Consider the following 60,948-nt stretch of genomic DNA (forward strand, 5'->3'; position numbering starts at 1 on the left):
GACCTCGACACAGGGCTCCAGGCTGCTGGAGCCGACGCCGGAGCGACGCGCGCCGACCCGCGGGACCCCATGCCGCACTGTATGGTAACAGATTGGTTCAGCGCAGGGATCAATCAGGGGCAGCTCTCAGCTGCCGGGACAAAGTGAGTATATTTTTTTTTTTACTTTTTACACATTTCTGGATGAATTTCAGGGAATAGCTTATATTTTTAAGCCCTTCCCGAAAATTCATCCCGCGCTCGCCGGCAGCCCATTGCTTTCAATGGAGCCGGCTGTATTGCCGGCTCCATTGAATTCAATGGTCAGTGCTCGTTTAATTGAGAGGAGTATCGCGTGGTGCTCGTCTCGAGTAACGAGCATCTCGAGCACCCTAATACTCGAACGAGCATCAAGCTCGGACGAGTATGCTCGCTCATCTCTATTAAAAGCACCCAACGACATGGACGAGGGCCATTCACTACCTGCGGGTCACACCACTGCCTCTTCCCCTGTGTCACATGCTGGCACTGAGATGCAATCCCCCTCCCAGGATGCAGGCACGAGTGTCTCCCGCCCTGCACCCACACCTTCACCTGCGCGGTCCTCCACTGCCTCCATCACCAGTGGAAAGCAGCGTAACAAAAAGAGTCTTTAAGCTGGAACAGTAGAACAATGCACCTTCTATCACCCCAAAAAAGCAGAGATGTAGCTTGGTCTATCCTTCTCTGATCTTCCTCCTCCTTCTCCTTAGGGCTCAGTCACATGGGCGCCAATTCGTCGGTGTTTCTGCATGTTAAGACGGCGCGTGCGGACAACTTTCTGCATGACCGGCTCCATTGCCGGCCATGTGTTCTTTCTTTCACCCGGTGCAGAGAGTTGTCCACACCTGCAGTGCAGCGGTCTTATTGTGCAGAAATACGGGCGGACCGGCGCTCATGTGACTGAGCCCTAAACCAACATGTCAGCACGCTGAACAGCCAATTCTTCAGAGGACCAAAAGGCTCTGTTAAATCATTTTTTTTTTTCGAAGGGCTGCCTCCAGGCTCTGTTAGCAAATTAAGCAAGTACGAGCTGTATGTTAAAAAAAAAATTCTGGGTTTCACCTGCACTCTGGGTAAACAAAATTTTCCAGGCTTCGGCTATACTCTTGGTAGACAGATGTTTCCGGGGTTCGCCTATACTCTTGGTACACAAATGTTTCAGGGGTTCGCCCATACTCTTGGTACACAAATGTTTTAGGGGTTCACCTATACTCTGGGTGCACAAAGGTTTCCCAGTGCAGTGTTCAGCTGTCTGACACATAGACAGAATTAATTGTCCTGCTTTGGCCACTCAAATGTCTTGGTTTATGCTGTCCTTGTAGCGATCAAAGGAAGCGTAATTGATTTAATGAGACTTTCACAGGTTCACTGTATACCTGTGGTGGCTACCTGTGCAACACCTCCTGCTTCCAAGCAATCTTTGGTTTTAGAATGTGTTGCTGAATTGTGCAGGTGTGCTGAAGTACTAGCATCCGAGTCTGCTTCATGGCCATTTTGTAATGGAGGCGGCATGGGCATTGAAATTCTGATCAGCACTGTATAGCAAGACAGAACTCATTGTACACTGTGTATTGTTGGATTTAAGTGGAGGTAAAATACCCTGAGTGGTAAACAGCTGGTGTGGTTTGGGTCCGATAAACACATGCATCCCTGGACGTCAGCACTGGTCGCCATGTATTATCTCTCGTTTACCACATTCATCCAAGATACTGGATTGGAACGTTCACAGGAAGCGTAACTAATTTAATGAGACTTTCACAGGTTCACTGTATACCTGTGGTGGCTACTTGTGCGACACCTCCTGCTTCAAACCAATCTTCGGTTTTAGAATGCATTGCTGAATTGTGGAGATGTGTAGAAGTACTAGCATCCGAGTCCACTTCATGGCCATGTTTGTGGCTCCGGACAATTTTGTGATGGAGGTAGCATGGGCATTGGAATTCTGATCAGCACTGTATAACAAGCCAACTCATTGCACACCGTCTGTTTTTGGTTGTAAGCGGACGTAAAATACCCTGAGTGGTAAACAACCGGATTGGTTTAGGCCTGATAAACACACACATCCCTGGGTGTCAGCTCTGGTTGGTATGTAGAATCTGCTGCAGATCTGCTGCGCAGCGCGAGGTCCTGCTTTGGCCATTCAAATTTCTTCACGGATCACACTGTCCTCGTAGCGATCCAAGGAAATGCAACTGATTTAATGAGACTTTCAGAGGTTCACTGTATACCTGTGGTGGCTACTTTTGCGACACCTCCTGCTTCAAACCAATGTTTGGTTTTACAATGCATTGCTGAATTGTGGAGATGTGTAGAAGTACTGGCATCTGAGTCCCCTTTATGCCCACGTTTGTGGCTCATGAAATTTTGTGACGGAGGTGGCATAGGATTGGAATTATGATCGTATGTTAATTTATCAGCAATTCTCATCAGCATTGTGGGCTATCGCCCACAATTTCAAAGAGGGTCACTGCCTGGCCCTGCCAACCCTCTGCAGTGTGTGTCTCCGGTTCCTCCTCATCGCAGATGCACTTATAAATAGACTTGTGAGTGGCGTGGCTATCAAGCGACCGTGTGACATAAGGCCAGCTGAACAGTGTGCTGGGAAAAATTTGAGTACGCTGTGGACACAGGCTCGTGCGGGGGATTGGACTGCAATGCCAGCATGTAACACAGGAGAAGAGGCAGATGTGTCACCCGCAGGTGGTGATTGGCCTTTGTTGCACCTAGTGTGGTGCTTAGCTAAGATGTGCCAACACTTGTGCCTGGCTGATTATGGTCTGTCCCAACTAAATTGTTAGGTGAGTGACCGCCAGGCTCTTGCTCACAATTTGGCTTAATAGTGTGACCTGGGAGCCTCAGCTGCCCCTGCTGTTCCCTATCTATTTCTGTGGTGTGGTGTTCCCTATCTATTTTTTTCTGATGTTTTCAGGTGATTCACACAACCTCCCCTATGCGGAGCATGGGTCACCTTGAAAAATGCTCGAGTCTCCCATTGACTTCAATGGGGTTTGTTACTCGAAACGAGCTCTCGAGCATTACGAAAAGTTCAACTCGAGCAACGAGCACCTGAGCATTTTGGTGCTCGCTCATCTCTATTCTTTATCTATTATGTGCAAGCCACTGATTAAGAAATCTAACGAGTGGAGTACAGCACCACCTAGAGGTTGAAATGAGCATATGCAGCAACCCACAACAATTCGATTCATTTCAGTGTATATTCAAAGATCTAATTTAATTTACCAAAAAGAAAATTCTCATGCAAATAAATAAGTCATAATCCCCAACCAACAACGCTAAAAGCTCAACCTTTCAGTTCTTGTTCTACTATGATTCTGCTCTTCCAAAACCTCAACAAGCTACTAATATTAGCAACCAAGATCTTCCTTTATCCCAGCGCAGTAATATTCAAAAGCATACACAATGGGGAAGAATACTAGAGTTACCAACATGGAAGCAAGCAAAAATACTAAGACACCCAACAGATCTCTGGATAGCGAAAAAGTCCTATAAAAACCTACACCTGAAAATCCAAAACCTTCAAGATCTTGGAACATCACAGAAGAAGACATATCCTTATCCCTACTAGCCCCTGATCTCGAGGATGAGGTGCAAGTACAAGACAACTCTGAGCTGAGAAACTACATCAAGGCCTTGCCAACTAAAGACTGTCTGAGACTTATTCAAAGAATTCACTCAGACAATTAAAAAAGGAAATAACTGAGTTTAGAAAAGATGTTAAACAAGTCCACTCAAGAGTTCAAACTCTGGAGGACAATCATACTCAGGTCATTAACCACTCAAAGAGGGTAACAGAGATCCTCATTGAAAAGCAAAAAGAATCTTACTTTCAAAAACTACAAATTGATGACCTTGAAAACCACTCGAGGAGGAATAACATTCGAATTAGAGGAATCCCTGAAGCTGTCTTGGACAAAGATATACCAGCGGTTCTATCTGCTATTTTCAATGAGCTCCTGGGCAAAACGGATAACTATGATCTGGGTCTGGAAAGGGCACACCGAGGCTTCAGGCCAAGTCTTCAATCAACGCAGACAAGCCAAGAGATATATTGTGTTGTCTGCAAAGCTTCAAAGTTAAAGGGGTTGTCCCGAGACAGCAAGTGGGGTTATGCACTTCTGTATGGCCATATTAATGCACTTTGTAATATACATCGTGCATTAAATATTGGCCATACAGAAGTTATACTCTTACCCCCTCCGGCGCTGGCGTCCCCGTCTCCATGGCGACGATGAAGCCTCTTCTCTGGTCACACGAACAGTCGGGCTTGCGCACTGAAGGATTCCTCTTCTGTCTCCCTCCGGGCTCACGAGCCGCGTCCTGGCTCCTCCCTCTTCTCAGCGTCATCGTAGCTCTGCCTCCGTCACGTGGTGCCGATCAGCCAATGAAGTGGCTGTAATCGGCAGTGGAACGCAAGACTGGAGAAGAAAATCCACGGTGCACCATGGGAGAAGACCAGCGGCGCCATCTTTGAAAGAAGAAAAGAAGAAGCTGCAGAACGGCGATCCAGGTAAGCAATTTTTTTTTTTTAAATAACAAAGGGATGCTTTTTAACTCTGCACAATGTGGGGGTATGTTTAAAAAAAAAATTTTTGATTTTGCCGCGGGACAACCCCTTTAAGGAGCAGATTCTTCACAAAGCCAGGTTGGCTAAAAAGATTGAATACCTTGACAAAGAGATCCTAATATTCCAAGACCTGTCCAAAATGACACTCGACCTAAGAAGGCAGCTTCGGACCCTCAATAAAGGACTGAGGGAAAAAGCTATAGTCTACAAATGGTTGTTTCCTTTTGGTCTGGCGATATCCGGTTTTATTAAAATTTGTTTCTTCAGAACCCCTGAAGATCTCCCTAACGTTCTGGCCAAACTAGACCTGGGTCATATTCAAATTCCTGACTGGACTACAGCTGAGGAAATTCTGGGTATTCCTGCTCTTCCCTCTTGTGAAGCCTGGTCTTCGGTAACGCCACACAAAGCTAAAAAGCCTCAATACGGACTTGCTCAGATCTCCCAGAAGAGGGTTACCCCAAAACAATGCTTGAACTTTATATCATCCATCTAATTAGGTAGAGCTATTCGGCATCACTACCTTTTCTCAATTTTACCGTTTTGCTCTTCTGTTGGCATTTGTTTTTTTCGCTTCTGCTTTCTATTAACCATTCCCTTACAGGTAGCAGACAACGCTGGGAGTCATGAATTTACTGTGCCTTTCCACATCCCCGCAACTTTTCTAATCCTTGCTGGATAATCTGGTACCAGATAGAACCTTGCCCCTAAAATCTGGTCTAGCACCAAAAAGCTCACAATGCCTTTGTTCTTTGCCGGCCTGACAAAGACAGGCGGTTACAGTTTTATCTTTGTATTTTGTTGAGTTCTAAATCTCTAAGACAGTTCTGCTGATGCAGTCTGCTTTAAAAGTACTCTCTACTATCCTATTTATGGCTGATCTTGATCCAGCCTCCTTCAATGTAAAGGGTATTAACATACCGCAAAAAAGGTCCCAGATATTGCATCTAGAGAAAGATAGGCATTGATATTATTTTTTTTGAAGAAACACATTTAAAAAAAACTACACCCCTATCATCAAGAATACATTTTTCAACCAATGGTTCAAGGCCCCTACCCCATTGAAAAGGCATAGAGGGATAGCAATAACCTTACATAAAAGAGTTCCATTTCAAATGATAAATACCATCGGACCCAGAGGGAAGGTTTTTTTTTTTGTCAAAGGTAAAATTGGTGACAGGACATTTACCTAAGTTAATGTATATGCCCCTAACTCTCACCAAAACTCCGATTTCACTAGCGTTACTTACCAACTACATGAGTTCTCTGAGGGGGAACTCATCTTGGGTGGAGATTTCAATTCCCCTCTTAATCCCACCCTGGATACCTTGAATAGGTACTCAACAGTCTCCTTCTCCAAACTAAAAAGAATTATGAAACTGTTAGCAGATGTCCACCTAGTGGAACCCTGGAGAGTGCTTAACCCAGACTTGAAAGATTTCTCTTTTTACTACCCGGTTCACAAAAAACTCGAGAATAGATTATTTTTACATTACACACTCACTATTGGATACCATCACCAAAACATTTTATGACTCTATTCTCCACCCGGATCGTGCACCTGTTTTTATGAAAACGTCTGACACCCCAGAAGGAGAACTGCATCCCACTGGCTAGTAAATGATAGTTTACTTAAAAACAAGGAAGACATTGAATTTATACATAGAGGACTCCAGCAATATTTCAGAAAGAACACTATGGAGCCTCACAACCCTACTATTCTCTGGGAGGCCTATAAGGCTGTAATACAAGGTTTATTCATTGATCTGGGTGCAAGAAAGAAAAAAGAAAAAGAGGTTACATCTCTCATCAAGCAGACTAAGCTTCCAGAATCTTGTAATAGGAAAGCCGTCTCACTACAACATGAAAAACAGCTGTTCAGCTTACATATTAAGGTAATGGAGCTCCTCGGCCAAAAACATGAAAAATACTTGTACTTTGCAAAATATAAACATTATGCCCTCAAATAAATGTGATAAAACGCTTACAACCTTAGTCCAAATTCAGAATGCCAAAGCATTTATTCCCAAAATCAAGGATAAAAACGATAAATTCCATCACAAATCCTCAGACATTTCCCAAATTTCCCATGCATTTTATACTGATTTATTTAATATCCAAAGCCCCATAGAACCATTAACATGTCTTTGTGCGTGCATATGCACGCACAAAAACATGAGTCTAATATAACCAATTCATTCCCTATGCTATGTTCTCATTTCCGTGCTTTACAGGCGTGTGCCTGCAAAGATAAAACATGCTTGCACCATAGTGAATGCATGCATTGTCTTCAATGGAGCTGCGTCTGCTGCCGGTGGCTCCATTGAAGACAATGGTCTGCCGGCACCCCGTAATTGTTTTTAGGGAAGGGCTTTAAATATAAGCTCTTCCCTGAAAAACCAGGCAAAGTAGTGTAAAAAAAAAAGCAAAAGAAAAACATACTCACTTTCCTCTAGCTGCTGGGGCTCAGCCGTGTCTTCTCTGCGCTGTCCCCGACTCTGCAATGCAGTTCTTTCAGCAGGCGGGGATGTTGAAAGAGCTGCTTGTGATTGGCTGAGGTGCTCAGCCAATCACAGGCAGCTCTCGCCTGTCATTTATTCAGTGAAAGCTGCCTGTGATTGGCTGAGCACTTCGCATTCACGCGTGTTTGTGCACTTTTGTGCGCACCTATGTACGGCACATGCACATGCTCATGTGAAACCACCTGTAAACATCAAGAAATCCATGACTTCCTGGATTCAGTTAATTGCCTAGTGTACTATCAAGTCCACTGCAATCTCTCTACGAACCGATTTCCCTTCACAAAGTGGAGGAAAGCATCCAGTCAGCCCACAAACAGGAAATTCCAGGTCCTGATGGCTTTATGTCACTATATTATTAAACTGCACATTTAGCACAGTATTTCAATTCGATTAGCGCTGGAAATCCTTTTGAAAAAGAGGCGTTGGCAGCTCATATCACCTTAATTCCCAAAGAGGGAAAAAATGCTACCTTATTCAGTAGCTACAGGCCCATTTCTGTACTTAACAACAATTTGAAATTATATGCTAAGATTTTAGCCAATAGAATAAAATTGGTTCTGATGGGTCTAATCAACCCTGAACAAGTGGGCTTCTATCCGAATAGAGAAGCAAAGGATAATACTTCTAAACTACTTAACTTAATACACTTGGCCCATGATAACAAATATCCAATAGACCTCCTCACCACCTCCTCACCAGGAGAAGGCCTTTAATAGGGTTGATTGGTTGCTCCTCAAAATGTCCCTTCAGAAATTTGGTTTTCCATAAATATTTATAGATAAGATTATGGCCCTGTACACACTTCCCATGGCTAGAATTAAAATAAACTCAGAATTCTCTCCCACAGTCCAGATCAACAACAGAACTAGACAGGGTTGTCCCGTGTCCCCTCTACTGTTTGTGTTAACTATGGAAACACTCCTGGGGAAAATAAGACAAAATGCATAAATAATGGGTATGAAATGTGGCCCTAGAGACACAAATCAGCCTCCTATGCAGATGATATGCCATTCTTTCTTACAGATCCTAAAACCTCAATCCCAACCGTCCTACAAGAGTTTAAAAACTTTGGCCAAATATCTAATTTTAAGTTAAATCTCTCAAAATCAGAATTGCTGAATATAAATGTAAAACCCGGTTCATGGACAGAAATCTTTTAAATTTCATCATTTAAAAACACAAGTAAGCAAATTAGCTATCTAGAGACAAGAATATCCCAGAGTCTCAATGATCTTTATCATTTAAATTTTGTGCCCCTACTTGGGAAAATTGAAAATGATCTCACTTCCTGGAGTTCTCTGCCAATCTCCTGGTTTGGTAGAAAGACTCTAATCAAAATGATATGCTTACCCAAAATATTATATATATTTCAACCTTTACCAATAAAGGTCCCACAGGCTTTCTTTGCTAAATTGAAAAATCTTGGAGCAAAATTCATCTGGCAGGGGGAGGGGCATAGAGTCAAATATGCAGCTTTTATTAAAACAAAGAGAAGGCTTCCAGACTTTGAAATATATTGGATCGCATCACACCTGAATCGTATGGTGGATCTGACATGCCAGGCAAGTCTCTCACTCAGATGGTGAAGAAGGGCTGGCCTTTCTTTGTCTTCAACTCAAAACACTTGAACAATCGCCATCTTGTAACTGCAACCTTACTTCAACTTTTCGTCACTTACTGAAACATTCTTCCCTGCAAACTTGGGACAATCGTCTATCAACCAAATGTCCTTCATTATCAGCTAACACACTTTTCAAGACTTCTCATCTAAACAGTCCGCTTTTGCCATCAATCATTGCCTTTGCTCCGACAATACGTGTCACTCATCGGACCTGTTAACTGGCTTATCGGAACTGTTGCGGGCAGGTGCAAGCTGTAAGAAACAGACGGCGCACGACATTTGAAGCTCACATAGCGCCTCCCGCAATAAGATCACAGGAGGCAGTGCGGTTGCCATGGCAGCTGGGGGCCTTCTGAAAGGCCCCAGGACTGCTTATGCAGAGAGCCTATCAAGCTGTGCATGTGATTTGATAGAATACCTGACCGTTCCTTTTATAGGCCTAGATATGAACAAGCCTGTCTTGCAGTACGATGTAATGCTATAGCATTACATCATACTGCAGGACAGGCTTGTTCATATCTAGCAAAGTTTGTAACTCGATTGTTTCCAAGTAGGGGACTTATTGCCTGCAAAATACAAGGTCTTATACAGCTGCATGGAAAAAAAAAAGAAAAACGTTATCACCACTGTACACTGGAACACAAAAGAAGGCAATTTAATGATGTCACTGCGCTAAATATATTTGCATGAGACATACATTCAAAATCCACAAAAAAAAGTGACATTTTCAGAAGGGTTTTTACAAATTTATTGTGTCTATTAGGGGGTTAAATAAAAGTTGTGCAGCATAAAGGCTAGCTCATCATGTATAGAGGCACAACCATGCATGCGATCTGAACCAATTTAAGAAATCCTGTCCCATGGCTGAAGAGCGGGTACAAGTCCCGGAATCCTCCCTATGGGAAGAGAGAATCCCATCGCCTGAACTGCAACCTGAGCGAAGGTAGGACTCCATGGGCCCCATCCCGCTGGTAAGTCCCCTATCCATGCAGTTATCGGATGCCCTGACACCACGCAGGGTTCCCTTAAAACACATACTTCCTATCATTTGAATTCTATATCAATATCTATATCTGTTTTTAAGTCCTACTCCTCCTTCTTCGATTAGGAACACCCTGAAAACTGACAGATTTACCCCATCAAGTGACCTTGTAGTAGGGAGAGTCCAGTGGAAAAAAGGACTGTTATCATACATAATTTTCCTCTAGCTGTAGGTCTTCCTGTCATCCTAGAGCACTGTGTTTCCTAATTAACAATTTTCATATAATTGACATACAAAAGAACAATTAGCAGATGTGTTTTTGAATGTATTTTCTCTCTATCAGCCTCACATTTCTCAGGGCTTCTTATAGGAAAGTGTCCTGCAGGTAAGTACATTTACACTCTAGTGTGATGGTCTGGGGGCATCACACACCACAGTTAGTCACCCCTAGTAGTGCTGATTTCAATGTCCATTCTGGTCCACTGGAGATGAAGTGTTTTTCTAGCCTGGAACTCCTGCTGCTACCTGGGAGAACCAAGAGTCTGACATAGGTGGACGGCCCTTAGACTGGCACCCTTGATAGGTACAAGGTGATGGACTTTATGCTGTGGGTTTGAGGCACTAGGCATGTATGGTACACAGGATAAAACCCGTGTAATTTAGTGTCCAGACAGCCAGGGACTTGCATGTGTTCATCTACGTTGTGATGAATAACAGTGTGAAGATGTGTTAGGATTTTTGTTGATTGACCACAATATAGGATGGAATTATAAGGTTTGTATCATACTGTTGGCTTGGCAGTAGTTTACTGGCGTGCGACCATTCATATGGTAGAGGAAAGATGGCGATCAGAACAGCTAACAACACCCAAGTAGCCACACATCATATATCAATCCTTTAGAAACAGCATAAATAATTACACAGAATCATTTAAGATTATGGGATTCCACATTATCATCATCCTTTGCTCAGTCTATTTCACTTTTACTTCTGTATATACTGTTTCTAGATGACTTGAAGGCACTTTGGAGGATTTAGTAGTGAAAGCGACTGTGGAATAATGGAGGTCATCCAATGTGACCCCAGGTGAATCCAGTTGTATATTGTTGTTTGTGGCTTCCTGTGCAACAAATGAAAAAATTAGTTATAAAATAATAGATAATTGATGTTTCACTCTTACATGAACACAATGATAGAAAGGGTTACAAAAACTTTATTGCACCTATTATAGAACCTTACATTTGCAAGGAAAATAATATGTAACCCCTCTGTATGTACCTGAACTTTCTAATAAAATGTGGTCTCATCGTTATCTGAGTCACAATGATAGAGAAACGCAGTGTAGCTAACAACATGCAAACATTTTTAATGTTCATGTCTTTTGAGTACATTGAGAAAACACCCTCAGGAAGAAAAAGTGAACCTTTGAATTTAATAACCTGCAGATCCCTTTTAGCAGCAATCATCTTCACCAAATGTTCCCTATAGCTGTAAATAAGAATCACACAATGCTGATGACCAATTTTCATTCCTCCCTGCAAATGTGTTTCAGTTCATCAGTATTTCTGGAGTGCCTCTTTGCGCAGCCCCCTTCAGGTCATGTCGCAGAATCTTGATAATGTTAAACTCAGGACTTTGAATACCAAAATGCAAATCTTCTTCAAGCACTCTTTAGCTGATTTACTTGTGTGCGTTGGGTCATTGTTTTGCTGCATCACCCAGCATGTCTTCAGCTTGCGTTCCTGGACTACTGCCCTTACATTCTCCTATAAAATGCTTTGATACATTTCACATTCATTTTCCCTCCCATGACTACAAAGCATCCAAGCTCTGAGGCAGAGAAGCAGTCCCAAACTATAGTGCTCTTGCAGTGTCCCAGAATAACGGGGCCCCTCCATAATGTCTGCTATATGCTGTCTGTATTGTCTTGTATATTGTCTTTGAATGAGGAATCAATCAGCAGAATATGTATTGGAGTTTGCAGCACTGAATGGGTTAATGTTTGCAAGTGAGCTTTCTCTGTCTGGAAATGTATTGTTTTGTGTTGTAAGTTTGAACTCATGTGACCTTGCTTGTTTTATGTGGTTGCAAGAGAATTCTGTAGAGTCCTCTGGTTCCAGTCTTCGGCTGGCAAGGAACTCACACAACCACCTTCAGTTCTGTGTGGGCAGGAATAAAGGCGGCAAAGACATCTCAAGCCGTCTCCGTCCCTGTTACAACCAGGGAAAGCTGGTGGTGTATTAGCTCACTGAGGAACTGAGAGAGAGATAGTGAACCGCTATTGCAGTGTGGAGTGTATGCCAGACGTGAGCGCTGACTGATAGAGAGCTGGAGAGAGAAAGAGGCGTTTGTACCAAGCATGGAGCCCTACAGATAACTGGGACTCTAGATTCCTCTGTGAATCTGTGATATCCTCCCTGTTGCACCACTTTGTAATTTCTGCACCACTTGTCCTGCTAGTGTGAATTATAATTTGAAAGAACAGTAAATAAGTTTCTACAAGTAAAGTAGTGCTGCCGACTGTTCCCGGCTTTGCTATTTAAACTTCCCAGTGAGTGTGGACCATTTATTTTACCATCCACATTCACCACAGAAGAAGAAAGGGTGGCGTCACTCGTGACAACAGATCACCAAGGTAAACCGCATAGTAGGTTACCCTTTGAACGGCCTGCCCTCAGTTACTTGGATAGGTCCCACGCTACCCTCATAGTGGGAGATGGTAGAGCCCCATGACAAGGCCCAAACTCCACCCTGCTGTCTTCTGGGCTGAGGGCCCGCTCCTCGGACGTTGCACTTTCTGCATCAAGCGTCATGGTTGGGATGAGGTCTTGGTATTAATGTGCATTGTTATTTTGCCTCCAAATGCAGAATTTTGCATTTGTGCTAAAAAATTCCACTTTTGTCAATAGAACGTTTTTGCAGAACAACTGTGAAAGATGCAGGTAGTCTAATGCAAATCTGAGAAAACCAAAATGGCCTTTTTGGGCAGCATCATCTTGTTTCATGGTGTCTTTCCATGAACCTCACTCTTGTTCATTGTATTTCTAATAAATGTGCAAGCAGACAAGGAGACTAAATGTTATATATGTGTATACTCCTTATTTTGCTGTATGTTACACTGTTTGAGGATAGGGCTGTAGCAGAGGGGACGCGGGCCCCTTTAAGTGGAAGCCCATCATGACACGGGGATTAGATAACCGGGGAAGCAGTTGGGAAAGGGTTAAAGTTGAGGGATGATTGGCATTTTTCTGGAAGGAGGGAGGGGGTAGTACAGTGATTGGAGAGGAGAGAAGGAGGCAGGGGGTTATTTAAGGTAGGGGTCGCGGTCAGCGCCATCTTTAGGCCTAATGCCCACGGCCGCGACGGGCTCCAGAAGCGGAATAAGCAGAGTCCGTCACGGCGCCCTCCCCCAAAGACCCCATACTCACCTCTGGATCCGCTGCATAGCTCCCGCATGACACTGCCGGCACACATGCACAGTACAGCGCATGACACGCCGGCGGTGTCACATGTTGCGGCTGGAGGTGGGCGGGGCGCGTAATTCACGCTATACTTCCGCTATTGGGCAGCTTCCATTGACTACAATCGAAGCCGTCCGCATATATGCCTGCGGCAAATAGGACATGCCGCAGGTAATTTCACGCTGCCAAGTTCCACGGTGGAATTCTGCAGCATGTACATTGAGCTATTAGGTTCACGCAGTGGAAGTCCAGCCATGGCTATTAGCCCTTATGGAAAGAAAATTAGCGAGTCCCAGCCGCCCACCCAATAGTTGGTTAGGTGAGGGAGAGGTTTTCTTGTCATGGCAGCTTGGCAGGTGGGGGGTCCTTGGAGTAATTGGAAATTGTGTGTGTGTGTGTGTGGGGGGGCACAATCTCACCTGCTAAGACTCCCTCCTTAGTGTTAATTTCATGGTATTTGGTACGGTGACTTGGCTGATGGGGGGGGGGGGCATAGACTCCCTCCAGCTGCATGTGATGGTAGTAGTAGCCACACCATGGGCGGCTTGCATTGCCCCTGAGCCTGTTGGTCCGGCGGGGGCAGGGTTCATATTTTTGATATGGTTGCACCAGATTTTGTGGCTCCCAGAACTCCCCCTCATATTTGGTGATTATGATTATTGATAATGTTTTTTATGTACAGTTTGTTAATAAATTGTCTCCTGTGGCCACTTTATCCAAAGAGGGTGGTTTCTTTCTTTATTGGGTGGGGTGGCTGCAGCTGAGGCTATGCAGGTAAGTAGACCGGCCACCAGCAACATAACTTGTTCTTGTATCTTTGTGAGCCACTACAGTTATTTGCGCCCAGTGCCAGCCTCCATACCTCATTTTCCAGACATGAGTTACAGTACTTTGTGTGCTGTACATATAGAAGGACCAGAGTGAACCTTGTGTGTTACCCTGTGCATGTAACATGTGGACACATGGGCAGGTTTTTCTTCAGTTTCTATAGTCTTCTATAGGCCTTTTGCTGTTCCCCTTGAGTTCTTTCTTGCCTCTTTGTGGATCGGCTGTTGTGCTCTCGCAGTGATCTTAACAGACTGCTCACTCCTGGGGAGAGTAGCAACCGTCCTGAATTTTCTTTATTTGTACATCATTTGTCTAGCTGTAGATTAATGTACATCCAGATCTTTAATAATGCTTTTGCAGTTCACACTAACAAAAGAACAGGTTTGTCAATAACTAGACATTGGGTGCCTTTACTGAATGGGCCAAGCACCTGTGAATCCCACACTTCTAATCTCGTCTCTTTAACTGAAATATATTTTACCAATTAGCTCTTACAGAAATCCTCAGCGGAGAGGTTCACTAAGGGCTAATGCCCACAGCCGGATTTCCGCCGCATAACACGCAGCGGAAATACGCAACGTTATGCCGCAGCTGTTAGGTTCTATTGAACCAAATAGCTCAATGTTCACGTTGCTGAATTCTGCAGTGTGAAATAAACCACAGAATTTTCTATTTGCCGCTGGAACACGCGCGGCCGGCTTCCATTGGAGTCAATGGAAGCCGGCCGTCACGCTATACTTCTGCTGTCAGCACAGCGGAAGTATCACGTGATCACACGGCACTGCCCACCACCGGCCGAGTCATGTGCTGTACTGCGCATGCGCATCGGAGTGTCAGGCGGAACGAGTACTGCGGATCCGGAAGGTGAGTATGGAGTCTTTGGGGAACTCAGTTCATGTTCACAGATTGTCTAGAGGCTAGTTTCACATTAGCGTTTTATGGCAGCGATTTTGCCGCGATAAAACACCAGCTGAAAATCGCGACCATTTGAAGCATTGAATTCCAATGCATTTGTGGTGTGTAAAATTGGCCAGCTGGTAAAAAAATTGTCCGGCATTTTTTTTCTTTGCCAGAATACGCCGGCTGTTCCCATTGACTTCTATGGGAGCCTTTGAGAGCTGTCAGGAAAGGGAAGGAGGAGGAAGTTTAGAAGCTAAAGTATCTCCCCCTCCCCTTGGCGGCAGCTCTCATAGGCTGTGGAGGACGGAAAGGGAGTTTAGCACGACTAGCTTAATTGCTCCTGCCCTATTCCACCCTCATTCTGACCCCCTCCTTTACCCAGCAGCCGGCAAGGAGTGGAGAGGGAGCAGAGCTAAACATTCGCTCCCCAGCCGACGGTATTCCTGGCCTTCTGAATGGGCGAGAAAAGGGATGCAGCCGCAACTTGGTCGCGGCTGCCTTTCATTCATGTGATTTTCAGCCGCAATTGGGTGGCCGAAAATCGCATCGCCAGTTTGAAAGAGCCAGAAGGGAGACATCCTGTTATTTCAACAACTTGGTCGAGCAATTAAGGGAGTTGGCCACGTTATTGGTTTGTACAGTAATGAATCAATAATGCTGATTAAGCGCCTATTACTAATATAGTCTTATTCTATATGTTTCTGTGTGTTTAAGTTTCATTAGTGAATCCATCCCCCTCGTGGTTAGGGCTCTTTCACACGAGCGTATATCAGCTGCCATTTTCACGGTCAGCCGATATACGCTGTGATCTGATGCATTGGATTCCAATGCATCAGATCACATGGCTGTAATCCTATGATGTAAAAGTGCCGGGCGGCCAATATAGCGCCAAGCGTTTTTACTTCAGGCCCGAAAGATAGTCCTGGAATTATCTTCCTGGCTGGACTACTGCCGCTGCGATAGACTCCTATGGGAGCTAATGACAGTGTCCGTAGAAGGGAGGTGGGAGCGAGTTTAGCATTGTGACTGCAAAACTCCCCCCTCTTCTCTCCGCTCCTCTGGCTGATTCCAATGGGATAGGCTGCGGACAAGGGGCGGAAAGGGGGTGGGAGCTTATCTCTGCCCCACCCCCTTTCCATTGCAAAGAACCAGCAGGGAGGAGAGCGGAGGTGAGCTGGTGAGGGGGAGGGAAGGGGAAGGGGCAACGGCATGGCGGCCTCGGTTTATATGCGCCGGGGCCCATGCCATCTGAACTGGTGCACAAATGTCAGATTTGTGTGCCCATTCACGAGTTTTTATGCTTCAGAACGTAGCGTATATCGGCCAGCCATGAAAACGGTGTCCGACATACGCTCGTGTGAAAGAGGCCTTATTAACTGAGACAGGAATAACCCTTTAATAAGTGACAGATTCCCTATTTTGGTCTCTAATGACTTTTATGGCAGAAATGTGGCCCTATTGTTGGTTCAGTGAAAACTGACAAATTACTTTGCAAAAAAATAAAACATTTGTTCAGCCTTCTTCTAGTTAACATTACATCTGTAAAAAAAAATGCTCCTAGATGAACCTACAGTGTAGGGCTCGATGACAGGTAGGTGGATGTCATGGTTGCACATGTTATACATACAACAGAGAAATCCTGAAGATTCCGACTTACCTCAGCTTTTTCTTTAGGCTTGTTGACGTTCATATATATGTCTTGTATTGGTGGTTCCATGCTGGCAGATGGTTCTTCAGATGTCATGTAGGTCACCTTTTTGGTCCATTTTTTCCTGTAAAGAGATTAGATAAGTGATCAGAAAATGATATATTGTATATGCTCTAGTGATTTGGGAAGAAAATATAAATTGTTTCACATATTTGGACCACTAGGAGTATCGTATTGAAACGGATATATGTTGGGAATATGCTGTTTGTGTTACTATTTAGAATCTTATTTTGCTTCTTTCAGACATACGTGAACTAAAGTTTTCTTTTCCATCCTAGACAGAGAGCTAAAGTCCATATTTAAGCTGTGTAATAAAATGAAGATGTGTATGTATTAAGAGTAAATTATCACACAATAAAGAGTTATGCTATCGTCCGGGAGGAGGATCAGCTGTGTCTGTTTTAAACAAAGACTGCACACAACAGGTTTGTTTCCCTGTCTCATGGCAGAAACTGACAGCGCTCTGTCATGAAGACTAAGAAATCGACAAGTTGGCATTTTTTGCTAAGATAATATAAAAGTTTTACTTTCTAGCACCAAGACAGATGCCATTCAGACGGAACCTACGTCTTGCTCCTTAAAGCAAAACAACATATTTGTGTGTTTAGAGCACATTATGTGGTCAGTTTGGGTATTGCAAGTAATTAAAATATTGATTTAAATGTAAATTAATTAATTCACACTGCATAGTTCATGATGCCTGTATATGTCATGTTTCTACAGTTTTGTATTATGGAAATGTAGACTTTGTGCGGATTTCCGGGACTAATACAGCCAATCAACACTTACCTTGTAGTTAGTTTGTAAAGCAGAAGGATTAAAATTGTGATGCCCATTCCACATACGAATCCAATTGCTATATCTTGGTATGAAATTTTATTTATAGAAGAAAAAATATTAAAGGTTTATTAAATTACTAATATTATTTTGGTTCAGTTCTATTAAAACACTTAATATGACCCTTCAGGACTGGACAAACAAAGATGGCTGCACTGTGCATAGTATGCATTGATAGTCTAAGACACTACTTGCGGATCTGACTGGCCAGCACTGCTCATGTGGACAGCAGTGGTCAATCAGAGCAGTTGTGTAGTGTCTAAAGGCCCATTTAGCAAAATTCGTTAAAAGTGTCGAAAATGAGCGATGGCCTTGCTTTTAGAGATGACTGTTTAAACGTAACAATTATCGTTGGAAAATGAACGATAAACGATAATTGAACGATAGTTTGTTTGAATGACATGTGAGGTAAAAATCCTTAAACGACTGAAGAATTTTCATTAAAACCAAACGATAAGCGAACTGCCAAACAATGGATTTTAAGCAGACTGAAAGACAACGATGAACGAATGACTAACGAAAAGTGCACGATGGGTGTGTATTTACATGTAACGATTATCACTCAGTTGCGACATTTTTAATGAATTTTGAGCGATGATCGTTGCGTTTAAATGGGCCTTAAGACTAATTGATGCATACCAGTGCGTTTATCTTTGTCCAGGACCAGAGGTTGATTTTAACACTGAGACGGAGCCAAAGAAATAAAGACATGGGTGTTATACCCCAATACAGCGATAATAGTGAATACAGTTACATCCGCTGAGCAGGATCACAGAGTGCCAATCAGGGTCAGGAAAGAAAGTACTTCCTCATTCTATGAAGTCACATGGTGTATCACATGATCCTTCCCAACCATTCTGCGGATTAGAAAGGATATCGCATGATACCGTTTGTGACTGCTTTATTTGAGAAGTTCAGCATGCTGGTTGGTATGTCACAGGAGAACTTCTAACTGGATTAGTGGGGTTCAGCGACGTAAAAGGAGAGAGGGTGTACACAGAAAAGGAGAAATAGAAAGGGGAAAAGAAGAAAAAAGGAGAAAACATAAACAAGGAGAAAGAGAAAAAGAAAAAATAAAGGAAAAAAATACTGGAGGGGGAAAAAGATCTCACCCTACTCTGATACTGCCTGAAAGTAGAGCTACAGCCCTGAAAATGGCTACCCCACCTCTGAATTCTTGTTGGATTCCCTAGATGTCTTTAGGTGAAAATAAGAGAGGACAAAGACAGAAGGCAGGGTAGACTAGACGAGACTAACTCAGAAATGAGGGATGGCAGAAAAAAGGGGGAATAATGCAGGCAGATTAGACAAAATAGACAAGATTATACCAAAAGCACTGATAATGCAAAGAAAGATCCCAAAAGGATGCACATCTAATGACTTCAGCTAGACAAGGTAAAAGTTCTCCAAACCGAAACCAAAAACAGGAAACCAATTTTATTACTGGTGTCCTCAGTAATCTGGCTGGAATAAAAATCCAACAAGAGAATATTATAAACTGGCTGAGACTACAGACAGTTCAGCCAGCCTATCATCACCAGTTCAGATGGGGAGACATTTTTCCCACAGTGCAAAATGCCATCACACATGTGTCGGCATCACGTAATCCAGTGCTGATGCTGTGATGTCATGCCGAACCTTTGCCTGCATCCAGACAGAGTCGGCATGTGTAGAACGTGACAAGAGGAGGCAGGGGCATAACTAAAGGCTCAGGGGCCCGGGTGCAAAAGTTTAGCTCACCCCCCCTCCCTCCCGGAGGGATGCACACATATAAAGGCACATATATACTGTATACACAGAACACTGTACACATACAGTATATACACACACATATATAGGCACATATACAGTGTGTACACGCACTGTACACATACAGTATATACACACACACATATACAGTGTGTACATGCACTGTACACATACAGTATATATACACACACATATAAAGGCACACATATACTGTATAAACAGAACACTGTACACATGCAATATATATATATGCACATATATAGTGTATACAAAGAACATAGTTTACCACATAGAGTATATACACATAGGCAGGCTTATACATGCACACACAGGAATACTGTCCCATACATGTACCTCCCTGGTGCTTCATCCATCCACTGCCTTTACCAAGGAGGAGGGGGAGGGATGATCGGTGCTGGTGGTAAGTCTTCCATTGTTCAAACTGAAACCTGCTGCTGGCCCCACCCTAACCCCGCTCCCTGTTCTCCTCCTGGTAACTGTTTGCCGCTTTCACTAATGAAGCGCTGCTCCCCTGAGCCACCAATGCGCGCCGACACTGTGGTGAGGGGGACCTGTGGGCCCCCACAGCTCAGGGTCCGGATCGCAACCACGACCCATGCTTCCCCTGTAAATACGCCAATGAAAGGAGGGTAGGAAATTAGGAAGTAGGATGAAGAAGAAAGATGGGAAACAGAGAATGAAAATCCAGAAAAAGAGAAGGAGAAGAAAGAAGAGGAAGCAAAGGAGGAGAAGAAGGAGGATTTTGAGAAGGAGAGAATGAGATGAGACAAATGAGAAAGTAAAATGGAAAGACAAGGAGAAAGTACTAAACGCGAAGAAAGAGAAGGAAGTGTAGTGGCCCAGTACATGCTTTCCTGGCCCCCTCCATAATGTCATACATGTGTGTTTTATGTAGATGCTCTGTGCAAAACTGTCTTGTCATTCTGTTATGTGCACAGCTGCAGCAAATGAGAGGTTAATGTCTACAAAGCGTAAGCTAGCTGTCTGTAAATGTAACAATTCTATCCTGTCATGTGGTAGGAGTGAAGGTAAAAACGGGAGTGCTTGAGAACAGGAAAGGGGTTCTTCCATCATGGTCCATCTTCTAGAGAGAAAAAGTGCAGAGGCACATAAGGACACCTTCAGGCATTATGCATTGGAGATAGAAGAGGAGAGATTCCCCAAACACAAGGAGCAGCAGGATTAGTAAGTGAGCCCCCAGAAAGAGAGAGAGCGTGAGCCAGTCCTAAGCCTTTCCTACACAAAGGCCAGTGCAGAGGTACTCTTCAAGTTCTTTCAATTGTTCACGCTGAAGCTTCCTGAAATCTGGGATCGCTGGGCGGAGGTACGCGTCTTCAATTGTCACACAATCGTCCTGAAATCTGGGATTGCTATATATATATATATATATATATATATATATATATATATATATATATATTGCTACCTGCATTCGGAATACTGCCCATTTTTGCCTTGTATTGTTGGAGTGTTTATTCAAGAAAAGTTATTCCAGCCCCTGACCATTTCCAGGGACCTGAGGTACTTCATATCAGTCTGTGGCTCTTTTTATTCTTCGCTGATGCTCGTGCTGTTAGGTTCCGGAACGGTACCGTCACCCATGACAACCTCATCGCCTGTTTAAATGTTTATTGGGCATCCCCATGCTGGGGTTGTCCAGAAGAGGCCCAGCGCTGGCCTTGGCTGCGCGTCCCTCCCGGAGGCAGTATGGTAAGTGCCGCTGTGACAAGCCAGCATCTTGCCCTCCCAGCTCCTCAGCGTATGCCATGTGTCTGAGGTCACCCTACTGGATGCTGCAGAAAGACTGGAAGAAAAATTGAAGAAGGAAAGGAATGGGGAAAAAATTGGAGGAGGCAATTGGGAAGAAGGAAAGTGGGAGAAGTGATCAAGTAAAATGGACAAAATGAAAAACACGGTAAGCAAAGTAATTAAAAGGAAATTCTTACCACCACTCCACGGAGTAGCTGTTTTCTCTGGATTACCTGGAAAAGTATAGAAACCTCATTTATACACGTGAAATAATGTAATCTGTGCAGAATTTAAGAAAGTTGATAAAATAAAGTGTTCGTCTCAGGTATGTTTTCCCAGAAACAGTGCTTCTTCTGTTCATGTGCTTAAAGGGGTTGTCCCGCGGCAGCAAGTGGGTCTATACACTTCTGTATGGCCATATTAATGCACTTTGTAATGTACATTGTGCATTAATTATGAGCCATACAGAAGTTATAAAAAGTTTTTCACTTACCTGCTCCGTTGCTAGCGTCCTCGTTTCCATGGAGCCGACTAATTTTCGCCGTCTAATGGCCAAATTAGCCGCGCTTGCGCAGTCCCGGTCTTCTTCTTTTTTCAATGGGGCTGCTCATGCTGGATGCCGGCTCCGTGTAGCTCCGCCCCGTCACGTGCCGATTCCAGCCAATCAGGAGGCTGGAATCGGCAATGGACCGCACAGAAGCCCTGCGGTCCACCGAGTGAGAAGATCCCCGCGGCCATCTTCATCAGGTAAGTAAGAAGTCACCGGAGCGCGGGGATTCAGGTAAGCGCACTCCGGTGTTCTTTTTTAACCCCTGCATCGGGGTTGTCTCGCGGCGAACGGGGGGGGGGGGGGGGGGGGTTGAAAAAAAAAAACCCGTTTCGGCGCGGGACAACCCCTTTAACATAACTGCCTTAAATGGGACTGAGCTGCATTAACAGACATAACCTGTAGACCAGCACTGCTTATAGCTAAAAGCAACTTCAAGAAATAAATTCTCAATCTCTGCTTATCTAAGGGCTTTTCTTATTTGGTGCCATGAATCCAAAAACTAGAATTTCAAATTCAACACTGTTTAAGCTTTAATACTCTGCCTATAGACTTTCTGTTCTTCTAGATTCCTGTGTTTGACTTCCTGTTTGAGTGATTATTTATAGTATCCGTTGTTCCTCATCTGATGGTCTGTATATTAGATTCCTCTTTATGCATCACTTCATCTTATATTTCCGATTTTTGAATTCCTATTAGACGCTTACTAGTAAATCACAAATAGTGCTTATATTTATGTCAGATTATAGGGGAATGCTGGTTTCCACAATATAAAATGATTGAAATAGTGTTCAGTTCCATAGTTTTCTAATATACGGTGTGTATCAATTTCATGTAGTTTTCATGTTCTGTACTTCATCCAAATCATAAATGATGCCAGGGCATGATGCTATATTGAAGGGGTTGTACCAGAATTGCAAGTTATGCACAAGATAGGGAATAATTTTCTCACTCCTGAGACCCCCACCGATCCTGAGAACGTGGGTCCATTTTCCCCGTCCTCATCACTGTGGGCTTACTGCACCTACAGCAGTGAGCAGGAGACTGAATGGAGTGCTGGTCATACAGGTGTGCTGGCACGCCATGCATTTTCAACTGCTGGAGATGGCCAAGAGGCAAGCACTCAGGTATTATGTCAGCCCCATAGAGATGAATGGAACAACGACATTGCACGTTTGACGAGCGCTCCATTCATTCTAACGTCACTCCAGGAGGACAAGCAACACTGCAGTAACAGAGAGTGGTAGACACAGGTACCCCGTTCTCAAAATTGGTGGGAGTCTCACTGCTATTAGCAAGTTATCCCCTGTCCTTTAAACAAAGGTAAAAGTAGATCACTATGCAAGTTAAAGTGCCTCCTCTTTCCCCATACTCCCCATAGCAGTGCAGCAACAAGTAGGTATACAAAGTGACCTGTCGGGGGCTAAGAACAATGGGGCCACTCAAAGCTGATTTCTACTGCTTGTATCCATCTTCCTTGGCCACTATAATGAAGATCTCTGGAGTCTACTATAACAAGTACCCAAATGATTATCAAGTGACCAGGACAGATATTCACCAAGACATGGGTGACGTGTTTTACAGAGGTATAGCTCCATAATACAGTGTTGTAATGAGGCACTACATGGTGGCACACAAAGCAACTAACAATCTGTGGTATTGGGCCATAAAGATTCCTTATCTCTTCATACATGAGAGCTTAACTCAATACAGAGCTATAATAGAATCTGTAGCTAGACCCACCTCGTAAATAGATAAATTCATCAATCCATTCTAGAAAAGTCTCAATATACAACATCACATGAATATATTTAGGCTTTTCAAATGTATTTTGCTTTCTTCTTTCTATTTATGGATGTAACAAAGGTGATTCCAAAGTCAGGGCAACCCAGAAAGTTCTGAACAAAAAAGAGATTCAAGTAGCAAACTGTAGAACACTTAGACAGGCATGGGAAAACTTTCTGGACTGTGATACTGGCTGTCGGCCATCTTTGTGACAGCCATCTTTGATTCATCTCAAGAAACTTCAATGGGCTTCCACTATTTTTATAGCTCATCTTTGGACTTGTTCTATTTTATCAATGTCTTTCTGTAGATGAGGTCTCCAGAACTGGTCACAGTACTCCAGATGTCATCTCACCAGACCTCTGTTCAGCCGGATCACAATCTCCCATTTTCTACTGGTTATACCTCTATATATGCAGCTAAGCATCCTACTTTTTTTGCTGCCTGACTGAACTGTGGACTCATTTGGAGGCAATCAGAGCCCCTAAATCCTTCTCTTCTGAAGTCCTGGATAACATACAAGACCCGATACAATACTTAGTCTGTGGGTTCATTCTCCCCAAGGGCATCATTTCACATTTAGAAACATAAAACTGCAGTTTACCTTGTTTTGACCATTTATCCAGTAAGGCTAAATCATTCTCCATGGTCAAGACACTATCTGGAGTATCAACCCTACTGCACACTTTTGACCTCACATGTTAAACCTTCTCCTAAGTAATTTACCAGCATGTTAAAAAGAAGAGGACCCTGGACAGACCCTTGTGATCACCACTTCTAACAGCAAATTTATAGAGATTTTATTCTGTTTTACTACTTTTGCACCATGTGAACACTTTATTTTTTCAAAAAGACTTTGTGTGGCACCACATTCCAGGACCAGAACATTTTAAATATACACCTTTTTAATTATTTTTTATTCTTGTGTTGCCAAAGTGAGATGCTTGGAAAACAGATATTTTGTCATTTTTCTTTTTTTCATGGAATTTACCAGGCTGGATAAGTAATGTAATACATCACAGTACAGCTTGTTATGGATGTGGATATACCAATTATGTGTAGTTTGTTTTCCAATATTTAAAGCCCTGTCTAAGGGAAAACAGATTTTTATTTTTCTGTAGTAACATTAAGATGCCATGGTTGGTAAAGACTGCTGTATCTGCAGGCTTGAATGCTGTAGAGGTGTAAATTAGATAAGCAAGTATTCATTTTTTCACTACTTTTCAGGGGACAAAAATATATGCAACAGAGCGCAAATATGCTTTCTGTTTGATGGGGAGGTGATAACATGAACAAAAAGTCATGTCACCCCTCCCCTGGGACAGGCAGAGAAATGAAAGAATAACAGTTCTTTTCTCCTGCTGCTGGTCTCTGTACCCCCTCCCCAACCCCCCCATTCTGTTCTGCACATCCACTGAAAAGTGCCATCTGTAAATTCACTTTTCCTCAACTGAATTCAAACATCTTTAGCTCCACTCCTGTAGGTTCTAGTAACATGCTTTTGGTGTAATTTTAAAGCCATGGTTCTTGGCTTGAAACTCATGGAACTGGAGCTGCATCCATGTGAATTACAATAAACTCTGTTCACCCAAAACTGTTAAGTCCTTCCCCTGCAGAATAAACAGCGCTCTTCCTGAACTTTAGAGGGGGAAGGTGTTTATGTAGACAAATATCCCCTTTTTCAGGAGAGTGTCCTGTAGTTTAGCCACTACAGATATCAAACTAACCGGCCTGTGGTACCCAGCATTCTTATGGATGTGTACAACATTGACCATTCTCCAGTCATCAGGAACATTTCCTGTTAGAAGGCACTGGTTAAACAAATCAGTTAGAAGTTCAGCAATCACAGATCTGAGTTTTTTAAGAACTTTAGGTGGGATGCCACCTAGACCCAAGACTGTATTCTACTTCTAGGCTTCTCTCACACATGCGTTCAGAAAACGTAGCTCGAAATTATAGCAATTTTACTGTGATTTTGAACAGTCTTTTTGAACGCATGTCACAGCGCTTTTTAATGCACCCCATCATTGTGATGGGTGATGAGGTGCAATAAAAAGTGCAAAAACATGTAAAATTAGAACAGACAGTGCTCGAAAATTGGGGCATTAGAAACACTGCGTTCAAGCACATACTTACGGCGTCTCATTGAAATCAAAGGCGGCATTGTACCATGGTTAGCGCAGCACTCAGGATGCCATGCTAATTGCAGTAAAAAGCGGTATATGTGAGAGTAGCCTTACAACTTAAGGTTGTTGTCATGTTGAGTGTTAATAAAGTTGTTAAGAATACATTTTGTGGTATGGAAAACACTAATCACATGTCTTTTCAGCCAGTAGAAGATACTGTTAAGAATCCAGAACAGAATGTCCATGACTTCCTTTCCATTAAAGCTTTTTGGTTTGAATCCAATATGGCTCCCACCAAGTTGACACCACCATGATGCCAAGATATTTCCTCTCACCCATCTAACTGTTCTACAAATCTTCCTACTAGCATCTCTTTGTTCAGAAGGTGACTTTAGAATCCCCCTGTAATAATAATGACACAATTTATTTTACCTTGTTTGACATGAATACGTTGCTCCTTCAGTCCAAGGGCATTCCATGCCAAGCATCGGTAAACATCGGGCATTGAGGAGGTCACATTTATCATTGCCGATAATTCACTGTTACTTGTTTTAGGGATTTCAGTGTCAACTTCACCCTTTACCCAAACCACGCTAACGGCTGGGTTACCATCCACTTTGCAGGTGAAGGTCAGTGTGTCCGTTTGATTAATAACCACTTGTCGATTTGCTGAATGTTCTCTACCTGCAAACATTTTACCATAAAGAAATGCATTAAAGGAGTTGTTCAGAATTCACAAACTTGGTTGTATTCTACCAAAAACAACCTAATTGACCATAATAATGGTCCAAACATGTTTCCATTTCATTTTTCAATAGTCTTATTGTCTCCAATTAGCACAAAAGCAAAAAGGACATAAGTTACAGCAATACAAGATACGGTACACCGCAATATGGAAATATGAGACATCATGGGCCAGGGTTAAAGTAATGAAAAGTCAAGATAAACTTTAGTAACAATAAGTATCAGTCCATGGACAAGTGTAGATAAAGGGTAATAATGTTAATATAATGTGATTGTTCCCAGCAAGAGAAACCAAGTAATCTTGTATGATATGATACTTTTTATAGCAAGCTTCTTTCTCAGGCATAATCATATGACAAGGCACAGACATGGTGTGAGTAATTTGCACTTAAAAAAATACCAGGACAGGATGAGTAGAGAAATAAATAAATAAATAGTCCACTGATAAAGATGTGAAGTTTTTATAGTCTCTAAATTAGTGTTAGGGGGTTACCAGGCCAGAGTGTTATCTGCACTATAGATTTCTCATACTTCCCAGTCACGCATGAATCATCTTGAAGAATTTAGGCCTGAGTTGAAAGTGTCAAAAGTTGTTAAAAAATTTGTACTCTCAAATTCTTCTATGGCTTTGTGATTTGAAATAGCCTTTTAATATGGTGACTTCCATGTGTTCTATATTGTGTCTGTGACTAGTAAAGTGCTCAGCCACAGGTAATTCTGTTTTCCTCTCTTTGTGTGGTGGTGAGACCTCATTCTCGCTTTTAGTTTTTGCCCCATTTCTCAAACAAAAAGGTCCCCAACAGGACATTTACTGCACCGGATAATGTACACAACATCAGACGTGGAACATGTGAACGTCCCCGGGATCTTATAGTTCTGCTGTGTTTTGGGAATTTGTATCCTGTTCGTGGTCAGTACATGTGGGCAGGTCTTACAGCTCCTTACATTGCAGGATAAGTTTCTATTTGTGGTTCAGAGGGCAATGCACTCCTGATTATAAAGTTCCTCAAATTTGGAGGTTGCCTGTAACACAGAAGAGGATGGTCCGGGAATATGGTTTTCAGACGATCATCCTAGTGTAGGGTATGATGGAGTTTCTTTGCGGTTTTGCTTAGTACCTCTAGCTGTGAAAATGTAGGTCACTACTAGAGGCACATGTCAGTTTTTTTTCTTTCTCCGTGTATTGGAGTAGTTGATTTCTGGATATCCTGGTGGCTCTAGTGATTTTGTCATCGATTAAGATTTAAAAATGTCATTTTAAGATGGTATAGATGTTCCTCTGTCTGTTGGATTGGAGCAGATCCGGTTGTAACTGATGGCCTGGCTGTAGACAATGGACTTTTTCATGCATTTAGGATGGAAATTGTCCCATCTGAGGTATGTGGGCCAAATCATCCGGTTTTTGGTATAAGGATGTCTATATTGAGTTGTTTGGAATTTTTATAGTAGTGTCCGAAAAGTTGATTTCAGTATATGAGTAGCTTAATTTAGCAGGAGGCCAGAAAGGTTTTTTTTTATTTTTGAATTTTTTATTCTATTTTTTGTGCTTGTCACTTGTATGTTTATTTTCAATGTGCAGCATATTGCCTTTATATTAAATTAAGGATTTTTAAGCTGACACCCACATTGTTTTGTGGTTAAAATTGTGTGCCACAATCCCACTGCCATCAATCTTAGTGCTGTTCTCTGGACTCTGGACTACTGAACATAAGGTGGAGAAGTGTCTTCCCGGACTTATACAGAGGAGGCTCGTCACCCATACGGGCCCCTCTGCGCAAATAAGTGCCTTTCTATCAATTATCATTCGTATTGAGTAAACGCACAGGACCGCCGGGGTTATTTACACATTATTTTTCTATTTTACTGCCCATGGCAGTTACGGTGAGTTGCAGGGATAGGTCTTTGCCAAAGGAGAAATAATTGTGTGTGAATCTCGTGAGTTGTAACACAGATTCAGGGGCAACTCCATTGGCCTTAAGGCGTGCCTGGAACGTTCTACATGCTTCCAAAACTGCACTAAACTGTCAACCCTGGGAGGCCTATTATCTTAGTTGTGAGTACCTTCACTGACGAAATCTCAGGATGGGTAGAAGGTATCCTCAAATCACTGGTGAGAAACACAACCAGCTACTTGCAGGAAACCACGGACCTACTGAACAAACTATCAACCGTAGGTCCCCTCCCCGATGGCACCATCCTGGCCATCATGGATGTGGAATCCTTATATTCCAACATCCCACATGAAGATGGACTGACCGCCTGCCAAACACATCTTGAAGCCAATGGGGTTGTCTCTGAATCCATGTTACAACTTACAAGATTCATCCTCACACACAATTATTTTTCCTTTGGCAAAGAGATATTCCTGCAACTCACTGGAACTGCCATGGGCATTATACAACCTCACTATAGCCCTGGTTGTTGTCCCTCCTGAGGATGCCGCAAGACGGAACATGCCGGGGTGGCTATGGCTTAGGTTTTAATAGGGTTTTGGTGGTGCTGATATCTAATCTCTACATAGAGTTTTGGAAGTTGGCCATCCAGGCCTATGTTTCAGTGTGTATATGCACAATTACGCTCAGGATACTAACTGATGACTACTATTTACATCTTATTGTTACCACCATTTGTCCTATTATTTTAAATATTATTCGATGCTGTCTTTTGTCTTTTTGAATAATAAAATATTTAGATTTTATTTTAGGGGATATAACCTATGTTTTTTTTTTTTGCCTTTGGCAATTAGAATTGTGTTTGTATGACCCAAAGTATTCCTAGGGCAATTTCATGATATCTTCCTGAAGTATAAAATCCTCAATACAATAGTTACATCAGTAGCAGTAAGGCTTCCTTATAGACATTCTACAATTTAAAAAAAAAGTATCCACTTTATTTATTTAATGGAGGCTTTTATGCATATTTTAGGCTATTTTTTACATATATTTCTGTCTATGGACGATCTATATATATTTAGATATTTTTTTCATTTTTGTTTCTTCTTTCTTAAGTTTGATGCAATATAATATATTAACTTCATTATGGGTATTTAATATTATACAAGGAAGCCTTGAATTATATCTATAAATCTCACAGCAGTACGCATGGACAGGGGATGCCATCCAGTATGAAACATGGGTTGCATCTAGAGATGAGCGAGCAGGCTCGTTTAAGGCTGACGCTCGAGGGAGCATCAGTCTTCTCGAGTAACTGATTAGTTGTCCAAGCAAATGCGAGGGGGAGGGAGAGATATCTCTCACTCTCCCCTGCCCCCACCGCTCCCCCGCACTTGCTCGGACGAGTAATCAGTTACTCGAGAAGACCGATGTTCGCTCAAGCATCAGCCTTAAACGAGCGTGCTCGCTCATCTCTAGTTGCATCCTTTTGTCAATGGGCTTAGTAGGGGACTTTATTGCGTATTCAATAAGTGGCACAAAGATGCTTCCCTGTTTGAGATGCATATTGCATTTTCCTTTCTTCTTCAAAGCATCCTGAATGTATACTGCAGGGCTCATGTACCCCTGTAAGATTGATAGCTTTGCATTCCAGGCTGGAACGCAAGCCGGGCACCCTGGTCAGGAAGTTTGGTCTGCATCATTTTCATGATGGTTGGGACATGAGTGAAGCAGGAATGTATTGCCATTGCAGATTCTTCTATATTTTTTACACACACGAGTTATATTCTTTTTAAGTTTATTCAGTTTTATGTAACTGTACTTTCTGAGGATAGAATATAACTTTTATTGAATTTTTAATATAAAATATAAAATCAGGGGACTCCTATCTAAACACAAACACACACATATATCTAGATAATTATAAGAGCAACAGGACCAACTGGTGGATCTCGTTTTATGGTTTTATACTCCTTAATATAAGTACAGACACTCTAATGAAAGTCGTTGTATCAGGATTTGCAAACCTATGGCAAAATGTCCATTAATAACAGATGCTTTATTACATAGATATTATGTTGGAGTGCTATAATGGACACATTTACTGATACAGCACACTGTGCACCACGATGAAACGCACAGTTGCTTACTCACGATCCCACTATGGTCTCCATTTAATAAAAGTTATATTTTTGTTCCCACCAGTGAAATAAGTCAAGAAATAAAGAGGAATTCATCTGTCTCTGTGACTTCTGTACTTTTTGAGGAAGATCAACCTTGTTATCATACCCCTGAAATGGATTGAGCTTAATAAGTAGGCCTTGGTGATCCTTTAAGTTTTCAGTGGTCTTGTTGAAAGCCTCCTATGACTTTGAGAGGATGAATGGAGCAAGCAGCCTCCTTGTCCCCCTTGGTGTAAGTAAACCTGATTGGAAATTACTTTTATATCATCCATTTCTAATGTAGTTTTCCACAGTCTGAGTGCCTTGTTGTTCCTATTTGTACTTCTTTACATGCGCAATTTGTCAGGGAATTTGGCTGCTGACCATTACTCGATTGGATTTAGTACAAGCATACTTTGGATATTGTGTGTTACCATCAGGTGTCACACATTCGATGGGTGACTTCACTTCTGTTTGTGGGGGTATTTATAGTGCCATCAGGATTTTATTTGTTATCTGAAGAATTACTTTTTGTTTCCTATCTCAGACAATAAACTAATCAGAGTCCTCGACTGCTGGAAAGTTTAAAGGGAACCTGTCGCGTCCCCACACAACCATAAACTGAGTTATGGTGCTATTAGGAAGGTGATAGGGAGCCAAGTGAGTATAAAAACACATCATCCGCCTCCTTGTCATGTCGCCTAACAGAACCACAATATCATTTATGTTGCTATGGGGACGTGACAGGTTTCTTTTAATGATGAGCGTAATTAGTTGGTAAACCCAGCAGCAAGAGTCCATGGGACTATTTTTTTTACATATAATGTGTGCAATGTGTGATGTGGGGCATATGCACTCTATGCAAGGAAGTTTGGACTGCATTATTACCATGATGGTCCGCACATGATAGGGAATAGGGAAACAGAAATGGGTTGCCAATAGAGTCTTCTATTTTCTATATATGTGCAAGTCATATTCTTTATAAATTTTATAAGTTTTATGTAACTGTCTACTGAGGAATGAGAAGCTATTTATCATACCCCTAAAATAGGTTGAGCTTAATAAATAGGTCTTTGTGATTCTTTGAGATTTCAGTGGTCTGAAAAGTGTGAGTTTTTGTGCCACATGCTAAAATCAGAAGGGGACAGTGCTGGATCGCAGGGGTGGGTGAGTATAAAAAAAATACATCACCTGGCTCCCTGCCAAGTCTTCTAATAGCATGATAACGTCGTTTATGGTGGAGATGTGATAGTCTACCTTTATTGATCAACTGTAACCTGATAAAACCAACACCACGGGTCCACAGGAACAATGAAATATTACATAGGTCATCTATGTAATGCATAGACATATGAGGTCCCACATAGAGAAAGAATGTTCACTTTGTCCACCATAATTTAGAATTTCCTTATACAATAATTGGAAATGGAGCTTCCAAACCATACAATCCTTTATAATCTAGCATTTAGTGCTTCCAAGCTCATGATAAGGATTACTAAATTGCTTTAAAATGAAATTATAACCTACATGGAATGGGAAACACTTTTATTGGTTTAGTTGAGAAGCTCTTTCCATGGGATTTTGGACAAATTATAAACACATAGGTAGATTAAGTTATGGACTCCAATCTAGAGACTATGGGCTTTTGGGCGTGTTCTCCAAGAGTGCAATATATTGGTAAAAGTGGAGCAGTCTGTGAAATAATTAGGAGGATATTCTAGGACTGAATGAACACTCCCCACAGTCATAACTGTTAATATACTTTAGAAGAAGATCTTATGCTTCGAACATCTCTCTTTTTGGAAGATCCAGCATACCCATGCATTACATGGTGGCATTATGTACTCCATTCATTTTGAAAGGGCCCCTCATACCTTCTCTCCCCTCTGTGAGTGCAGTTATACATGTACACATAGTAGCCCTCAATCACTGGTGAGGTAGGCGGTGGTGAAGGGAGATTTCCTTTCATAAATATAGTAATAATAACAATCTTTATTTGTATAGCACCAACATATTCCGCAGTGCTTACAAAGACAGGGGGAATACAGGAGGACAAAAATTACAGAACCACGGTTACATGTAGTAATCAGTTGATGAAAAAAATAAGGGGGAGGGTCCTGCTCCAACGAGCTTGCATACTACAAGTAATGGGGTGATACAGAAGGTAAAGGGGCTGGAGATGTGCACGGTATGGCGAGGTGGAGAGTGAGAGATGCTATACACATAAACAATGGTCAGACATTAAGCCGTGTGACGGCAGAAATGGCGTGACTGCAGGGGGCAGTTGATGGTGGCTAGCAGGGATTGCAGTCATTAGATCAGGGAGGATGATATCAAGCGGCATATAGAGGGGTTTGCTTTAGGAGATATGGTATGCCTCCCTGAAGAGGTATGTTTTTAGAGCACGCCTGAAGTTTTGTGAGTCCTGAATTGCCCGGATAGCCTTTGGTAGTGCGTTCCACAAGACTGGTGCTGCTCTGGAGAAGTCTTGGAGGCGGGAATGAAAGGTTCGAATTAAAGGGGCACTCAGTCTGATTTTATTAACAGAGTGGAGGGTGTGGGCTAGGTGATGGATTGAGATGAGGGAGGCGATGTAGGGCGGCACTGTGGAGAGCTTTATGGATGAAGGTAGCAAGTTTAAATTGAATTCTGTATTCAACGGGCAGCCAGTGCAGTGACCGGCACAGGGCAGAGGCGTCCGAGCAGCAGATGGAAAGGAAGATGAGCCTGGTTGTCGCATTCAGCATGGATTGGAGAGGGTAGAGTCTGATGCAGAGGAGGCCGATCAGCAACAAGTTGCAATAATCGAGCCGAGAGTGGATGAGGGCAACAATGAGCGTTTTAGTGAGTACACGGTAAGAAAAGGACGGATTCTTGCAATGTTCTTGAGGTGCAGCTGACATTTTCGGGCCAGAGATTGGATGTAGGGGGTGAAGGAGAGATCAGCGTCAAATATGACCCCAAGGCAGCGGGCGTGCGGTCTGGGAGTTATGGTGGTGCCACACACTGAGATGGAGATGTCAGGTTGAGGTTGGTTAGTAAAGGGCGGAAACACCAGGAGGTCAGTTTTTGAGAAGTTCAGTTTTAGGTAGAGAGAGGATATAGTGTTAGAGACAGCGGACAGACAGTCATTAATGTTTTGGAGGAAAGGTGCAGAGCTGGGTGTTGTCGGTGTAGAGGTGGTATTGGAGACCAAATCTCTTAATGGTTTGTCCAATAGGGGCTGTGTAGATGGAGAAGAGGAGGGGGCCAAGGATCAAGCCCTGGGGGACCCCAACAGCAAGGGGAAGAGAGGTAGAGCCAGCAAAGGAGATGCTGAAAAGCAGTCAGATAGGTAGGAGGAGAACTAGGAGAGAGCAGTGTCCTTTAGGCCGATGGAGCGAAGCATACTGAGGAGAAGTTTGTGGTCAACAGTGTTGAATGCTGCGGAGAGGTCGAGGAGGATCAGTAGTAAACTCATAATTGTGTCTCTACTGTAATTTGTATTAGGATTATGGCCAAATGACACAATAGTTTTGTGCTGCTTTGTCAAATAATACACTGGACCCATCCTCATATAATGCTGCTTATGGAGAGGGCAGTGTGGTGTGATAACAGACCTGAGGTAAGATATTTGATACTATGATGAGTTTCAGTGCCGAATAAGAAACTTAGTTGTATTGCATAAAGCTCAGCTCTTCTACATATAAATATGCATTAATATATATGAATATACCTTTGGATGACTTGATGGTAATTTCCATATTTCTGGGTGGATCTGCAAAAAAATAATTTTAAAAATGCATTTTAATTTTGAGGTAATTCTTTAATGATGTCCTAATATACTGGTTTGCTATTATTGGTGCAAAATTCTACATGGATACACATGAAATAAATACAACTGACGAATTAAGATGTTGTAATTTGAAAGCAAACACTATGAGTTATAAGCGGTTAATAAGGGGGTTATATGAGTTATAAGGGGTTATGCACAACATAACATTTCTCCATTTCAGAACCTATGTATGAGCCAAAATGGAGAGCCATTCTCTAAGACCAGCTCCCATTCTGGCAGATTGAAGTAATGCCTCCATCCCTCTGCAGCAGCTACAGGTTAAGTTTCTGGCTGATGGTAGCGGCTCAAAACTGAAAGCAGAATATCTCTCAAAAAGGCCATTTAGCCGGAGTACAATAACATAAGCAAATATCACTCAGTATGTCTACATCATAATGCACTAGTAAAAGTAACAGGTACAATAATCCCACAACACAGAAAACAATAGCGCCCCTATAATACAAACATCAACAATACCCCCATAACAGTGGCAATCAGAGAACCCCCATAACATTGGCAGCAACAGTGCTTCCATGACAGTTAAAGCTACCTTGAATGTCATAATGCCCCATAGCAGTAACAATTTAATTACCTTAATAAAAGTATTGACAATTGCCACAGTGTCCCAATAACAGCCATAGTTCCCCTAACACAGTGGCAAGATGCACTTATATAAGTGAAAGCACAAAGTAGCACAGTAGCTCGATATCAGCCATAACGGCCACAATATCTACAACAGTTAGTTCTGCAGATTCTCCAGGAGAACGTTAAGGCTTTAGAAAGGTTTACAGGATTAAAAGTTGAAGTTGTGGATACTCTGGTTAGAACCTGCACACAAAGGAAGGAAACCCCTGCAACACAACAGAACTCCCAGCATTCACTCTTCTCCTTTCTTTGCTTATATTACTACATAATCATACAGATAAATGACAGTAGAAAGAATACCATCATTGTTATTAGCATCATTAGCATTTTTGCTCCATGGTGAAATTACCGTACTATAATCATCAACTGGTAAAATATTTAACATTTAAAGGAAACCTATCATGACCATTAAGCCCCATAAACTACATTACCAGGGACCAGAGAATCTAGGGAGCACTGTTTTATACTCACCAGGTGCACCAACCCTGCCCTGTTCCCCACCCCCGAAGTCAGAATGCACTCATAGCTGAAGAATAAGCGCAGAGAATGGGCTGAGAAGAGTCACACTGTGTGCATGTGGACTTCGGGCGGACACAGCACAGGAATTGGACGCTCAATGAGTATAAAACAGCGCACCTGGACTCTCCTTTCCCTGACCTTAGAGCTCCACACAGAGGCGTAACTTGAAGATTCAGGGCCCTCATTCAAAACCTGTAACAGGGCCCCCCAACTGTAATGCTTTATTCATACTACTAGGCTCCCTATATGGAGAAGATAAGCAATCAAAGGACAGCGCTTCAACAGACAAATCAATAATCGTAATAAGTGTCCGAGAAATTATGCTGAACTTACCCAGTACCAGGTGGGGCTCTGGCAGGATACCCCAACTGCACCATGCAGTCCAGGGGCGCTTCGAATATATACAGTGACACTCCAAAATTCTTAATCCTAGTCCCTGGGAGGGCTGCTCCAGGAGTATAACCCCACTGTCTCCCGACAATGGGGTAAAAGGGTATTATGTAAACATAAAAGATAAAAATCCAGCTCACACCCTCAGTAATCGGGGGCCTCAAGAGGACTCGGATGCTAGTACAGCTGTGAATGTCTCATTAATGCAGTAATGCTCCCTTTTTTTCCCCAAACCACTGTCTCAGATAACAGTGGAAACACGAAAGAAAATACATGTTGCCCAGCGCTGATCCCCAGACCCCAAGCAGGAGGAGGAGGTGGCATAATAAGGCCGAGAAACCATGACCGAGGTAGGACCTGCAATACTCTGTGTGGGAAGTACGTAAGCAGGCCCTGGGTTAGGCTTGATCCCAGCCTCCACCTTGTGTGACCCAAGGTGCCGTAAGTTACATAGCTATGGGAAATCCATGAGTCCCCACACAATTCATTCTGTGTATCTGTCAGGCAGCTGAACACCGCTATGGAAAACCTTTGTGCACCCACAGTATAGGCGGAACACTGAAACTTTTCTGTTGCAAGAGTATAGGCGGACCCCTGTAACATTTCTGTAGCAACAGTATAGGTGGACCCCTCAAACCTTTCAGTAGCAAGTATATAGGCAGACCCCAGTAACATTTCTGCAGCAAGAGTAAAGGGGGAACCCAGTAACATTTCTGTAGCAAGAGTATAGGTGGACCCCAGTAACATTTCTGTAGCAAGAGTATAGGCGGACCCCTCAAACCTTTCAGTAGCAAGTGTATAGGTGGACCCCTGTAAAATTTCTGTAGCAAGTGTTTCACCCCACCGAGGACCTTGGCCTCGGCCCACATTTCTGCCCTAGTCACTCAGTGTATTTGTGCCAGATAGGTAAAACACCGCGTTGGGAAGACTTAGTGCACCCATAGTATTGACAGACCCCTGTAACATTCCTGTAGCAAAGGTATAAACAGACCCCAGAAACATTTCTGTAGCAGAAGTATAGGCAGACCCCAGTAACATTTCTGTAGTAAAAGTAGAGGCGGACCCCAGTAACATTTCTGTAGTAAAAGTATAGGCGGACCCCAGTAACTTTTATGTAGCAAAAGTATAGGCGGACCCCTGTAACATTTCTGCAGCAAGAGTATAGGCGGACCCCAGTAACATTTATGTAGCAAGAGAATAGGCGGACCCCTCAAACCTTTCAGTAGCGAGTGTATAGGCGGACCCCAGTAAACTTTCAGTAGCAAGTGTATAGGCGGGCCCCAGTAACATTTATGTAGCAAGAGTATAGGCGAACCCCTCAAACCTTTCAGTAGCAAGTCTATAGGTGGACCCCTGTAACATTTATGTAGAAAGTGTATAGGCAGACCCCTGTAACATTTCTGTAACAAGAGTATAGGCGGACCCCAGTAACATTTATGTAGCAAGAGTATAGGCGAACCCCTCAAACCTTTCAGTAGCAAGTCTATAGGTGGACCCCTGTAACATTTATGTAGAAAGTGTATAGGTGGACCCCTGTAACATTTCTGTAGCAAGAGTATAGGCGGACCCCAGTAACATTTCTTTAGCAAGAGTATACGCAACCCCTCAAACCTTTCAGTAGCAAGTGCATAGGCAGACCCCTGTAACATTTATATAGCAAGAGAATAGGAGGATCCCTGTGACACTTCTGTAGCAAGAGTGTAGGCGAACCCCTGAAACATTGGTGTACCAAGAGTATAGGTGACGACCAGAAAAATTTGTTAGATAACAGTATAGGCAAGGGCCTGAAAAATTGGTATACCAAGAGTACAAATGTACCCCTGAAAAATTGCTCAACCGCGACGGTAGGTGAAACCCATAAACATTTTTTAAAGATACAGCTCGCTGATGCTTAATTTGTAACAGAGCTTGGAGGCAGCCCTCCGAAAAAATTGGTTTCAGTTAAAGTATAAAAACTTTTGAAACTTTGAAAAATTGTAAAAACTTTTAAACAGAGCCTTTTGGGCCTCAGAAAAAGTGGCAGTTCAGCGTGGTGACATGCTGTTTTAGGAGGAGGAGTAATAATATCCGAGAGTGATTGACAAAGCTAATTCCCCCTTTTTTCAGGTGATAGAGAATGCTTATTTCTCCGTTTGCAGCGAAAAGAATCATTAGGTTCCTCTGCTTTCTGCCGGTGGAGAAGAGACGTCTGGGGAAATCCAGCCTTTGTTCATCTTTATGAGTGCAAGCATGTCGGCGCTGGCAGTTGACTGGCGGGTATGCTTATCCATGATGATTCCCCCAGCAGCACTAAACACCCTCTCTGACAAGACGCTAGCGGCAGGGTAGGCCAGCACCTCAGGGCGTACAGTGCAAGTTCATGCCACGTGTCCAGCTTTGACACCCAATAGTTGTATAGAGCAGAGGCATCACGGAGGACGGTGGTACGATCGGCTACATACTCGCTCACCATCTTTTTACAGTGCTCCCTTCGACTCAGACTTGACTGGGGAGTGGTGACACAATCTAGCTGGGGAGCCATAAAACTGGCAAAGGCCTTGGAGAGTATTCCCCTGCCTGCGCTGGACATGCTGCCTAATCCCTGCGCCTCCCCTGCTAGTTGGCCCTCTGAACTGCATCTTCTGCCACTAGCGCTGTCAGATGGGAACTTTAGCATCACTTTTTCCACCAGAGCCCTTTGGTATTGCATCATTCTCGTACCCTTTTCTTCTTCGGGAATGAGAGTGGAAAGGTTCTCCTTATACCCGGGTCGAGAAGAGCGTACACCCAGTAATCTGTGTTGGCCAGAATGCGTCTAACGTGAGGGCCATGGGAAAGGCAGCCTAACATGAAGTCAGCCATGTGTGCCAGGGTCCCAGTATGCAACACATCGCTGTCCTCACTAGGAGGATGACTTTCAGGATCCCCCTCCTTCTCCTCCTCCTCTTCAGCCCATACACGCTGAACAGATGAAAGGCAAGCAGCATGGGTACCCTATGCAGTGTGGCCAGCAGTCTTCCCCCTCCTCCTCCTCCCCCCCTCCCCCCCTCCTGCTCCTCCTCCAAAACGCGCTGATATAGACATGAGGGTGGTCTGGCTATCAAGCGACATACTTTCATCCCCCATCCCCTGTTCCAACCGCAAAGTGTCGGCCTTTATGCTTAGCAGCAAACTTCTCAGCAGGCAAAGCAGTGGGATAGTAAAGCTAATGATGGCCGCATTGCCGCTTACCATTTGGGTAGACACCTCAAAATTTCTGAGGACCTGGCAGATGTCTTCCATGCATGCCCACTCCTCAGTAAAGAATTGGGGAGGCTAACTTCCACTCCGCCGCCCATGTTGCAGCTGGTATTCCACTATTGCTCTACGCTGCTTGTACAGCCTGGCCAACATGTGCAGCATAGAATTCCAGCATGTGGGCACGTCGCACTGGCAGCTGAAACCGACGTTGCAGGGTCCTCAGGGTGGCAGCATCCGTGGTGGACACTGACACACACTGCACACCTTGCCGAGCAGGTCAGACAAGTGGGGGGAGTTTTTAAGAAACCGCTGAACCACCAGATTGAAGATGTGGGCCAGGCATGGCACGTGTGTGAGGCTGCCGAGCTGCAGAGCCGCCACCAGGTTACGGCCATTGTCACACACGACCATGCCCGGTTAGAGGCTCAGAGGCGAAAGCCAGAGGTTGGTCTGCTCTGTCAGACGCTGCGACAGCCTCTTGTCACCTAAGTTGATTAGTTTCAGCACGGCTTGCTGACACTTGCTCACCACCGTGCTGTCACGCGCTACCATTTGCTGGCGATCTGCTCACACTTCCTAATTGAGATGTAGAGGTGGCGGAGGAAGAGGAGGGGGAGGGTTGGGCATCGGTCAAGACAAACTCCTCAGGTGGGAGAGGAACCGTTTTTCCCACTCAGGGCAGGGACCAGAGAACAGTTCCTGGGAGTCTGCCTGCTCAGAATATGTCATTTTCATGGAGTGAGGATGCCGGGAAGAAGGAGGAGCAGCCAGAGGATTCAGAGTCACAGTCCCTAGGCCGGAAGTAGTGGACTGCGTAGAAGACTGGGTGGTTGATACATTGCTGGATGCGTTTTCTGCCATCCACAACAGGACCTACTTGTACTGCTCTGTTTGTAATAAAGGTCTACCACACGGACCAATTTCGGCAAATTGTGATATGAATCTGGAAAGCCCAGAAACTTGTCTCTCTCCGAATCCCTCAGTGGCCGGCTGTGATTCACCCCCGCCCAGGAATTCGGCCTGTGCCAACACTCTCACTTGGACGCCCGCGTCCACATCCTCGACCCTTACCCATACTCCTCATCATGGCAGATTAAGGATAGAGCAGGGCCAAAATAAATTACCCCACTGTACAGCGCTGACAACTGTGGCTTAATTCACCGCACACAGAGACTTGTAGATAGCGGAGGCTCTATGCTGTGACTTGAAAAAGTTAACACGCTGTCTTGCATTGATACCTAGGGGTAATTTACCGCTCACAGAGACTTGTAGATAAGAGAGGCTGTGTGGAGTGGGAGAAGACTCTAAAGTCAGTGGATAGTGCAGGTAACTGCGGCAATCTCAACCTCACCAAGGAAAGGGTATTGTGAAATGCTCTGCACAATGGCTGAGCTGAAATACTTTGCAGTGGCCCAGAAAATATTGGAGTACTGTTTAGTGGTGAGACCTCTGTCTAATGCACTGCAGACATAGAATGGTATAACTGAAATAGTTTGCAGTGGACCAGGAAATATTACAGTACTGTTTCGCGGTGAGACCTCAGTCTAATGCACTGCAGACTGAGAACGGTATAACTGAAAGGCTCTGCACAGGGCTAGATGGGTAAAAAAAAATTGATGCACTACTGCTCCCAGCCAGCCACAACTATAATGCACACGGTGAGGAGTATCCCTAAGAAGGACCGTTGGGGTTCTTGTAGAGAGGACCCCTACAGTAAAACTTTCCCTATCTCAGCAGCTCTGTCCCTAAACTCTGCGCAATGCACTGCAGACTGAGAATGGTATAACTGAAATACTTTGCAGTAGCTTAGGAAATATTAGAGTACTGTTTCACGGTGAAACCTCGGTGTAATGCACTGCAGACTGAGAACGCTGTAATAACGGAAAGGCTGGGAACAGACCTAGATGTGTAATAAAAAACTGGTGCACTTCTGCTTCCAGCCAGCCACAACTATATTGCACACGGTGAAAAGTAGCCCTAAAAAGGACCGTTGGGGTTCTTGTAGAGAGGATCCCTATGGTAAAAGTTTCCCTATCTCAGCAGCTCTGTCCCTAAACTCTGCCAAATGCACTGCAGACTGAGAACGATATAACTGAAATGGTTTGCAGTAGCCTAGGAAATATTAGTTTTCTGTTTCACGGTGAGAGCTCGGTGTAATGCACTGCAGACTGAGAATGGTCTAACTGAAAGGCTCTGCACAGGGCTAGATGGGTAAAAAAAGAAAATTGGTACACTACTGCTCCCAGCCAGCCATAACTATATTGCACACGGTGAGAAGTAGCCCTAAGAAGGACCGTTAGGGTTCTTGTAGAGAGGATCCTACGGTAAAACGTTCCCTATCTCAGCATCTCTTTCCCTAAACTCTGCGTAATGCACTGCAGACTGAGAACGGTATAACGGAAATACTTTGCAGTACCCTAGGAAATATTAGATTTCTGTTTCATGGTGAGACGTCAATGTGATGCACTGCAGACTGAGAACACTATAATAACTGAAAGGCTGGGAACAGGCCTAGATGCGTAATAAAAACATTGGTGCACTACTGCTCCCAGCCAGCCACAACTATAATGCACACTCTGAGAAGTAGCCCTAATAACGACCGTTGGGGCTCTTGTAGAGAGGTTCCTTATGGTAAAACTTTCCCTATCTCAGCAGCCCTGTCCCTAAACTCTGCAAAAAGCACTGCAGACTGAGAACGGTATAACTGAAAGGCTCTGCACAGGGCTAGATGGGTAAAAAAAAACATTGGTGCACTACTGCTCCCAGCCAGCCACAGCTGTAATGCACACGATGAGGAGTAGCCCTAAGAAGGACCATTGGGGTTCTTGAAGACAGGATCCTACTCTAACACTGTCCCTATATCAGCAGCACTATCCCTAACCTCTGCCAGCATGCATCTGAGGCGAGCCGCGGGCGGGAACAGTTTAAGTACTCGGCGGCTATCTGATCGGCCCAGCCAATCACTACTGTGGGGGGGCTGGCACATCACAGGAGGAAGGGGTAATGCCTTCCCCGCATGTCTATTGGCTAGAAAATGGCGCTAAACATGCGGGGAAGGGAAATGCAATTGACTCGAGTACCGCGTGGTGCTCGTCTCGAGTAATGAGCATCTTGAGTACCCTAATACTCGAACGAGCATCAAGATGGACGAGTGTGCTCGCACATCTCTAATATAGAAAGATTAAGTTATGTGATTATGTTATTGTTTTATGCTTGAGGAAGGCCTGAGTTGCTGAAACGTGTTGCATGTTATTTGAAATAAACCTGGATTTGGATTTATATGTTGGGGGACCCAAATCTTTTTTATAGTTTGCTGAGGATTTTTATTTTTTACATTTACTATATGGAGAAGATAGGCCTTATGGGCCCCCTAAGGGTCCTGGGCCCCATGTAATAGGGACATGTCAAAGGTTTTGCTTGTTGAAGGTCTGGGTGCAGAGACCTGCATTGATCACTATAATAAGCCAGCTGAAGCGCTTTCACAAACATTGTGACTGATCACTAACTGAAAATGGGCTCAGTAGAAAGTTTATGGGTCTGTCTTCATCTATCAGTGATGATGCTAGGACGAGCACTTCATCTGGCTAGTTCTAGAGAGCTCAGCAGCTGGACATATCCCTATCACACACCAAAATTTTTAGAAAGTGCAATTACATGATGGTGAATTGTACTGTATACTTACTAGTAATTTCTTCTCACACCCTGCACCCCACGGGCTACTCAGTTGTGCTATGGCAGCTATTATATGCAATAACCATACTTACATTGTACAGTTACGTTGATACTTGTGAAATTTATCACATGTTTAGTCAATGCTGAGCAGGTATAGGTACCAGTATGGTTCATTGTCACGTTTCCTAATCTTAGTTCTAGCTCTGTTCCAGTCCCATGCTGGAGAATATCATTCTTTCCATCCATCCAGGTCATATTAAGTGGTAGGTTACTTTGTAATGAGCATCTCAATGTCACTGATGAGCCTTCATTCACTGTGATGGAGGTTGCTTTATTTCTTTTCTTTTCTGCAATACAACATAAAGAAATAAAACTGATTTATATGCCAAGTAAATACTATCAGGCCCATGTGGCTGCTATGAAAGCACATGAAGAGTGAAGACCAAGCGCGGGTTGTAGGCCGCACAACTTTAGTAATCTTCCAGGTGGGGATTTATAGAAAGGTGATTGGGTAAACAGGAACCAAATCTTCCTATCCCAGTTGTTGAAAGGTGTGGTGATGTTAACCAATCCCAGGAAATCACCATGATAACTCTTTGGTACAGTGACCCCTCCACTCTATGGATGCTCTTTACACATTTACAATAAAGGTATTAATAAACTACAGTAACAGCCTCTAATTGAAAACCTTCTGTAATTCCACCCTAAGGGCGCCCACCCACTGGCGATTTTTTTTTCTTTGCGTTTTGCGTTTTTCCTGCAGAGCAATTAGAATTGAATGTACTCCTGTCCACTGGCGTTTTGCGTTGCGTTGCGTTTTTTAACATAGGAACTGTCAGTTGCATATGTGTCCTTATTTTTCTCCTAATGCACCCATGAAAGTCAATGGAAATTAATGGAAAAGCCGCGAAAACGCGGCAAAAAGCGCCGCGAAGACGCAGCGTTTTTCACGCACGAAAATCGCAAACGCCAGTGGGTGGGCGCCCTAACACAGCAAATGCATCAGGAGAGAAAAGAGTTTCTTATTTGATCTTCTAATGATAAAAATTAAAAACAGCTCTCCAAAAATACTTGACCTACTTTGGGTGCAGGCCTCCATCATCTTCTACCTTAGGGCTTTTACCCACTAGTGTTTTTTTCGCTGCGAATTCGCTGTGTTTTTTTTCCAATTGTCAATGGAACTTTCTAATGTTAAAAACGCAATGCACAAAAACACAAGTTGCTGTTTTTGCGTTTTTTGTGCATTGCATTTTTAACATTAGAAAGACCCATTGACAATTGGAAAAAAAATACAGCGAGAAAAAAAAAACGCTAGTGGGTAAAAGCCCTTATACAGGAAATCTATTCTAGCTTGTAACGTGCATAGATTTTCAAGCAAGCGCATGGATGGCCTAAGGTGCATCTAATGTATGAAGACACATGCACATCTTCATACATTAGGCACATTGTGTATAGCAGGGATTATATTAAGACTGGAGTTTGAAATGTCGGTCTAAATAAATTTTCCCCTCTGATTCAATGATATACTGTTATGGCTTATAATAAACCCAAAAGCACAACCAAGCCACTATGGGAAAAATAGCGGAAATTATAATAGCCTCTCTCCAGAGTGTATATTATTCTAGTGTATTCCTTGCAACAATGCAAATTTTGGCCAAAGTATGAAGGATCTGTGTTTTTTTATTCAAAAAATAGTGCATAAATAGTGAAAAATTTGCTTGAAAAACATTGTAAATGCCTTCATACCTTGTCCCTGTGGCTTGGGTATATCAATCCATTCTTTATGCTATCTGACCTGATATCCATTTAAACTCCCTAAAAGGAGATATGTCCCACTCAGTGAGAATTTCCACACAAACATTATTCCATCCCCAACTGCCATTGTGTCCTTCCTTTTACCCATGATTTTATCTTTTCTCATTTTCTATGTCCTCCTTTTTGTCTCTCCAAACATACTTTTCTACCCTTTCTTACTTTTGGACTTTGCTGGTTTATTTTAAAACCTCCAATTTATTGACTTCAGAGGCAGCAGAGCTGAAAGCTAAGGTTTTGGTATAACTGGTCCAATCTGAGGTGTCAGCTGTGGTTTTCATTAGGACATCAATTAAATCTTCATCATTATTATACTTCAGTAAATAATAACATAGTATGTTAGGCTGAAAGAAGACAATGTCCATCTAGTTCAGTCTGTTTTAACCACCCATGTTGATCCCGAGGAAAGCAAAGAAACTCCAATGAGGCAAATGCCAATTTAGCCAATTTGGGGGAAATAATTCCTTCACGACTCAATCATGGCAGTCAGAATAATCCCCGTATCAACTTTATTGATCACGAGATAGACAGTAACAGCATTTTCTGCTATTTATGAAATACATCCAACCTTACCCTTGATTTCCCATGTGATTATCATGGCAGGAGGACCTGTAACACAGAATAAATTTATATTATATGTCAATTTGATTATAAGGATTAACACGTTCTTTGCTCCTATTCCACTGCATAACTTTTAAAGGAATTGAATCCTATAAGGGTATGTAGATGTCATGGAGAAGGTTCCCATTTAGGCAAACTCATATACTGTAGTATATGGACAGTCATATATTTGCATGTCTAACATGTAATTTTACATTATGACTAGAGAAGGCTTCTCCTATGCTATTGTGTAATGTTTTTTAAGGGGGACTTAAAGGGGTTGTCCCGCGAAACAAAGTGGGGGTATACACTTCTGTATGGCCATATTAATGCACTTTGTAATGTACATTGTGCATTAATTATGAGCCATACAGAAGTTATCAGAAGTTATTCACTTACCTGTTCCGTTGCTAGCGTCCCCGTCTCCATGGTGCCGTCTAATTTTCAGCGGCTAATCGCCGGATTAGACGCGCTTGCGCAGTCCGGTCTTCTTCTTTTCTGAATGGGGCCGCTCGTGGTAGCTCCGCCCCGTCACGTGCCGATTCCAGCCAATCAGGAGGCTGGAATCGGTAATGGACCGCACAGAAGCCCTGCGGTCCACCGAGGGTGAAGATCCCGGCGGCCATCTTCACCAGGTAAGTAAGAAGTCACCGGAGCGCGGGTATTCAGGTGAGCACTGCCTGGTTTTCTTTTTTAACCCCTGCATCGGGTTTGTCTCGCGCCGAACGGGGGGGCTATTGAAAGAAAAAAAAACCTGTTTCGGCGCGGGACAACCCCTTTAAGTCTCCCCTGAATTTTACTTCTGGGATAGTTTAATCGTGCTTATCGTGAGGGGGTAGTGGTGGCCCTCATGATTTATCCAAAACAGTTAGGTCCTGTTAAAGGATAAAATTTTGTGTAAGAATGCTTTCATACTAAATCTTAGGGATCCAGGAGCATATCTGCCACAGAAGATGACCATACTGCTACAATGCGGCTGCTGCAGAGAGTAAACCTGATTTCAAAACATGGTGAGAATCTTGACAAGGATTCCCTCTCTACGGGCCCTTCTGTGTTTTTCTTTTCTAAAACAGGGGTGGATATCTAAAGCAAGAGGAAACGTAATCTTTTTTTCGGGCATGTTATTGGAACTTTCCATACTTTTGTGATGCTTTTCCTTTTTGGTAGCTTAAGTGATGTGAGAAAAGATTATTTCATTTTTCAAAATAGGACAGTGTTGCATCAGGAAACTTGCGCCCACCATGTGGATGCCCACTTTTAATTGCATCTTAATTTTTCTTATTGTTGTGCACATAGTCCCAATGTATGGAATGTCCTAATAAGATATTTGTGAATAATTGCTTAAGAAATAAACCCAAGAGGCAAGCAATTGCTTAAAATTCACCTCAAAATGGGGTTATGAGTCTGTGAATCTGGCTCATTATAAAAGAGTCTAGTCCCTCTGTCAGATCCTCTGATCCACTCTGGGGGGTCTCTCCGACTATGCTGAAGGATATTTGTTAAACTAATAGAGATGAGCGAGCGTACTCGGAAAAGCACTACTCGCTCGAGTAATTTGCTTTATCCGAGTATTGCTGTGCTCGTCCCTGAAGATTTGGGTGCCGCTGCGGCTGACAGGTGAGTCACAGCGGGGAGCAGGGGAGAGCGGGCGGGAGAGAGGGAGAGAAAGATCTCCCCTCCGTTCCTCCCCGCTCTCCCCTGCAGCTCCCCGCTCCGTGCCGGCACCCGAATCTTCAGGGACGAGCACAGCGATACTCGGATAAAGCAAATTACTCGAGCGAGTAGTGCTTTTCCGAGTACGCTCGCTCATCTCTATAAACTAACATGAACTTACAGCAGACATCAAGAAGAATAGTTTTTTCAGTTGTCGTCCGATTGGAGTTCGTCATCTGACATGTGATGTTCTCCTGGAGATCATATAGAGATGGAGTAAATGTTACATTAGATGAATTCTCCCAGACGCCGGCCACATTACTCTTCTTCCATTGGATTACTAAGGCTGTTGCAGAGCAGTTTCCTGGAGGAGTGCAGGTCAGTGTCTTATTTATACCAGCAATTACTGTCCAAGGATCTGAGATGACTGGTTCTTCTGTGAGATCTACAGGAGGAACAATCAATGAGGTATAAGAATGTGTCAAAACTGTCCAAAAAAGCAAAAAATACTAAAACCCAAATACCTATATCACTTCTGGGCCATTTTATTCCCAACCTATGATTGGATAATTGAAAAGACAGGGGAATTTCATCAATCCAAGACTTACTAGATTCAAACTATAATTTATACTTTACATCTTTAGTGCAAAAACACCAGCTTTCCAACAAGGAGTTCTACAAATTCGATAGTTTCTACAATGGAATTCCCTTAATGACACTAACTTAAACTCAGCTATACTGCACTTTTTAATTACTGCCAAAGAGAAATCTAAAGGAATATCCATTTTCTACAATCAATTGAACAAAACAAAATCACCAACCCCCTACCGGAATGAGTGTTAAATTAACCTCAATTCCAGCTCCTCTTCAGATGAATGGTGCATCACATTCAGACTGATACACAGTACTTTCCAATGCTGAAACCACCAAGAAGCTCTGAGCAAGACTTTTAGGATGGTATCTCACCCCAACCAAACTGCACTGAATATATCCCACTTGCTCTGCTTCCTGCTGGAAGATTTATGTGGGACTGTAAGTTATTCCAACCAGTCACTATCATCAGTAGGCTCACTAATTTGAACATGATACTACCCTGTTTCCCTGAAAATAAGACATACCCTGAAAATAAGACATAGCATGATTTTCCAGAATTTTTGAGGATGCAAAATGATTTTTCAGGCTTTTTGAGGATGCTTGAAATATAAGCCCTACTCTAAAATTAAGCCCTGCTAACAGTTAATTAAAAAAAAGTCAATTTAAATAGTGACCAGGCAGCTATACATGTAAAAAAGTTAAACCTTTTTGAACAAAAATTAATATGACACTGTCTTATTTTTGGGAGAAACACGGTATCTCTGCGTCAAGCCGTATTTATTAAATAAATAAATCTTGTTACTTGTATAGCGCCAATGTATTCCGCAGAGTTTTCAAGTAATTTATTTCTTACCACCCACCAAGCTGAGTACTCATTTCACGGACCTCAGAAGGATGGAAGGTTGAGTCGACTACCTGAACCATGCAGAGACTGAACTAACAACCATCAGGTTGTGAGCAAGAGCTTAGGACTGCATTTTTGCTGATTTAACACTCTGCACCACATGAGGCTCTAATGATATAAATATCTATTCTACAACATGCAAAACTGTCATTGCCCATTTAGGGCTCAATTACACGGGTGTAAATACGCATTATGTTATGCAGTAAATAAAACTATGGGTTTATTCTCATGAATGCTTTCGTAAACGCAGTGCTTTTGCACTGTGAACGTTGTGCTTTTGCGCATGTTTTTACGCATACTACTGTACTTTTTGCACTGGCAGGGCCATTACAGTTTGGCGTGGGACACAGCCGTGCTCCAAGTTAGATGGCTATTTAGCCTCATTAGTTCCTGATGTGTTATTTTCCAGGGGGAATTTCGCAGCATAAGGCCTTAGTCACACGGGCGTTTTTTCACGCGATTTGCGCATCGCATGACGGATGCGCATGCGCAAATCGCGTGACCGGCGCCAAAAAATCGGCCAAAAAATCGCCCGAAAATCTGCTCCTAGCCGCGTTTCATTAGAAACGGGCCGGAGCTGTCCAGCGCATTGCATTCAATGGAGACGGCAATACAGCGGCTCCATTGAATGCAAGCGCTGCGGGCGAGTGTGGGATGAATTGCCGGGAAGGGGTTAAATATATAACCCCTTTCCTGCAATGCATCCTGAAAAGTGAAAAAATAAAAAAAATGTATGTACTTACCTGCTCTCGGCAGCTGGAGATCCCGGCGGCCGGCCTGCAGTGGGTGTGAAGGGGGTGTGACTCAGGCTTGCCCCTGATTGGCTCAGCGCTGAGCCAATCAGAAGCAAGTCTCAGTCACACCCATTCATGAATTCATGAATGGGTGTGACTGAGATCAGCCTCTGATTGGCTCAGGCTGAGCCAATCAGGGGCAAGCCTGAGTCACACCCCCTTCACACCCACTGCAGGACCGCCGCGGGGATCTCAGGCTGCCGGGAGCAGGTGAGTACATCCTTTTTTTTTTATTTTTTCACTTTTCAGGATGCATTGCAGGAAAGGGGTTATATATTTAACCCCTTCCCGACAATTAACCCCGCGCACGCCGGCAGCCCATTGCTTTCAATGGAGCGGCTGTATTGCCGCTCCATTGAATTCAATGGGCAAACATCGTTCTTCAGAGAAGAATGATTTGTCTTCTATATGTTCTCATTGGGGTCGGCGCTGCTGCCGCCGGCCCCATTGAGCGCATATAGAGAAGAGAACAGGAATCGCAGATCGCAGATAGGTGCGATCTGCGATTTCTGTTCTCTAATTTATCGGACGAGCGCATAAAAAGCGCTCATGTGTCCGATACCATTGCAAAGCAATGGTTTTAAAAAATCGCCGGACGCATGCGCATGCGCAAATCGCGGCAATAAACGCCCGTGTGACTGAGCCCTAAAAATGAGATGAACCTATTGAAATCAATGTGTTCTATTCTCTGCGTTTTGTACATGCACAAATTTTGCGGGCCTAAATATGTCCATGTGAAACCGTCCTTAATTAAATACTGGAAAAAAAATCTGATCTTCCACACTCTAATGAAGTAATCTCTCTGGTCTAGAATACCTGCATGTACAAAAAAATGTTTGCTATTCAACATGATTCAAATGAAACATTCCAAAATGTGAAATCTAGAATCATAATCCATATTCCCCAGATGAGCTAGCACCTCTGGGGTGTTTGTTGTAGCATGTTATGACAAGTCATTGTTCTTTTTAGGACAGCTTCACACAAGTGAGAAAATAGGCAAGATTTGTGCGTTGTGAGACGCACAAATATGAACCTCATTCATACACATGAGCGATGTTTTCCTGCATGGCACCGTGATGCGATGCAGGAAACAAATCATGACGTTTTCTATCTTTCTGCGTTTTCTAACATTGCAGCCACATTGCTTTCAATAGAGCCCGTGTGGGGTGAAAATATAATTGGCTATTTGTAGCCCCCCCCCCCCCACCCCCCCATCTTGTATTTAAACAGTTATGAATGTTAAATTTATAAGGATTGTGTAACTGAGTCTTATTGACTTGCTGGAACCAAGTTAATATCAGGACATAGTATCACCATTGTCTTGTAATTCTACCACCATTGCCTATAGAGTCTTGTAATCTATTGTCTATTGAACTAATTAGTCTCACAAATCTATTATTATTGTCTTAAGACTGAACTGGGGCCTTATGTATATTTGAAGCTTAGTGCTGCCATTGTTTGTCAGATTTGGTTAATGGTCACTTCAGATTGTGTCCTTTTCGGACAAGCAACTCTACGCATTGATATTTCCAATACAAATATTCAAGCAATAAATCATACTGGCTATAAAGAACAGGAGAGGGTTTTGGAAAGTAAAGGCTGCTTTACACGGGGCGATGATCCCTCCCGTGGAGAACTACTGATAAAAGTGAGCACCGATTTTTATGTTGGACTGAATTTAACGATCAGCTAGCAGCGCCTGAAAATTGGACGATGGGCGCACATTTACACGCACTGATTATCGCTAAAACAATCGCCGATTAGCTATTGCTTTTTTAGCGATCATCGGCTGGTGTAAATGGGCCTTTCGAAGCATTTTGGACCTGTGATGTGGAATGTCCTCTCAAAGTGTGGTTCCCAAGAGGCCCCCCTGTTCTCTGACTTTTCACCGCTGCTTCTCTGGTTGATTCACAAAGCAGATGAAGTTTATTCATTTGTATTAATAAATTGTGTTGTATCAACCCACTTGTCCTTCTTTAACCCATTCCCACTGCAGGGCGTAAGTTTACGTCCTGGCAGCAGGGTACTTCCCGCAACAGGGCGTAAACGTACGTCCTGGGGTTAGCACGGGATCACATATGAACCTGCGCTATCCCGCAGCGGGAGTCGGCTGTCAGTCACAGCGGGCGTGCCGCTGCAACAGCGAGGGGGCATCGGAGATGCGCCCCCCGCTGTTAACCCCTTCCCTGCCACGATCTAAGTAGATCGCGGCAGGGAAAGACTTCACAGAGGGAGCGGACTCCCTCTGTGTCTCCGGCCGGCTCTCGCGATAACACCATGAGAGCCCGGCCTGTCACCATGGTAACAGGACACCAGACACTGGCGTCCTGTGTTACCAGTGCCTGAGATCGCTGAATAAGCGATAAGGCATGGCAGAGCAGTAGCTCTGCCATGCCTTATGACAGCGATCATCAGGGCAGTGGTCAAAGTCCCCCAGGGGGACACAAATGTTGTAAAAAAAACAAAGATTAAAAAAAGAATTTAAAAAAATGTAAAAAAAGAGTAAAACAAACATTTTTTTATGCTTTTTCTCAGATTAGCATAAAAAAAGGTAAAAAAAAACCAAAAAACAAATATTTGGTATTTTCGCATCCGTAACAACACGTACAATAAGTTGCACATGCTTTTGACTGTGCATGGAAAAAAACGCAAAAAAAACCCGCTAAAAAACTGAGGCAAAATGCTAATTTTTAGCATTTTGCCTCACTAAAAACGCAATAAAAGTGATCAAAAAAGCCGTATGTACCCCAAAATGGTAGCAGTAAAAACTACAGCTCGTCTTGCAAAAAATAAGCCCTCACAGAGCTCCGTACATCGAAAAATAAAAAAGTTACAGGACTTTGAATGCAGCGATTTAGAAAAGAAAAAAGATTTCCAAATAAAAGGGTTTTTATTGCAGAAAAGTGGGAAAACCTAAAAAAAATGTAAGAATTTTGGTATCATTGTAACCGTACCGGTCCACAGAAAAAATGGAATGTCTCATTTATGCTGCATGATTAACGCTGTAAAAAAAAAATAAAAAAATCTATGGCAGAATTGATGGGTTTTCTCTCCCTGCTATCATAAAAAGAAATATAAAAGTTTTACAATATGGTCTATGTACCCAAAAATGATGCCAATAAAAATTACAGTTCGCCACGCAAAAAACAAGCCCTCATATGGCCGCGTCGACGGAAACATAAAAAAGTTATGGCTTTTGATAAACGGAGAAGAAAATCCGCCAAAAATTGTTGCGTCCTTAAGCCCAAAATAGGCCATGTCATGAAGGGGTTAAAGTCATATCCGAACTTGTTGATTTCAAGTTGGCAAAACACAGGTGGCAGCATCACGAGGTCTCCCATTGAAAAGAATGGGAGAAACTCTGCGATCCTCCGCTGCGGCTGACAGCTGAGGATTGCTACATCCCTGAAGTGATGCAAGGCTGTTTTGACATGAGAACGCATCACATCCTCGGGGATGTCACATAGTGGGGAGCGCGATATAGGGGTTGGATTCATGGCCCCTTATCTCGTTCGCTAGTGTGAAGCTAGCCTCAGTTTTTGTCATGTGTTTTCTTGTTTTATTGGACAGCTTGATCCAATTAGCATAACCAATTATATCGATACATCTGTAATACTGGGTAATCTAAATATCTGGTATTATAGAAAGTTCTACTTGTTTTATTTTGTACAACGTCTTTGATAAAATAAGAAATACTATAGAATAAAAAAAGAATCTGTGAAAACTTTTGTCCCCCAGTTGTCTACTACAATATCACATCATGGTCTGTACACGGCCTGGATGTACAGAGAGCAGATTCTGTGAACATACAAATGATTCAAGAGATATTGGTCATTTCATAGTTTAACTAGCCCTGGTACACAATACAGAATGTGTGCAATACAAGACATGACATTTTAAGTAAGAAAAGATGATATCAGAACGTACGTATAAATACATCAAATGGCACCTATGCTGATTAATGCTATGTTAAGCCTTGGTCAGACAAGCAATTATTTGTGTGCGCAAAAAAAAAAAAATTGCGTCTATTAGAACCATTGGTTCCCTATGAGTGTTCACATGTCCATTTTTACAATACTCGCACCTGCAAAAGACAGTACATTGGTGTGCCGGGAAGGTCTGTGCTGCGCGTAACATCGTGTGATGTTACAGGGAGTCCCCTCATCACTCAGCACTGTCACAGCTGTAGCAGAGGACTGCAATGCCACCCCATTGCTTTCAATGGGGCCGGCGCTACTGTTGCGCCATTGAAAGCAATAGAAGAGGATCCCTATCCCCTGCTGCGGCTGTGACAGCTGCAGCAGGGGATTCCTTAGATGTGAAACTCCTGGATGCTGTCACATCCAGGGGCTTTACCTTGTTGTCAATGGGGCCAGCGGCAACAGCGCCAGGCCCATTGAAAACATAGGGAGAAGAAGCGCTCCTCTGCCACAGTTGTGACAGCTATGGCAGAGGAGCACGATGCTATCCCATTGCTTTCAATAGGACCGGCGCTACTGACACCCCATTGAAAGCAATGGGATAAAGGCAACCCCTGCAGTGTTAATAGGTGCACAAAAACGTTCTCGTCTGACCAAGGCTTTAATATATGAAATTAAGGGTGAAGTCACATGAACGTATATCGGCTCGGTTTTTACGCCGAGCCGATATACGTTGTCCTCGTGTGCAGGGGGGGGGATGGAAGAGCCAGGAGCAGAAACTGAGCTCCCGGCCCCTCTCCGCCTCCTCTCCGCCCCTCTGCACTATTTGTAATGGGAAGAGGCGGGGCGGGGCTAAGTTCCGAGAATTAGCCCCGCCCCCGTCCCACCTATGCCCATTGCAAATAGTGCAGAGGGGCGGAGAGGAGGCAGAGAGGGGGGCGGGAGCTCAGTTCCTGCACTTGGCTCTTCCATCCCCCCCCTGCACACGAGGACAACGTATATCGGCTCGGCGTGAAAACCGAGCCGATATACATTCGTGTGACTTCACCCTAAAATAGACAAATTCAATGGTCCTTGCATTTAACATTTTTGTTAAGTAACTTTTACTGCAAGGCCTTATGTGTGGCTGTTGTCTTTTGCTTGCTTGTCATCTTATATCTAAAACACCAAAGCCTGTTTGCTTGTGTCATATACAAATCCCCATTTCTGGTCCTATTTAAGTAAAATTTGTCAATAGCAACGAATCACAGCTCAACTTTCACTTGTTATTCTGCTGAGGTCAAATGAAACCTGTGCTGTGATTGGTTGCTACGGGCAACAGTTTTCAATCCTCAGTGCTGAGATAAAACGAAAGCTGCTCTGTGATGGGTTGCTATGGGCACCAAAAACAGTTTTTTACTGTTTGTTGATTTACTGTTAGACAGTTTTGATAAATGAGGGCCGGTGCTCATAAATTAGCTTCATGTATTCCTGTCTGAGGACATATCATTATTGCAAACGGTTATCCACATGGACATCCAAGGCAGAATTAGAAAGGACAAGTTAGGCCAATGATCGCTGCCGCCACCAGGGTTAGACTGGGGCTAAAAAGCAGTCCTGAAACACACATTTTCAATGCTCAGTCTGACTCTTCTAGTGGGAATTACGTGTTGGAAATAACCAGGAATACTAACTCAAGTATGTAGAATCCATTGGCGAAAGCAAATTTGGGGGTTGCTGCATTAAAATTCAAGCAAAGACAAAAAAATGCAAATAAGGTTGTCGAGACAACAAAATTTCAGATGTTTTTAGCCTATAACCTTCTCTGGGTTGAGATTAACCCTTTCCCATCCACGGTCTGACGTCTAAAGACATTCTGATTGAAGGCTGTACAGCTCCGATGTCGGAAGACGTCCGGCAGGGTATTCTTACTGTATATTACTGGCTGCTCTGTTGTCTGGTGTCTCTCCAGCATGTCCAATTCAGCAGTACTGGCTCTAGCCAGCATATGGCGCTATTGTATACTGGTAGAAAGAGAAAACCCACTAGGAAACCATGAATCCAAAATTGGATTGCAAAGGGTTAAACTGTGTGCAAAATTCCATATCAATCGGTCATACCGTTTGTCATTGATGCTCTAACAAACAGACATTGACAAATATATGGAAGATGGAAAACTACAGTATTCAGCAAATAACTGAAAAATGTAGGAATTTCTAGTAATGTAATTTCCTTTAATTTTCTACAACCATTCATAATGATGTAGTACATATACATCCAAAGGGATTACATCCTATTGTTACTGCATGATCCTGCCGTCACTTACACTTACCGATTACAGTAACTGTGGTTTTTGCTTTATCATTAAAGCCAAATTTCACTGGACTGTTTTTATTTTCTTCGAATCTAAAGAAATAAATCCCGGCATCTTCTTTCCTGGCATTGGTTATTTTCAGGCTGCAGTCTCCAGTGTCTGGATTGCCTGTTAGATAGAAGTTTGGTTTTCTCCCAGGACTGGATTTATCATTAGTTGCTACGATATAATATGAATCGGGCGGTTCCCGCCTCCAGTATCCAAAGGAATTACTGAATGTATTTCTATAAGCAGCAGTAAAGTTACATGGAATCGTGACACAGAGACCCTCCTGTACACGGACACTAGGAGGCACGTTAATAGAATAGCCAGCATGGACCTGACATGTGATACCTGTAGAAGGAGAAAATATGTCATTATTCCATATCAGGTATTTTTCATTTATCAAATAATCCACAAAGACATCGCGTTTTTTTTTCTTATCTGTTTCTTTCATAACTCAATAAAACTCGAACTAATCACAGTAAGTATAGTGTGTGCTATATTCTGCTAAAAAGTGCTTGTGTCTTAGTCCTCTTTCACACAGGCGACAGCAATATCAGCTCGAGTAAATCGCCGCAATATCGCATCTGTGTTCTGTGCAATATCCCTGCATTTTCTTTCGGCGATATTGGGATTTTGTGTCACGCGACTTTGTAGCGCTCCTTTGTCAGGATTTTCACAATACATTACCTAAGGGGCTTTGTCAGCACCACCGCATGTCTCCTTCTGAAGCTCCGGTACTTGTCTGTAGTCTTCTGTTAGCGCTTCCCGGTCAGGGGTTTCAAAACCCCCACCTCCGGGAAGGGCATTTATTGGCTGGGATTGGTTCATTGAGCGCTGCAGTGATTTGCTGAGCTGCGTCGCTCGAGAACCAATCGGACCCATTGCTTCCTGGAGACAGGGTTTTAAACTCCTTCACCAGCAAGCGCTGACAGAAGACTACAGACAAGTGCCAGAGCTGGTTTATTTATACAGTTAGATCTTATCTTAGGGGAAATAGTAGGACTTCCTACTGTAAAAGTTGCATCGCACCACATAAAAACCGCGTTTTTGTGCAATGTGATGCAATAGAAAGGAAGGCTTCGTTGGGAAACATGGAAAACAAAGCATCACAAATCGCAGCCATATTCTGCATGCTGCAATTTTTTTCTTGCAATGTAGCAGCCTACAAAACATTGCAAATGTGAAGGAACCCATTAGAAAGCATGGACTTCCAAGCTCAAGAGGATCTGCTGGTGCCAGACCAGCCTGACTACATCCAGAGTGCTATTAAAGCATTCTTCAGCTGCTGATACTGAGCCTTTAATCCGTGTTGGACAGGAGAGAAAGCATTATATTCAGTAGTTACAGGTACTGTAGGAGTAAAGGCTATTTACACAGGACGATAATCACGAAAAATTCATTCAAACAAAGTGTGCGATAGTTTTTACACCTAAGGGCGCCCACCCACTGGCGTTTGCGATTTTCGTGCGTGAAAAACGCAGCGTTTTCTGCGCGGTTTCGCCGCGTTTTCCGTGCATTTTTCGCAGCGTTTTCGCGGCTTTTTCGCGCCTTGTCCATTAATTTCCATTGACATTCATGGGTGCATTAGGAGAAAAATAAGGACACATATGCAACTGACAGTTCCTATGTTAAAAATCGCAACGCACCGCAAAAAAAAACGCCAGTGGACAGGAGTACATTCAATTCTAATTGCTCTTGAGAAAAAACGCAAAACGCAAAGAATAAAAAATCGCCAGTGGGTGGGCGCCCTAAATGTAACCCATCATGCACTATTCGTTTACTTTTCTTTTGCCACTCACTTTCAACCAGCATAAAAATCTAGACTTTCCCCGCTCAGCACTTCACATAGAATGTGTAGCGCTGACCAAGAAGTCAACGAGCGGTAGTTAGCGGTGATCTGCTTGTTCTGCACGAGTGCCAGCAACTAGCGGTAACGACACCCGCTCATCTAGAGTATTAATCCAACAGTTGTCATCTGTAAGGCCTCCTGTTCTCAGGCGATTCTGCATTGCGTTATTCGCAGCGATAATCCGCACGTTGGGAAAAGCAATTAATGCTTTCCACAGGATAACAATGGAAAGCTCAGCCTGATGTACATGAGCGGAAATCCACAGCGTTTTTCCGTTTGCATATAAAAATCGTGGCATGCCGCAATTTTCCGCAATGCACCTATCATAATGATAGGTGTATCGCAGAAAATCGTGGTGCCTTCTTCTGTGTCAGAAATCTGCGGCATTAAAACATAATGCCCGTGGACAGGCAGCCTACATGGGGCATTAGTAAGTTGGAGATACTGAAGACTTAGTCCCCCTGTCCATGGCAGTGATGTCGCCGGCGGTAAATCGCCAGCGAATCACGCCGGCTGAAGCTTTCCATAGCGTTGCTATATCATTGTGATTCTCCGCTCGCGGCTGGCAATTCGCAGTATGCTGCGAATTGCCCCGATTCTACGCGGTCAGCCTATCTGTGAGATAGGCTGACCTGCAGAGAACTGTCTGCCGGCTCCTGCTTCCAGGCGGCTGCGATACGCTGCGGAATACCGCTATGCCCATGGACAGGGGGCCTTAGGTGACTTCTCATGAGTCTACACACAAAATGCACACAATAGTGCATTGTTTTTGTGCTGTGAACGCCGCCACTTTCATGTGGATATCTGTGAATTTTACTGTACTTTTCACTCTGACCAGGACCGTTTAAATGGACACAGGACACAGCCACGCCCCGAGTTAAAAGGCTATTGAGCATAAATAATCTCCAGTGTGTCCTTTTCCCCATGATATTGCGCAATTGTGTGATCATAGACGACTCTAGGGCTTTTGGGACGCAAATGTGGACTCAGGGTGACTATCCACTAGCGTTTGCGAATTTGCTGCGTTTTTTTCCCCCAGGTGTCTATGGGGCTTTCTAATGGTAAAAACGCATCGCAGCAAAATCGCAATTTACCACGAATTTGCGATTTTGCGCGATGCGATTTTAACATTACAACTCCCATAGACCCCTGGAGAAAAAAAAAAACGCTGCGAATTTCGCAGTGAAAAAAAAAACTGTAGTGGGTAGTCACCCTAAAATAGAGCATGCGGTGTTTTTTTTTTTGTTTTTTTTACAAAAATGACTGAAAACGAGAGTGAACCTATTGAAAACAATGTGTTCTATCCTCTGCACATTGTGTGCTAACATACACTCGTCTGAAGGAGCCCTTACACTGGCTACTAGTCAAGTGCGCATAAGTGTTTATAGCCATGGTTAAAATGAATAGGATGTCTGTAGCAGAACTGTTCCTGTATGTGAGCCAGATCCACCTGACTCAGGCCCAATGTTCATGGGCGGAATTATTTTGCAGAATCCGCGTGGTTTCCCTGCAATTCAAGCTGCCCATAGGGAAACATGGGTGACCGCAACTGAATTAAAGCATGCAGATTTGTTTTGAGGATCTTTTGGTCCACAGCATGCCGCATTTCAGTGTGGTTCCTGCACAGACAGCTTCTTTTGAAGTTAATGGAAGCTGTCCATGCGCGGCGAGTCCACATATTCTACAGGAAAGCAAGAGTTAAAGAAAAAAACAAACCTGTACTGTGCATGTGCGCTGGACAGCACTTCCGCACAAAAACGCCGTACAGAAAAAAGAAGACCTGGACAGGTACGCCAGCCATGGGCAAGGTTGGATTCCGCTGCAGACTCCCGCATGCGGAGCCCCATCTGCCAATGGACATGAGGCCCCATCCTTTGTGCAGCAGAGTTCTGTGTGTATTAAAACTTTGTGTGCAAGTATGCACAGCAGAGCTGTGTCTGCATGTGAGCTGTGTGTATACATATTGTATATGCAGCAGAGCTGTGTGTGTGTATACTGTGCGTATAATGTGATAAAGGGAGTATAAAATACTAAACATCATAAAAACACAGCAAAGCAGAAGAGACAAAGCAGAACATGGAGACATGTAATGCAGACATTAATGTGGACAGCGAAATGTAATGAGGTATCTGCATGCACCGCTGCAATTTATTTCAGTGGTCATAAGATGAGGACACATTACGTTTAACAGGAGCTTACTGTTGGCTATTAACCTCGGCCCCTAGTGTAGCATACCAGAAACGGAGGCCCTATCCAAGACCACCAACATTAGTAACATTGACCCCTTGACTTCCTTGGACCACTGCCGAAGTTTGAAGAACTATGAATATAAGTTTCCTTTTTTTGTTGTTTATACCTAGGAGAACATCTTCTGTTTTGGGGGCAGAGGCCAGTACCATAGAGGGGCACCCGATTTTGATGTTCACTATGGAACCCCTCTCTTTTATGACACGGAGCTCTATCCTCTATGATGATTTTCTGCAGTGTCCAAATACTTTTGTCCATATAGTGTATATGTAGTTCTATGAGAAATCCTATTTTGTAACAGAGAAGCCCTGAATAAAACTAAAAGTTTACTTAACAAAATTCACCTCTAATAGTTTAGGGCAAATCATAGTTATTGGCTTGTCTTTCCCCCCAATCAAACTCATAGAGGCCCAGGACCCTGTAATACATGCTGCTATTTGCTAGGTAGCTTGTAATAAAGATATGCAATACAGCCATGTCCATATGGCCTTACTGTACAGGATCATTGCTTGACCCACAGAAAATTGTCTCTTCCAGGTGAGATTCTACAAGACATGGCGGGAGGTCTCAACTCCCTGAGATGTGATAACGATATCCGATACCTTCATTAATATTGATATCAGGTCTGTTTTATATCTGCAAGATATCCGTATGTTGTACTTACCTTTCCAGAAGAGGGGGAAGATAATCACAAGACCGACCCACAGACTGCTGTGCTTTAGGTGCCTCATCTTGAAACTGAGATGAACCTTTGGGTAAGATCATGTATTGATTGTTGGTTTGTAACAAATTAGTTCTTACTTTATGTCTGTCCTGTTAAGAGTAACATAAAAAAAGGTTTGGTACCATGTTAGCCAGTAGAGTAAAATGTGATTGTTCTCAGTAAGAGTAATCTTGTAGATATGATACCTTTTAATGGCTAACAAAAATACATAATGTTGCAGTAAGCTTTTAGGGATATCCCCTTCCTCAGGCTAATTTATGAAACTAGTTTGGATGGCACATAATTATAACATACACATGCAGAGGGGAGGGGGGCACCCCTCTTGATATATAAAAATGTTTGCACACAGAAATTTGAGACTTGAAAAAGCACAAGACATTTTAAGCATAGAGACAAATACTAAATCAGTCCACTGAGCTGAGGAATGTGACAGTTTTATAATGTCTCATTTCTAATGCATATAGAAGAGGATAAAAGAAGATGGAAATACTACCTCAGCAGCACCACCTATTGGATGGAAACATTTTACAATCAATTTCTGAATTTTTATGAGAAAACAAAAAATAATTGGGAGGGGGACACTCATCTTGACCTCCTGAAGAATAGTTAGACGGCTGAGATATTGAAACATACCAGCATTACTTGTGTGGGGTGATTTGTTACACACATTATTTCTGCAACCATTAGAGGAGCGGACTGTACAGAGTTATTACAGGGTCATTAGAATCTGCACCAGCTGGTTAAATCTATCTTCAATTTGCTCTCCTATTTGCCAATTTCCTGCCAAAATATATCTAACAACCATAAGATTAAAAGGATCTCCTTAATATTGTATCGGTCTGCCAAGACAGCTCTGTCCCATCAGCACATGAACTCAACAAGACCTTTGAAGATGTCCTGTTGTGTTTTAGTGGAGGTTGGACTGTGACCCAGAATCCAGAATCGATGCAGATGATGGAGTTGCAAAAATAGGAACTTTTTTGAAGAAATAACGGAAGAAGAGCAATGTTATGTA

At 43.2% G+C, this 60,948-nt stretch overlaps 1 protein-coding gene across 1 annotated transcript; it reads right to left on the bottom strand.

Annotated features, from left to right (window-relative positions):
* Positions 1–9,430: 9,430 nt before the first annotated feature.
* Positions 9,431–58,354, bottom strand: LOC136633615 (sialic acid-binding Ig-like lectin 13). The gene is made up of 11 exons (XM_066609374.1): positions 58,315–58,354; positions 55,087–55,461; positions 46,745–47,008; positions 44,884–44,919; positions 42,591–42,845; positions 33,955–33,996; positions 25,874–26,125; positions 21,181–21,216; positions 17,417–17,489; positions 16,577–16,691; positions 9,431–10,850 (listed from the first exon to the last, which is right to left on the bottom strand). The coding sequence occupies exons 1-11, from the start codon at positions 58,352–58,354 to the stop codon at positions 10,704–10,706; spliced, it is 1,635 nt and encodes a 544-aa protein (XP_066465471.1). The 3' UTR covers positions 9,431–10,703.
* Positions 58,355–60,948: the final 2,594 nt, after the last annotated feature.

The sequence above is a fragment of the Eleutherodactylus coqui genome, chromosome 6, assembly GCF_035609145.1.
Source record: "Eleutherodactylus coqui strain aEleCoq1 chromosome 6, aEleCoq1.hap1, whole genome shotgun sequence".
Classification (NCBI taxonomy): domain Eukaryota; kingdom Metazoa; phylum Chordata; class Amphibia; order Anura; family Eleutherodactylidae; genus Eleutherodactylus; species Eleutherodactylus coqui.

Excerpts from the sequence above, each read along its gene's own strand:
- LOC136633615 (XM_066609374.1), bottom strand. The coding sequence starts at position 58,354 with ATGGCTATAAACACTTATGCGCACTTGACTAGTAGCCAGT. Across the intron at positions 44,920-46,744 it reads TATTCTTCTTGATGTCTGCT|GTCCTCCTGCCATGATAATC; the intron begins GTAAGTTCATGT and ends TCTGTGTTACAG. Across the intron at positions 17,490-21,180 it reads AGCTACTCCGTGGAGTGGTG|ATATAGCAATTGGATTCGTA; the intron begins GTAAGAATTTCC and ends TTTCATACCAAG.